This window comes from Centroberyx gerrardi, chromosome 4, assembly GCF_048128805.1.
Source record: "Centroberyx gerrardi isolate f3 chromosome 4, fCenGer3.hap1.cur.20231027, whole genome shotgun sequence".
NCBI lineage: Eukaryota > Metazoa > Chordata > Actinopteri > Beryciformes > Berycidae > Centroberyx > Centroberyx gerrardi.
Genome location: NC_136000.1, coordinates 30,857,117 through 30,929,205, shown reverse-complemented (window position 1 = coordinate 30,929,205; position 72,089 = coordinate 30,857,117). Strand labels below are relative to the sequence as shown.

The window sequence follows — 72,089 nt, the reverse complement described above, 5'->3', positions numbered from 1 at the left end:
CTCGATGACTGACTAGGTTCACATGGTGGTCTTTCTCTCTCTGGCCCACTGACTAAACACCAGACCGTATATACTTTGGCCCTGAAACGCCAGCTTAAGACTTCAACACAACCAGGCCACATCTGGGGAAACTTAATGCAGAGAGTTGGAAAAACATCTCCGCTGTGTTCAGTTGGCTGGAGTACCTGTAAAGACTCGTATGTCTTTTTAGAGAAAAGTTCTACTACTTGTACAGAACCATGTGAGTTTTTTCCTCCATGTTGTTTCTTGTTCTTTTTGATTAAAGGCTGGTGCAAGGTCAACAATCAGTGCTGTTCAGTCACTCGGGTCAGCTCTTTTTTCATAACACACTCCTTTTCCAAAAAGGAAAGAAAAAACTGTTTTGTAAGGAAGAACAATTTGAGGGAAAATGGATTGGATTGAGATCTCACCATAGAGCAGAATTTATGAACAAGTCAGCATATTTTTAATCTACTGTCCTTTGGGTTCAATAAGAGAAAGTTGACATCAATCGTTCAATCAGTCAATCGATGTAATCCTTGCCATGCTTTGTGCTCGGACTAAAAAAAATTTGAAATATTTGAACTGGGTTGAAATGGAAAGACTTCTCTTAAAAGATGATGTGCCATTTTTACCACATCTGTGGCTGCGTTTCAGGATGACACATCTTGGTTTACTTTTCAGTGCAGTGTGTTTCAGATGTGGTAATAGATCACCACAGATTTTGTGTGGCAAAGTAACACAAGATGTGTGCTATCCTCGACGGGACACACAGATGAATTGATAGTGACACATCCCAAGAATACCGTGTGTCTGTAGGAAGTAAAAAAAAAACCCTCCTCAATGAGAACTAAACTATGCAGCATCCTGGCCTCTTCACATAACCGTCAGTGTACACTCTCCCAGTCACCTGTTTGGGGATGTGATCAGGATAATACAAGTGACAAACAACGCAAATCCGGAGGACAAGTTGCTTGGAGTTGGGGGGGGGGGGGGGGGGGGGGCGGGTGGGGGGGGGGGGTCTGCTTACATAAGCCTGAGCCAGATCCTAGAGATAAGAAGAATACTTTGGTCTTTTTGGATCTCAATTGTTTTAGCAACAAAATGCCTTCTTTAGGAATGAAAACTACAGCTGAGCATGTCATACGTTGTGCTTTCCACCAGTGTCTATGTGCATCAGATCCCATGATGTCAATCTGTTGGTGCCCACCGCTCATCTCGGAACCATCCAGATTGATCACGTCCATCCACCGCTGGAACCAATTACAGAGGGACGGAACAGCAATGCCAACATGTTGCAGACGTCTGGCGATGATGGGGACTGTGTGAACTGTTCTCATTCCAATCATCAAAGAAAGAGAACGGCAACAAAGAACAAAGCTATAAATGGGACAGTTAGGGAAAAAATATATCCATGGCCGTGTTTTAAGAGCTCAGTGAGCTGTTCGTCAGTCTAGTCCATTCCATCCAGGATTCTCCCCCAACAGTGCCACTGGACCATCTTGTGAATTCATAGCACCACCATGTGACCATTCAGCCAAACCTACATCACCTACATCACTGCCACCACCCAAGTCGCACTTTGTCAGAAAATTCTGGGGGACTTTATTTATTTACTCAACCTGACCTTCCATTCTTGAGTCTATGCTGACCCCAAACTCGACACAACCTTCAAGTCTTGAGCTTAGTCGACTCCCTCCCTCACACCCCAGAGTCTGTGTACATCCCATTGATCAGGTAGTCGACCTGTGTGTAGTCCTTCCTTCGATAGCTCTCGTAGGCCTGTGTAACAAACACCGCAACTGTAACCAAGAAGAAGAGCAGACCAAAGAGCAGGACAGCCAATAAAGACGCGGTATCCACGAGCTGGCTGGTCAGAGCACTCTCTGCAACCTTGGTTCCCGAGGCAACCACTTCGTTGCTATGATTGGCGGGAGTACTAGGATTAGTACTAGTAGTAGTAGTAGTAGTTATGGTCGCAATCCCCATTGGTGAAGCGGAAGTGGATCGAACTAGTGACATCTCAGTAGTTGGGGCCTTTGGTTCTTGCGTGGCTGGTGATGATGACAAAGATGACTTCTTTGTAGTTGAGGCTGTTATTATAGTAATGGTTGTGTTAGTTCTTGTGGGTGTGTTTTTTGTCGTAGGTGTGGTAGTTTGTAGTGGTGTTGCTGGTGGTGGTGGTGCTGTTGTTGTTGTCGTAGGTGGTGTTGTTCTTGTTGGTGATGCTGCTGCTGTTGTTGTTGTTGTTGTTGTTGTTGTTGTAGGTGGCGGTGGTGTTGTTCTTGGTGGTGGTGATGTTGTAGGTGGTGGTGTTATTGCGGTTGTAGTGGTATTTGGAACAGCCACTGATACAGTGGTATAAGAGTTAACGGCTGTACCTTGTCCTGGTTGTACGGTGTCTGTAGATGCATCACTCCCAGGCATTACTCCAGTTATGGACGGATTAGTACCAATGCCAGTAATGGATCCACTATTAGCAGCCTCTATGGAAGAACCATTGCCTAAGACTGCATTATTAGGAGGATGGAGAGAGGTTGAAGACTGAATGACTGTGGGTTGCGATGTAAGTGGATGGCTGGATGTTATTGATGGCTTAGAAGGAGGTAAGGCTGGGTCAGATTTTTGTTCTACCACAGGTGGGGTGTGTGTAGGTTGGCTGGGTGGGATCGCAGGTAGTGCAGGCGGTTTGGAAGGCTGTACGGAAGCTGTTGGTTTGTTGGATGGTGTCAGCAATAACACACGCCGGTTTGGCAGCTGATTGGCTGGAGGTTGGGCTAGTGAAGGTAAATCAAGTGGTTGGCTAGGTTGTAGTAAGGATAGTGTAGACTGGTTAGACTGTAGTAGGTTTTCTATAGGCTGACTGAGGAATACAGGCAGTTTTTCTGCTGTTGATTTATTGGATGATGGTGGTAAAGAGTCACTTAATGATTGGTTGACGGGTGGTTGTTGATTGGATGAAGAGGAGAGGGAAGAAGATTTATTCATCTGAGGAAGCTGTGGGTCTCTAGAGTCTAACTTCAGCCCATTATTACTGTTCTCTCTCTCTGAAGACGTAGAGCTGGTGGAGGAGTTAAGAGAGGACGTTTGACTAATTTTATTGGGCTCTGAGTGCTTGAGTCCGTTTGTTTGAGCAGAAGATGAAGAGGGGAAGGTGTCATTGGTCTGTTGCTGGAATTGTTTCACAATTCTGGAACTGGAATCTGATGAATCCTTGGTTGTTGTTCCGTTGTTGTCGTCGTAGACACCACCATTATCACCTGAGCAAAGAACAATAAAATTCTGTGAATGATTGCACTCATGAATAAATGAACAGTTGCATAGACAAGTATTCAAATTAAAACACCATGTTAATTGTCTGGCAAGATAAAAAGACACCTTAAATTGTTACAAATATTGGCACCATACTGAGGCACATTTGCACAGGTTTGGGACATGTAGACTTTTTCAGACTGGGTCTGGACTTGTGGATTTTTCAATTTTATAGCAAACTCATGAGGCAACTATCAAACGCAGTTGGTATTTTCTGATGTAGAAAGTTACATATTTATAAATATGTCTATAAAAATATATAAATATAATAAATATGTATATAAATAAACATACACAAACTAGACCATATAATGTACGTTTATGTAGGTTTTACTCACTCCTCCATTTCGGGATAGTACTTTTACAGTAAACCAAGCATTGCAAAACAAGCACATAATCTGTGATAAGCTGCGACCAGTTTGGGGCTTTGAGAAGATGTGGCAGTCATGTAACATTTTATCATTTTAGTCGGTGGCTCCAATCAGGAAACTAAACTCCTGGCACAATAAAAAGGTTACTTTAGGCTATATATTAATTTATCGGCACAAAGCTGACAAGACAGATGAACTAGGATACAGAGCAATCGAACCCAGAGGAAAAAAAGGCAGGCTAAAATACTCAAAACATGTGTCTACGGTACTCCATAGTGAGTTTAGTGAGTGGGTATCGTTATTCATTCATCGGTTTCAATCGGGAAACAGTGTCCTCAATGGCACATGCACAGTTACGTTTTGGGAAATTTTTGGGACCGACTGACCTCTGACCTACCAACAGTGACTTATACTACTCTCTTGGAAGATTGATTTAGATATATGACACAATGAGCTACAAGTTAACTAATCCTAATCACATAGCAATGTTATTCACACTGATAGTAGCCATCTTGTAATTGTTACATTGAATTACTGGTTAAATTGAATCTCTCCTATCAGAAAAGAGCAGCCTTGTGTTAAAGGTAGACCATGTAAGATTTTCACGTATAGCCTACAATTTTCTCATTAGGTCTAAAGACATGATGGAAGGATGAACTTCTTATCTATTCATTCCCCATTTGGTTTGTTGTTGTGCATTCAGCTCAATGTAATTTTTCTGGGTCGTGAAATAGGTCCTCCCATTTAACCAGAGCCCCTCCCACCCCTTATAACTGTTAGGGCTCAACTACCTCTGTCTCCCCCCAACGAGAACAGAATATGGTGGACAAGGGGCCAGTGGTAAGGCAAAAAGAAAAAAGTAAGGAATGACACAAAGCACAATTTGCGGTATCAAACATTTGTTATCTAGACTATTGCTATCTGGGAAACTAGTCTAGCCCTACTAATATAGTATAGTATACTAATATACTAGATATAATGCCTCATTGCCATTATTCAGAAACCAGGCCATCCGGAGCTGTGCAGGGCTGAGCCTGATAAAAGCGAAGTCCAGTTGGTTCATAATGTGTTTCCGTAAAATAAAGAGCAAACAGGGCTACTGTTATGTGCTGCACTGTTGTAGTGGCAGGATGCAACCAAAGTTCTAAACTGTTCGCCTGTTATGCTAACCATGGCTAAGTCGCCGATCGATTCGCTGAGAAATTATTAATTGAGGGCTTAGACTTGGTGTACTTTGTTGTCTTCTGTATTCTCTTCTATAAATATATGTACAGAGTTACCCAACAGAGCATAGAGGAGAGATAATGTTATCGCCTATCAGCTCTAATTATGATGATCATCTGGTATGTTGGGAAAAGCCCTGCTAGTGCACATCAATAATTGCTCAATATGGTCTGTTTTGATGTGCCATAACAAAACGATTAACCTTGATGATGATAATCTATAACTCGGGAGCCCTAGGGTGCAACCAATACTAATCCCCAGCCATTACTGTGTTTCACTTATAGCTGTGTTTCACTTTGCACCATGTTTCTAGTAACATCATTATACAAATCATGCCACGTGGCCATGACTAATTTCTGCAAGTCCTATGATAAATATACTACTAGTGACTTGTGTTGTTAGAATTTATCACAATCAGTGTTGAACCATTTGAGAATTGATTGCATTTGTATTGCCCAGTGGGGTTGTGTGTATGCAGCACTGTTTAGAAGGTGTGGTGCAGGCCTGGGGGTGAGGGGTGGAGACAGGTTCTGTCTTTGTTTTGATTTAGATTCATCACTGATCTTTGTGCCTGCAAGGGGTGCCATTTTACATAAATCTGACTTTGTGTACCTTTAATTGCATCCATGTAACTGTCAGAAAATTGTCACGCTCTCATAGTTACAGCTTATTGTTGGTGAATTTGATTCCATATGCTGTATTGTAAGTAGAATTAAAAAGAGCCTTAATGTTGTGGTATTACCTGTCTTAAAACAATGTAAAATGCATTAAAGACGGCATAATCTCGGAAAAATGCTCATATTATCATTGCACTGTTTAGGACGAAAATCCCAAGAAGAGTTTGTATAGCCTACATTCAAAATTGGGGAAAAGCAGTCCGTAGCAACTCACAGCTAATTTACCTACACTAGCAAGACAGCTTACTAGCTTCCTGGAAGGCTGCTAGCTAAACAACAACATGCATAGCAGTTGATTTGAGTGGACAAGAGCTCATCACTGAAATCCTAGCAAGCCTCCATAGCTTCCAATGCTGCTTTGTAACACAGGGTGGAGATTGAGTGTTGGTCAGGAGCTGGAGAGAGCCAGGAGCAGCCCATCAGGACACTGAGGTACACCTATGCCTGATTAATCTCTCCCTGTCTATTTCAGTAGACGTTAGTAGAGAAGCCACTAGACTGTGAGCCAAATCTATTTGTAGAAACTGTTGGACTTGCCCCGGAAATGGGAATGTGAAATTAAGCACCAGTGGTGCATAATTTGTGTTGGCATTAGTTGAGTTCCTGGTGCAGTTCAGTCTCTTGCCGTCAATTGTTCTGAAGACAGGTGAGTAATCATATGTGAATGTGAACTGGACCTGATTAAAGAAAGCTGGAGGATGGTCCAAGCATGACTAAAAATGCAATTCAATACATCATGGACCTGCAAGCGAAATTGCATGGGAGAATTTACTCCAGGCACAATATCAACAGCACCTACATAACAAAAGGTGCCCAGCTGAGAGCATTTGCACCAGGAGATAAACTCCTCATAACGCTTCCCGCTTCCACCTCAATCAGCAAATGACATCTCAATCTCAACCATGACTTGGGTTTTCACACAATTAACTGTGACGTGATCCAAAAATCGAACCCAAGCACCCAGGTACACAATATTAACATTTGACTACCAAGTCGCACAAGATTGTGCCTCAATCCATTGTGTTCATCTCTAATTTGTAAACCTACCTAGTTGTGCCAGGAGGTTCTCCTCAGGAATGTCTTTACAGGAAGATGTATTTGAACAGCTGACCAGGAAACAGATGGACTTCTTTTCCCACCACACATACCGCCCATTGGCGTGGCACTCTGGGTTGGCTCGACCTGTAGCAAGGACAGAAACGTTAAGAAAATACCGTCAGCGGTTGCTGCTTATCCCACATTTCTTCGTGGTTTCTGCGAATGGTGCCTTCTACATGGAACCAGAATGAATGTCAATGAACCTGACATTTAATGACAACTAGAGTGTCAATGCAACTACAGTTCGCTTATGTGGTTAGAAACACCTAGAACTAAGGTGAGACTTGATTTCTCAGCTGCTAACATGAACTCCCCGTTAACAATGTCCTGCTAGTCCTACGAATTGGTTTACATTCAAATAACCGGAGCAAAACGCTGGTCACATGTCAGTCAGATGTTCACTTCAGCAAACTGTGACCCTCATTGAGGCAGTTGGTGAAGAAGTTTTGTAATTTCTTTATAAATACATTTACTTAACAGAGGATTAACAGAACTACAGAAATAGAACAGACAGCCACTTTTCCTTTTACATGATTAGACAATTGAATTGAGTTTATTGAATACTTGTATACTGTATGAATTCAACACTTTGACACCCTTTGATGCCTCATAATTCAATGCTGGTTCCATTCAGTTAAATACATTTTTAGAGGCCCAGCTGTAGCTATGCATCGACAATCAGGATTCAAGCCAACTTTTTTGCTTTCTTGGGAGCTCTTCGCATGCGTATGTCACAACACAAGGTCTGGCCTTTCAAATCAGGTCTGAACGTCTGGTATCTGTCTTAAGACTACATCATCTTCATTTGATCTGGGAGAGGGGACACAGCACACACAGAGATAGAAGAAAAAAAGAGGCCTGTTTATGTTGACACACACACACACACACACACACACACACACACACACACACACACACACACACACACACACACACACACACAGGCCTAAGGGAGACATCTTGAAGCAGCACACCTCAGTCTCAACATCCGGACAAGAACGCCTCATGATGTGTGCCTCTCTTTTTCAATCTCTCTGTTAAACCTGCCATCTCTAGTCCATCTCTCCCTCTCTCTTTCTCTCTCTGCTCTCTCCTTCTCTCTTCAATGAGGAGACCAGGTGTGGGTGGAGCAGAGATTATCTTCTTTTCATAGAAACAAGTTAAGAGAATCGGTATCTAAGAGAATCCCTGAGACTAGCTTAGACACTCTACTCCATTAGCATTGCACTAACATTATAGTACCTATGCAAAGTTCATCTTTATTTAACTCAGTCCAACCACTACTAAGTACGAAACCAACACTTTATGAAGGTCCAATACTGGACCCTGATTGGCCGACAACACCAGCTCCTCTAATTCAAATGAGGTAAACCTGCTGAGTGGAGGTTTTCTGGTTCAAATGCTGCTATTTAGTGAAGGGAACCAATCAGGACCAAGTCCAGTTGTGATGCGTTGACAGAAAATTGAACAATTTCTTCATTAAAAATCTTTCATCGTATATGTAAATAAATAGAGGACAATTTTAATACCTATAATAGTGCGCCTTTAAAAAAAAATGTATGACAAAATTCTGAGTATTAAACCTTCGGACACCAACAAATTCCTTTTACTGAAAATTATAGATTTAGGCCTTTAGATTAGTGTTATTGAACAAAAAAAATTACAGAAACATAATCCATTTTCTCCTTTAGAGAGCAACATCCTTCCATGTGAAAAAATAAATAAAATATAGACCAATTCCAATAACTGATGTATCGGTTTTTTCTTTAGTCTTTAGCAAGACTGGTTCTCTCTTCTGATGCATTCACTCATTAAAATGATAAACTAAAGTGCATATTTTCTGGAGAACTGAGATCCAATAATTTTATGCAGCTGTTGTGCTTGGGGGGATAATTCTAGTTTTGTCCCATATCTCTTTTTTTTGTCTCCAAGTTATGTTTCAAGCATGTGGACTACACTTATTTTAGTTTTAGATGATAGTAAAACTAAATTATAATTCTAATTTCACATTTTCTCTAGCACTGGTCATTCCCTTGCTGTGGTGGCGCATCACTGCTAAATGAATACAGAGAAGGAAACACTGCATAGATCAGTTTAAACAAATGAGAAAACGCTCCAATTTAACAGGGTCATAAAAATGCATATTGGGGCTTTAACACCCATGGGTTAGGGAATAATGACTTATCCTCACCTACAGTGAGAGTAGTGTGTCCAATGGAATCCAATGGTGAATAGGAGAAATATGCCAGTTCAAGTTAAAGTTTGTTTATATTTATAGCCCTTTATCACAAGCACTGTAATTTAATTACAAACAGTGAAATTCCCTCCTCATTTACATATTGCACTACTCACTCTTGGCTTTTCTATTCTTACCATTGCTCTTTGGTGTTGTGGCCACAGACACAGTGGATCATGTATTTTATTGAACGTGCAGTGCTGGGGGAGGCTGCAGTGGATGAGGCATATGAAAGGAAAATGCCTAGGTATACTGAGTTGGTAGGTAGAGCAGTAGTATTGGAAACCTACAGTAGGCTACGCCCTGCGGAGGATGGATGTAAAGGGTTTGTTGCCAAGTCCACTTTAAAGGCCCATTCACATCTAGAAGGACAACTTTAAAGATAACTGTAACTATAACAAGATTTAAAATCATTGTAAGTAAATAGAACGTCTGTGTTCCCACTACAACGATAACTATGACTAACATCCAAAAACTATGACTAACATCCAAAACTTTAACTACTAACCAGCAATTTTTTTTCGATACAGTGACAACAGTTAAAGTTCTAAGAAAGAAGGGGACGGGAGAATTCGGTATCTCACTGTAGTAATAGCTTAATTTGCTGAAAAAATTAAACAGATATCATTGAAGTGTGAATTCTTGAGCAACAATGTATTGTTATAGTTTATAGTTATCTTTATAGTTATAGTTGTAGATGTGCATGGGTTGTGACAAAAGTGTGTGAATAAGCAAGAGCTTTCATCTTCTGACCGAACAATTTGGAGTCCAGGAGAAAAAGATGCGATGCCAAATTTTAGTTTGGCTGAGCTATTCCAATTCCCTGCTTTTCTTGCTGTTTATGTATTCAATGGGAATCATGTTTAATAATTTCTACAAATCATAACCTTTTGAAATTAAATGAAACGAACATAAAAAGTCAGACACACACCATCAAAATCTCCACAGCAACGAAAAGAACATTTGCTGTTGAAGTTGACTGACATCTCACAATGCTGACCATTATGGCTTTTTTTTAGCCATAATGTGGACACAGCATTACACCAAGTTAAACCTCTGTCCATCTCTCTCTGTGTTGCATCCCTTTCACTCCAGCTTTACTTCTATATCTCTCCCTGCCTTTCTCTGTGTGTCCCGTCTCTCCTTTCCTGGTGAGCTGTAATTGGCTAATTAGACAGACAGCTGGCTGGTTTAACTGTTTCCACAGCTGCTCTCTGCTAATGGCCCAGAGAGATAGAGACAGGGCGCACTTGTTAAAAGGTTCCTGGTGGAGCGGAGGCGTACTGGCTGGCTGGCGTTTGTCCTCCTGGTGGCAGGCTGTCGACCTGCCCGCTCTGAATCAGCAATGAAAACCGACCAACAACCAAAACTGAAAACCACATGGTGGCGGACAAAGAATCTGACGAGTAATCACTCTGTAATACAATGGCCAAATGTATCAAAAGAAACATTTAAAGTCCATGCACATTCCCTTATCTTTTGAGTTGTTAAGGGGCACTAGTGTATCGATTACAACTTCGACAGGGACAGGTCTCTGGAACAGCTTACGGTAGCCTGTAATTGTTACAAAGTCATATTTTCTATTTTTCTTGTAATAATGAGATCTTTCCTCATTATATCATGATGTTTAATCATTATTCAGTTGTTATGAGGAACACTGGTCTTGTGTCTGGTGTCCCCCAAGGTTTGATTCTGGGTCCCTTATTGTTCTCTATTTATCTATTGCTTCCTTTTGGTCACATCATTAGCAACCACAATATATCTTTCCATACCCATGTGGCATTGCTAGTTCCAAACTCATTATCACCCTTTCATACACAACCCCTACTGCTATTGTTGCTAAGAAACGCAAGACACACGCAAGCGTTTGTTTATACTGATCAGCTGTTAAAGATGCCGGCGACTATAGAAGTTTAGTTGTTAGTAGTTTAGTAGTTAACTATGCATACAGCTACTAGTAATTCAAACAAGCCTTCTAAAAAAAACTTGGCCAGGAGGAGGTAAAAAGGCAAAACGCAAAAAGGAGTCTTCAACAGCCCGTATCTACGGACATGAGCTAGTAAGTGAGTTAGTAAACATAGGCCATACTACGATACGCCATGGCGAATGGTAGTTTCTGATTGGTTATCTTCGTGATATTGCGTAACACTTTATACCACAACGTATACCACATAGCCTAATGCATAAGAAAGACTGCTTTTTAAAGTATTCCTTTCACACAGCACAAGCCAGCTTTTAACCAGCTTCTTGACTAGGTCAGCAGGCGGTGGTATGAAAAATACTGACCTGACCCTTTCACACAGAACTCAAAGCCGCCAACAAGCCGGCTTCAAGACAGTTTTTTTCATCTGTGTGAAAGGAGCTTAAGAGACGTGTGACCATATTACCTTTTTTTCTCTACACTGGTTGGCAGTACAGTTTAAGTTCAGAAAGAAAGATATAGGCAGGCTGTATGTAGTGGGAGTGGTTAACACACACAAGGCTTTGCTCCATCTTTCCTCTTCTGCCTCTAAACTTACCCTGGGTGTCTCCGTACACTGTGCCACCCACACACACTCGCAAACATACACACACACACAGAAAAAGGTCTTCTACGTTGGAATGCAGAATGCACTGGTATTTATAGCTGCGTGTGTCACACCACACATATACAGTAACCATCAGCCAGATGACTAGACCAACCATGTTTTCATTTTTTTGGCTTGATGACTACACCAACAGCTTGATTTCTATTGGATCCTCAACGCCCGCTCTGCAATTGTGTGTGTGTGACTAGTCTTGGGTAAAGCGGGCTATGTGTGAAGCAAGGGAGCCGGAGAGATGCTGGGATTTAATTAGGCTAAAACATAAAACATGTCCTGACACTGGGGTGGGGGGGCATGGGGGGTCAGAGAGAGAGAGAGAGAGAGAGAGAGAGAGAGAGAGAGAGAGAGAGAGAGAGAGAGAGAGAGAGAGAGAGAGAGAGAGAGAGAAGGAACAAGAAGAAAAAAAAGAGGACAAACAAAAAGAAAGGGGGGTGCTAGGTTGGCCAAGGAACTGCATGGATCTCTCTCTCTCTCTCGCTCTCACACACACACACCCCAGCGGCCCCTTTTATCCTCAATCAGAGCCACATGGCTGCTTTGAAATTATACCTCCGCCAAGTAAGGAGATGTGATTTAGGCAAAAGACCAAGAGGACATATGGCTTTAGTTCTTTTAAGAGAAGAGCGTGATACTGAGCAGACAGACAACTCCCATATCTTACATCTCTATTTCTCATTTGCTATCCATGTCTCTCTATCTATCTGTCTCTCTCTCCCATCTCTATCGCCACTTCCTAACATAGTGCGAGCGAGCGAATCCTTGACGATATCGCTTTGGAAAATGTCGTGACCTGATCCCGATGCCGTCACTCAGGCACAAAATGGGAACCAATCATCTTTCAGTGTAGGCGTTAACTTTATTTTGCGCTCTTTTCCCCATGTCTTATTCCTTGTTTTGTTTTTGTTTTTTTTATTAAAATGACTGAGCATCTAAACCATAATTAGAAAAATGTTCGTAGTTTGGCAAACTATTATACAAATATACAAACTAATGCTCCAAAATTAATATTTAATCAGTTCTGACAACTGTATCAATTCTGACTTAATTTATTTTCAGCAAATTTAATGGGTCAATTTTGACAGTTTCCATGGAGACGGACACTGACGCTCCATCCCGACTGATTCTTAGGATTTCCATAGCAGCCTATAGGCTAAGCTTCTTAAAGACACTTAAATTTGAGATTATGAAAATGTTATTGTAAAATACTAATAAAATATTTAACATATTGAGTACTACACCTTTTTTTCCTAGATTTATTTATCATATGTTCCTGCTCAATTTTTTATTTCGATTTCGCTTATGTTAAGCCGTCTATCCTTTTTAATTTGTTTAATCTTATCCATGTGGTATTTATGAAAACAAAATGATACATTTCTAAGGGTGCATTTCATATTCAAGCCTATTTGTCTATTTCTAATTATATTTTTCAGCAAAGCGTTGCCGTTGTAAGAACAGCCTTAGTGTAATTTCTATACTCCAAACACAGTGGTAATAAGCTGCCATGGAGCAATTATCAATATTATTGTTGATGTAAATGAAGGAGTGGATAATTCTCACATTCAAATGATGTAATTTTAATTTCAAAAGTTTGGAAAAGGCTGTATTTGTGTTTGAAAAAACTATCCAAATCTGGGATGATGTTTTTTAGAAGCATTTTAATAGGTGATGTAAGACAATATAGCCTTTTAACAACCTTAAACACACACAGACTACAATTTAATATATTCATTTAAGTCATTACAATCGAAAAATTGTTTTATATGAACAGTAGATATTAAAGTTTTATGTCGGTTACTATCATCCCATATAAGTCCCCATTTAAGTCCTTAAATGTAGATAACTTCACCTTTTTCTGATGTTTCAAAGAGGTGCGGACCCCCCCCCGTGAATGACTCCCGACCCAGACTTACATTCATTGGAGCAGTTCTTTGCGTCTGCTGCGGTGAAGTGGGCTAGGATGCTGGCATGGTCTGGCCTGAGCTCCTTGGCCACCGTGGAGCACAGGGACGAGCGTGGGAGGAGGAGCAGCAGGCAGAGGAGGTGAAGACCCGCCGACGGACAGAGCCGGAGCACCGAGGGATACAGGGACATGGTGGGGTGGTGGTGGTGGTGGGAGGGGGGGGTGGTGGTGGCATACACACACACGCTCACATGCACAACCGCGCAACAACACACTCACAGGGGAAGGAGGAGGCGGCCAACATCCAAGTTCTGGACCTACACAGAACATCAATGACAACACAAAATGGACGACGTGTTAACAATACATTTTCAGTGGTTTGCATCTTGGCCAGCACATGGTCTCGAGGTTTTGAAATAATTTCTATATATCGGGGACAATGTCATTTTTCATCTTAAGTAAGAAGAAAACATGGGGGAGAAACCTATGCATTGTTTGCTGTGAAATTGCATCTTTGTGGGTGTGATCAGTGCAAAGAGCGAGTGTAATGGTTCAGAGGTGCCTACATGATAACCTCAATGACAAACTGCATTCAGCCTGTTACTGCAAATCTAAGCAAGGCTTCTGTGTAAGCAGAGAGGATTTTGGCTGAAGGCTTGAGAACACAAGACTGAGAACAGCAGGTCCACCAGAGGCCAAATGTGACTCATGACTACCATCTAGTGTCGTCACGGTGGAAATCTCACTTAGTCTTACTAGTCATCTGCTCTGTAGCACACAGTGGACAATTTGTTCATATAATAATAGTATGATACTTTACTTACAGCATATCCCTCTTGGGAAATGAAGTGTCCTTGAGCAAGACACCGAATCCCTAGGTAGGCAAACAAAGAGTTTCCCTGTAGGGAACGGGGATCAATAAAGTATCACATTATTATTATTAGTAGAAGTAATCTTAGCATTATCTCTGATCATCTGAGCTGATGAGGAGCACAAGAAGGCAGCAAGACTCTTCCACCAGATTGCTGTAAAGCGACCAGATTGTGAGTGGGGAAAATCCAGGAGATATTGAGGTAAATATTGGACTTTTGGACCCACAGTGCAATCGTTTGGCTTCAAAACACTTGGATTATGCTCCACAAGTTTGGAAGATACCAAAGGGACGAGATAGGAAAAGGTCTAATGTTGGTGAGTCCAGCTTTCTCTGGACAGAGCGCTGCTCACTGTTGTTTAGGAGACACTTAGGATTTCACTCCTGAGTTTCTGCTTGTCCCTTCCTGTCTGCTGATAAGATTTCCTGCCACTGACTATACCCAACACCAGAAATTAATTTAGGATAATAGGGTGAATATATGGTGTCTCAATTAGTGGGGATGGGGCTCTCTTCTCTGTTGCAGTCCCACTTATTGATTTATGCTGATAGGAGGGGTGGATTTTTACAGAACAATCTTGCCTAGTCCAGCTTTAACACCCTACATACTCAGGAATTACAGCCTATCATTTGTCCATTGGCATCAGGTTAAGAGGGGCCTTTGGGGCCTTGAAAGTTGGTAAATTGTTAATTGGAGCATACTATTTCACCACATTGATCTGACCCAATTTGCAAATCCCCATCCCGCTGAGGCTAATATTGACTATTTAACATTACTTTGTGTCAAGTATTGCTCGTGTATCAACACCTAAACTGCACACAATCAGAGAGGCACATTTAAGGCAACTGACTCTGCAACCCATGCACGGCTAACGTTACAGATTGAGTTTATCAACTTAATATGAAAGCAATTCTGTCAGTGGAGGCATTTTAAGTGGATGACAACGTGACGAGCAATGGCTTCATTCAACTGTAGTACAACACCTCATTGGCGACCTGCCCTAAATGTACACAGGATTAAACCGCAAACATTCAAAGGTTAAGGTGCCAACGTGGAGGAGGACGGAAAACAAACTACACTGACTGTCTACACTGGAGCAAATTAGCCCCCATACTTCCCGTTCTCTCTAGTAGTGGGAGACCTTCACGCCAAACTTCATTCAAAAACCTGACAATTTTATGTTGCCTTACTTATCAGCAAAGGTACACACTTTATAGAACTGAATTTAACACCTGTAACGAAACGTTAGGATCCACTTTTCGATTCGGCATACATTAAACACACGGCGCAGTTATGTATTTCAATAACGTTACAACATCAACTTTTCGCATTAGTCCACCTCATATCCCCAAAGTCTTCCACCAAAATGACATTCAAACCAATGTTAAAAGTTCGATTGTATGCCAAACTGACCAGAAGATTTTAAGGTAACGTTATTGAGTCGTGTTCTGCCCCGTGTGAACCTTTGCTGATAAGTAACGCAACATTAACATTGCCAGATTTTTTTAACGGAGTTCGGCATGATATTTTCTCCATACAAATGGAACGTCTCGGGGCTAACACTTGACCAACTGGAAGCTAACTAGTTAGCTATCTTGTTAATTTCCTAAGCCCAAATTCGATCATTTCCCTCAACCACGCATTTTCTTCTGAAGTTAACTTGGCAGTACTAAGCTATAGCGTTGTTAGCTAACGTTAGCTAACTTGGGTATCAGGGTATGAAGCAAGTGTCACGAGTCAAAATACCAAAGCTAGTTATCACTGAACGCCGCAGCTGGATGTGCAAGGCGTGAAAGTGGTGAAAACACATTTTCTTACATCAGTAACTAGCCAAAGAAGATACATTTAACGTACCCCGTCTAGCCAGCTAACGCTAACTAGCCTGCCTCGGCAGGGTGGGATATTTGGATAATGTTGACCTATTGCCAACTGTTACCCTATCGCTAACATGCAAGCTAACAGTTCTGTACGTTAGTTTTGGTGACTTACCAGCTGCCAAGGATAAATATGCTGTCCTTCATTTGCGGAACACATCAAACACGCGTATCCTGGCTGGCTTCAACACTTCCTTCTGGCAAGTGCTTTGAAAGCCCAGTGTCATGTTGTCTGGCTAGTAGCTTAGCTAGTTGCTACAGTTATTGCAGTAACTGAATGGCAGGTGACTCTTCATGTGATCATCCTGCACTTCAATAAAAATCCACCAGGTGGTGTCATTACCTTAAAGGTGCTACTACTACTACTACTACTACTTATACTACTACTATTACTACTGGTACTACTGCTAATAAAATATATGAATTCACACATTCATCCTTGTGTGGAATTCGATCAAAATTCTACTGTAGATTCGACAGACAATGGAACAGCCCTGACGCTGACCCTCAAACCCAGCCCCCCTCAACAGCTTCTACACCTCTTCCTTCCAGCCAGGACAGAGATCCCCCCCCCCTCCAGACCCAGACACCCCCAGACAGCCCCCCCCCCCCCATCCCCATCACACCACTCTCCATCCTGGAGAGAGACGTTATGAAGCTCTTCAAAAGACAGAACCGCAGCTGGACCGGACGCTGTCTCACCCTCCACACTGAAGCACTGTGCAGACCAGCTGTCTCCAGTGTTCACAGACATCTTTAACACCTCACTGGACAAATGCATGGTACCTGCCTGCTTCAAAACATCGACCATCATCCCCGTTCCAAAAAAGCCGAGGATCACAGGCCTTAATGACTACAGACCAGTAGCCCTGACCTCTGTGGTAATAAAGACCTTCGAGTGCCTCGTGCTGGCCCACCTCAAGGCCATCACCGACCCCCTCCTCGACCCACTGCAGTTTGCCTACAGAGCCAACAGTATCTGTAGACGACGCAGTCAACATGCGACTCCACTTCATCCTCCAGCACCTAGACTCCCCCGGCACCTACGCCAGGATCCTGTTTGTGGACTTCAGCTCCGCATTCAATACCATCGCCCCAGCTCTTCTCCAGGACAAACTATCCTAGCTGAACGTGCCTGAGCCCACCTGCAGGTGGATCACTGACTTCCTGACAGACAGGAAGCAGTACGTGCGGATGGGCAAGCTTGTCTCTGAGCCCCGGACCATCAGCACTAGAGCCCCACAAGGCTGTGTGCTCTCTCCTCTACTCTTCTCCCTCTACACCAACAACTGCACCTCTAGCCACCCTTCTGTAAAACTCCTGAAGTTTGCGGATACCACAACCCTCATTGGATTAATCACCAACGGGGATGAGTCCGCCTACAGGAAGGAAGTTGACCACCTGGCTTCCTGGTGCAGCCAGAACAACCTGGAGCTGAATGCTCTGAAAACTGCAGAGATGGTTGCAGACTTCAGGAGGAGCCCAGCCCAAACCGCCCCCCTCACCATGTGTGACTCCCCAGTTAACACTGTGGAGTCATTTAGATTCCTGGGAACAATAATCTCCCAGGACCTCAGGTGGGAGGAGAACATCACTGCCACCACCAAGAAGGCCCAACAGAGGATGTTCTTCCTGCGGCAGGTGAAGAAACTCAAAATGCCGCAGAAAACGATGGTCCAGTTCTACACGGCCATCATTGAGTCCATCCTCACCTCATCGATCACCGTCTGGTACGCTGCCTCCACCGCCAAGGACAGAGGCAGACTGCAGCAGATCATCCGGTCAGCCGAGAAGATCATCGGCTGCAACCTGCCGTCTCTACTGGACCTGTACAACTCCAGGACCAGGAAGAGAGCGGGAAAGATCATCGCTGATCCCTCCCATCCCGGTCACCACCTCTTCCAAAGACTTCCATCCGGCAAAAGGTTCCGGTCTATCAAGACCAAAACCTCACGCCACCTGAACAGTTTCTTCCCCATGGCAGTGGGGCTCACAAACAAGCCCACTGCCTCTCACTGACCCAAACGACATTGCACACATACACAAACACTCACACACACACACGCATGCACGCACACACACACACAAATGCACTGTTGTTCCTGCAACACCAACATCTCCCACCTCACCATACAATTAACATGTGCAATACATTGTATATATTTTGTATATATGTTGTTAATATTTTGTTAATATTTTGTTAATATTTTGATATTTCTTGTATTTGCTATATTTATGTACCTTATGCACCAACCACACCAAGTCACTTTCCTTGTATGTGCAAACATACTTGGCATAATAAAAGAATTCTGATTCTGATTCTGATTCTGAAAATATTATGTTAGAATTAATTCTGGTTAAGGGCTTCCAGTAGACAACCACTGTAGTATTTATCAATTAGTATATACTGTAATAACAAAAGGCCAATATCAGCCCAATCTAATCCTACTCAGGAAAAATTTAACCCACTAACATCAAGAAGGAACCAAGAGATAAAAGATGGTAAAATAATATAATAGCAAATAATAGGATAAAATACATCACAGAAATACTAGTCTATAAAAATATGTTTTAATAAGTTAACATGAAACAACCACGAATATTGGTAACAACAACTGATGTGTTTTCAGAAATGTATGAATTTCTATTTCATTTTATTGAAAATCCTATTTTTATGTAGGCCTGCTTCATTTGTAATTCACAGTATACATCTCCTCAGGCACCATGACACCGCTGACACCACATTTGATACAGGTTGCATTCAATACAGGTATTTGATCAATGTAAGAAATTATCAGATGTAGAGACTGACTAGATATTATTTGATCAATGTGATAAATTATTAAATGTAGAGACTGACTAGATATTATTTGATCAATGTGATAAATTATTAGATGTAGAGACTGACTAGATGTTATTATGTGATCAAAGTGATAAATTATTAGATGTAGGTCACCAAACTATCGGTTTCGAAGGAACATGGGTCCTGAATCCTTCCCTGATGTCACTTCATTATATATGGCTTCCAAATGATTTTTCCTTTGTCTTTGCTCTCCATTATAATGATAAAAACTAAAGGATCAATTTTGGACTCACTTAGACTAAGGTATGGACCATGCTTTGCCATAGCCAACTGGAGCCCATGAAAAAATGTAAAATGTGAAGCCTAGTTCTGGTAAAGACCACCTCAGTTGAGACCAAGGCCTGTCGAGATGTGTCAAGATAGTGTCAGTAGAAGTAAGTAAGTAAAATTACTGGTGTAAAATCTGCTTAAGTAATGTAAAAACTTGGCTTTATAATGTACTCAAAGTAGAAGTCACTGAGTTACTTTGAAAAAACAGACATTGTTGCATACGATCTTTAGTGCAAGCAAGTGGCATCTAAGGAAAAGTCTTATAATTAGGTTTATTTACATCAGAAGCGAAGAGACAGAAAGTGCAAAAACTGAAAAAGTGCACAAAAAGAATTATTCCGTCAGTAGACCATCAACAGTTCTCAGAAACTGCAAACTTCTCTTTTAGATTTCTTCCTTTTTTTATCAGTGTGAAGTCATTGTTTTTTATTAGATCTGATCTTTTCCATGTAATATAAAAAGGATGCAGAGAGGACAGAGAATTCAAACTAGGTTCTTTAATTGTAGAGATTCAAGTAAAACATGAATACACAACAAGCCCAGCCCTCTTTCCTTTACCAACATACATCATTCATTCAGTGTTTTCAGAACCAAATAAAAGTAGATATAAACAGGTCAAGGCCATGGGTTTGGATCAGATTGCATTCACTGACCTCCCCTTACCAATAGTCCTGAATGTTCTAGAACTCCATTATGATGTCCCAAGTGTCCTAAACATTCTCAAACTCCATTATGATATCCCACATGTCCTAAACACTCTAGAATTCCATTACGATGTCCCCAAGTGTCTTAAACATTCTCAAACTACATTATGATGTCCAACATGTCCTAAACATTCTAGAACTTCATTATGATGTCCCGTGTGCTACACATTCTAGAACTTCATTATGATGTCCCAAGTGTCCTAAACATTCTCAAACTCCATTACGATGTCCCAAAGTGCCCTAAACATCCTAGAACTTCATTATGATGTCCCACATGTCCTAAACACTCTAGAACTCCATTATGATGTCCCAAGTGTCCTAAACAGTCTAGAACTCCATTACGATGTCCCACATGTCCTAAACACTCTAGAATTCCATTACGATGTCCCCAAGTGTCCTAAACATTCTAAAACTCCATTATGGTGTCCCAAAGTGTCCTAAACATTCTAGAACTTCATTATGATATCCCACATGTCCGAAACACTCTAGAACTCCATTATAATTTCCCAAGTGTCCTAAACACTCTAGAACTCCATTATGGTGTCCTAAAGTGTCCTAAACATTGTAGAACTTCATTACGATGTCCCACATGTCCTAAACATTCTAGAACTTCATTATGATGTCCCAAGTGTCCTAAACATTTTCAAACTCCATTACGATGTCCCAAAGTGTCCTAAACATCCTAAAACTTCATTATGATGTCCCACATGTCCTAAACACTCTAGAACTCCATTACGATGTCCCAAAGTGTCCTAAACATCCTAGAACTCCATTACGATGTCCCACATGTCCTAAACATTCTAGAACTTCATTATGATGTCCCGTGTGCTACACATTCTAGAACTTCATTATGATGTCCCAAGTGTCCTAAACACTCTAGAACTCCATTACGATGTCCCAAAGTGTCCTAAACATCCTAGAACTTCATTATGATGTCCCACATGTCCTAAACACTCTAGAACTCCATTATAATTTCCCAAGTGTCCTAAACACTCTAGAACTCCATTATGGTGTCCTAAAGTGTCCTAAACATTGTAGAACTTCATTACGATGTCCCACATGTCCTAAACACTCTAGAAATCCAGTATGATGTCCCAAAGTGTCCTAAACATTCTAGAACTCCATTATGATGTCCCACATGTCCTAAACACTCTAGAACTCCATTATAATTTCCCAAGTGTCCTAAACACTCTAGAACTCCATTATGGTGTCCTAAAGTGTCCTAAACATTGTAGAACTTCATTACGATGTCCCACATGTCCTAAACACTCTAGAAATCCAGTATGATGTCCCAAAGTGTCCTAAACATTCTAGAACTCCATTATGATGTCCCAAGTGTCCTAAACATTATAGAACTTCATTATGATGTCCTGTGTGCTACACATTCTAGAACTTCATTATGATGTCCCAAGTGTCCTAAACATTTTCAAACTCCATTATGATGTCCCAAAGTGTCCTAAACATCCTAGAACTTCATTATGATGTCCCATATGTCCTAAACACTCTAGGACTCCATTATGATGTCCAAAGTGTCCTAAACATTCTAGAACTCCATTACGATGTCCCACATGTCCTAAACATTCTAGAACTCCATTATGATGTCCCAAAGTGTCCTAAACATTCTCAAACTCCATTATGATGTCCCACATGTCCTAAACATTCTAGAACTTCATTATGATGTCCCGTGTGCTACACATTCTAGAACTTCATTATGATGTCCCAAGTGTCCTAAACACTCTAGAACTCCATTACGATGTCCCAAAGTGTCCTAAACATCCTAGAACTTCATTATGATGTCCCACATGTCCTAAACACTCTAGAACTCCATTATAATTTCCCAAGTGTCCTAAACACTCTAGAACTCCATTATGGTGTCCTAAAGTGTCCTAAACACTCTAGAACTCCATTATAATGTCCCAAAGTGTCCTAAACATTCTCAAACTCCATTATGATGCCCCACATGTCCTAAACATTCTAGAACTTCATTATGATGTCCCGTGTGCTACACATTCTAGAACTTCATTATGATATCCCACATGTCCGAAACACTCTAGAACTCCATTATAATTTCCCAAGTGTCCTAAACACTCTAGAACTCCATTATGGTGTCCTAAAGTGTCCTAAACATTGTAGAACTTCATTACGATGTCCCACATGTCCTAAACACTCTAGAACTCCATTATGATGTCCCACATGTCCTAAACATTCTAGAACTTCATTATGGTGTCCTGTGTACTACACATTCTAGAACTTCATTATGATGTCCCAAGTGTCCTAAACATTTTCAAACTCCATTACGATGTCCCAAAGTGTCCTAAACATCCTAGAACTTCATTATGATGTCCCACATGTCCTAAACACTCTAGAACTCCATTTCGATGTCCCAAAGTGTCCTAAACATCCTAGAACTTCATTATGATGTCCCACATGTCCTAAACACTCTAGGACTCCATTATGATGTCCCAAGTGTCCTAAACATTCTAGAACTCCATTACGATGTCCCACATGTCCTAAACATTCTAGAACTCCATTATGATGTCCCAAAGTGTCCTAAACATTCTCAAACTCCATTATGATGTCCCACATGTCCTAAACATTCTAGAACTTCATTATGATGTCCCGTGTGCTACACATTCTAGAACTTCATTATGATATCCCAAGTGTCCTAAACATTCTCAAACTCCATTACGATGTCCCAAAGTGTCCTAAACATCCTAGAACTTCATTATGATGTCCCAAAGTGCCCTAAACATTCTCAAACTCCATTATGATGTCCCAAAGCGCCCTAAACACTCCAGAACTCCATTATGATGTCCCAAAGTACTCTAAACATTCTAGAACTCCATTATGATGTCCCTAGTGTCCAAAACACTCTCGACCTCCATTATGATGTACCATGTGTTGCAAACATTCTAGAATTTCATTATGATGTCCCTAGTGTCCAAAACACTCTCGACCTCCATTATGATGTACCATGTGTTGCAAACATTCTAGAATTTCATTATGATGTCCCAAGTGTCCTAAACACTCTAGAACTCTATTATGATGTCCCAAAGCGCCCTAAACATTCTAGAACTCCATTATGATGTCCCAAAGTGTCCTAAACATTCTCAAACTCCATTATGATGTACCAAAGTGTCCTAAACATTCTCAAACTCCATTATGATGTCCCACGTCCTAAACATTCTAGAACTCCATTACAATGTCCCAAGTGTCCTAAATATTCTCACACTCCATTTTGATAAATATAAACACTCTAGAAATACATTATAATTTCCAAAGTGTGCTAAATATGCTACAACCCCATTATGATGCCCCAGGTGTTCCAAAAATTCTAGAACTCCATTATGATGTCACACATCTCTGAAACACTCTAGAATTCCATTATGATGTCCCAAGGTGTCCTAAACATTCTATAACTCCATTATGATGTCCCACAGTGTCCTAAATAATCTAGAACCCCATTATGATATCCCAAAGTGTCCTAAACTTTATAGAACTCCATTATGATGTCCCATGTGTTGCAAACATTCTAGACGTTCATTATGATGTCCCAAGTGTCCTAAACACTCTAGAACTCCATTATGATATACCATGTTTCCCAAGCATCCATCCAATCATTCTAGAACTCCATTATGATGTTCCAAGTGTCCCTAAATATTCTTGGATGCCATTATGATGTGCCATTATGATCCTGAACATGATGGAACTCCATTATGCGGAGACAATCATCTCAAACATTGTAATGCTCAATTATTGTAGAATTTTTTGCAGCTATAATTTGTTAAGCAGTTATTTCATTCATGATTCCCACTCTTTGTTTGTTTGTTTGTTTGTTTTTTTACATTTATTCAGTGTCAATTGGTCTTATCTTGTGGTGGCATGTTCCACAGATGCCTCTATACCCTTGAACAGATCACTGCAAAAATAGGGGGCATTAAATAATTCATAACTGTTATCGACCTCTATTGGTGACCAGTAGGAATTGCAACAACATCGACAGGTCTCTGGCACAGCTTGCTTTTCATTGACACAAATAAAGTCCAATTTTTACAACAGAGAGGAGCAAGCTGTAGCTAATTAGAGCAGAGGTCCAACATAACGTCTAGTGAAGAGGTAATACTGTATATCACCATGTTAAATACTGGAAGAATAATACTGCTTTATCATTTGCTTTTTTGGCTTGAGAACGAGGCTTGAAGTGTGTTGAGATGCCGATCGCCCACTGGTTCCGTTCTCTATCATTGAGCAGTTGAAAATGTGACCATGAAGCATATTAATGAGAAAGCTATGAGTACTTTCTTTTTGATCACACATTTTTCATTTATTGTAGTTCCCCTTTTTATGCCTACATAAGTGTCATTGCTAATGGCACAAATCTGTAATGTAATGACAGATTCACATTTTGAAACAAACAAAAACTGACTGTTCACAGTCTATTACAGTGTGGATTCCTGTCTCACTGTAGCCCGGCAACAACAGCGCTGTAGTTCTCTACGCTGGCGGCAGATGAAGGCAGCGCCTGCGGGCTGCAGAGCCTGACTGGCGGGGTGAAATGAGGACACGCCGCGGGTCGGTTGGTCGGCCGGTCACGGTGTCAAATTATCTAGCAGTGAGACGGCCAATTAAATTCCGACGCAGCCTTGGGGCTTCCACTTCTACGCTTATACCAAACCGTTTTAGTACATTACCCCCCTCCCCCCCTCCCTCCCTCCCCCCCTCGCTGACCTCACATACACTCCGCGCTTGGCAGGTATTAAACACCAACTGAAACCAATAGGACTGTAGACTTTAAGCAGACCTCATTTCCCTCTTCGTTTCGTCTCAGTAGCCGCACCAAGGCATCAGCATGTCTGCTCTGGCCGTTTCTCGTCTTCTGAGGAGCACAGTGAGGACTCAGCTGGTCCCCGTGGCCAATCTGACATCCAAACCTGCCAAACACAATATCACAGCGGGGGTAAGTTGACATTCACTTCGCTGAATTATTACAGTCCAAAGCGCCTTTGCTCTAAATGACTGCAGCCGACACTTACATGGGCAACATTGCAACTGATACAAAATCGACGTGGACAACCCAGTGCGTGGGATAACGAGAGATGAAGATATTGCATTAAAAAATAAGTGTAGGTCGTCGTTGTTGCCTTTCGGATGTATCACGGCCATAACATGACATTGGCATCATAACTATGGCGCACTTTCCCTTAACTGCGTCAAAGTTTGCGTGTTGGTCATATAGTTTTTTTGTGTCTTCATGCTGAAAATATTTTATGTTTTGAATACGAATGTGGGACGTCTATTTTTGTTGTGTGCCTCATGCATAAACAGTATCTTATCTAAACGTTATGCTAGTCGACAGCCGTTGTGCGTCAGTGTGTATAACGCCATGATTCCGCCTAATTCCTACACGTAGTCATCTATACACCCAGGCAGCTCAGACCTAAATAGTAAGTAGGCTATGAAATGTCGACTGACATATCGATAAATATATATAATATAGTCTAATATGTCTTTTCTCACAATATCCGAGATAACACTCCCATTATGTGGAAGCTTAATGCTTGCTCTCTTGAGACTGTTACCCAGTTGAACAGGTTCCAACTCTGCGACCTTGCTGTTGAACGGTCATACCAACCAAATAGAGACAGAATGGGCCCAAAGTTCATTACAGTAACTGACTGTACAGGAGGTTGGCTTTGGACTAGCTGCCGAGAGACTTTGGCATTTAGGACTAGCCTTATTTTCCTTAAATCATGTGATTTTGACTAATACAGCTATCAGTAACAAGTCGTTCATGAGACTCAGGGGCGTCAGTTCACTAAACCAGAAGCAAAGACCCTGTATATGACACCAGTTCAACCTCAATACTTGCAAAACCCACTTGTATCCATTGGGGACAAAGTGAAGATATTTGATCAATGTGATACATTGTTATATGTAGGTCACCAAACTATCAGTTGAAAGGGAACATTGGTTCTGAATCCTCACTAATGTGATTTTTTTTTTTTTTAGAAATTGCCCTCCATTAATATAAAAACGATCAATTTTGGACTCATTGCTGCTGCATGAGCAGTTCAGATCTAAGCCGTTATTGCCTGGTCGGATTTAAAATAACAGTTCTCAGGAGTGTTGGTTTTGGATTTAGTTCTTACAGACTGGAGAATTTAGGACTAGCTTGATTTTGCAGCTGTTTGTCTTACTTTCTGCCAAAGATAAGTGCCACTTAGATTGCTATTTTAGGGCCAAAATATGGGTCAAGTACATTGAGCAGTTGTTTCAGTGGAAGGTCACTGCTATGCATAAACATTCATAAAGAAATGTATGTTTCATTTATTTCAGGTAGTCAAAATACAGTAAAAAGACTGGAACAATGAGATGTAAAACAGTTGAGCTCTCAGATATTTGTGTCTGAATTAGCTAATAATTATAATTCTATTATTATAATACTTTATAGGCAAATTCTCTTTTCTCTCTTCTCTTTGTTTCGCTTGGACAGAGATCATATCAAAACAACATTCTGTCACTAAACCTAGTCTGAATCTGCATCTTATACTCTACAGAGATTTCATGCAGTTTAGGAGTAAACCTACAGAAATGTTTTCAAGTAAAGATGAAATGTAATAATCTAAAATATGTAATCTACAAGCCTGTTATTATTAGCCTATGATATTCTTGCAAGAAAATAATCCTGGCTGCCATGTGTATTGTTGCTGATGTCATCTTAAAATGCAGTTGGGCGGAGCTTGTATGTGGTCGGGGGGGTGTGGCATGCAAAAACACTTCCTGGAAGGAAACTCGAGTGTTTCCTCCGACAAAGCTGCTACGAAGGAGACAATGAAGCAGTTATTGCCGTTCATTGGGACACTATAAATATAAAATCAACCATGTCTTTGTGTCTCTGTCTGTCCCCTGTCCCCCCACCCACCCCCACCCCAGGAGCAGGCGATCGCACTGACAGTCATGTTCGTCACCATCCTGGGTCCGTCCGGCTGGGTCCTGGCTCACCTGGAGAACTATAAGAAAAAAGAGTAGAGGAAGAAGAGGAAAGAGGGAGTGAGGAAGAAGCAGAAGAAGAGGAGGGAGAACGGGGCGTCATGCAGGCACACACCACATAGCTGTGATATGAAGGATTTGTCGCATCTCCCTCCCGGTTTTCTCTCTCTCCTCCGTCTTTCCTGAGAGAGAGAAAAAAGAAAAGAAGTGAGACCAGTTTTTCCCTTCCGATGCTTTGACTCCTGACAGTATACAACTGTGAACCTATCAACCACTTACCAATAAACGAATGTACCAAACAATACCTGCACTGAATGTGTGTTGTGTATAGATGCTCATAAGGCATCATAAGCATATTAGAAGCACATTGTGAGTGCATGATAATTATTACAGAGCATGATATAATGTGCAAAAGATGTATGGGATTGAATGTACGGGGCAACTGTATAGTTAATGACATATTATGGTCATTTTGTGCGGTGGGACAGTAAAAATCTGCCGTACTGCACCTTTATTTTTCTCAAAGTCTCAAAATATATGTGGGATTCTCATATGAATCAAATATGTGCTAGCTAAGGTGTGCATGGCTTTTCTATGGGGTCATTATCGGGTCAAGTTGCTAATCCAAGCAGCTTAGATTGTGAGCCAGACACAACAGTCTAGTGCTATTGTATTTATTTGCACCACATTAATCCCATTTTGAGCAATAGTAAGCAGCAAGGAAAACAACCTTATAGCTTCATATAGCTTCAGCTAGGGGTTGGCCAACGTATACTGTACCATACATTTAGATACGCACACAGTCACACGTATCATGGCCTAAACCAGGGTTTGGGCAAGGTATCTAAATTTACAATTTTACTTTACATTAGTACTATATAATTACACACATAACAGATTGGACTACACTTTTCTGTGTGCAAAAGTTGACAATGCCTTTACTGTTATGGCTCGTCTGTGTGTTTAGGTCAAGTCTTCCTCAGGGCGTCTTGGTGAACACTGAAAAAAAAAAACGAACAACATACAGTAGGCTACTAGAGGTAGCTTGGAAAATTCAGATACACACACACTTACTGATCAGTACTACAAGGACTTTGGACAGGAGTGTGCAACCAGAACAAAACAACTTCAGATGTCAATAAAGCAATGGATATTAACAATGCTTACTTCTGCTGGACAGACAACCATTATAGAGGGCTCTCAGGCATAATGTATCCACTGGCAGCCATATTGGAGGCCCTCCGCTATTGGGCAACAGTAGCTGTGAACAGGTGGTTGCTGCTCTTAAGCATACACCTTGGCCATTTCAACAGAGTTGAAACGGAAATAGTTAATTTCTGTGCTGTTTTTGACTGGGAACTGATCATTTCATCACAGATACATCTGATTGATTTTGTATTTAGATAATGTTAGCTTGTTAGGTAGCTTACTGTATACTGGTCAGCTAACTTAGTACAGTAGCTAACATATCTAGTAGAAGCTAGTGTGGGTAGCTGCATGTTAACATTAACAGTGGTTGCATTGCTATAAGCCTGCTGGCTAAGTTTGTTCAGGTTAACTGAGCTGACTCTTCTCAAGCTACAACTCAGAGTGTTTTGGAGTAGACTATTGCTAAAGACAAGACAGTTTACTGTGGAAAAATATCCACCTTATCAGACTATTCACTTTGACTTAGAATGTTACTGAATGGACCTGCAGCCACACAACAAACCATTTCAGCTAGCTCTCTGTTTCTAGCTCTAGCAGTTTTAGACATTATTAACTAACAGCCACTTCTCCAATGAACCTCCATGATGAAGTCAGATGTGCAGGTTGTAGATTTTTGACACAACTGGAAAGCCTCTATACCTATACATGAATCACATAAGATAGGGAAATAATGTCAAGTACATTAGTTTTGTCACTCTATAATGTTTACTTTATAATGTAACTGGACTTTGACTGTAGGCTGCTCTTACTTGAGATTAGACTAAGAGCAATGTATGCATGACTGCAAATATCTGAACCAGCAGGCTTATCTGACCACACACACACACACACACACACACACACACACACACTTCAGAACCGGCTGTGTGTGTTATGTGTTGGCTTCCAATGAACATGGCCTTCTGGTTCATAGCCAAACACACACCACACACACACACACACACACACACACACACACACTTCAGAACTGGTTGTGTGTGTGTTGGTTTGCTATTTGCTATGTGTTGGCTTTCAATGAACATAGCCTTCTGGTTCGTAGCCAAACACACACACACACACACACACAGCCTTCCTGTACACATTAACCAGACTACCATTGTGCGGCTGACAATAGAAAAGCCCTATCTAACCCCTCCCTGTAATAGCATTCAATACATGAAAGTTGTTGCAGTTGTTTTGCTCACAATACTGTATAGTTTTCAAATAATGCATTACATTATACTGTACGCTTAGTGGTTAGGTAGACTTAGCCAGTCGACAGTATCATCCACTATAGTTTCTGGAACTTTTATTACCTTGGTAGAATATGGCTAGCTTTTTCACCCATCCACAGTTTCTCAGCTGGTCTAGAGAACTGATTTCAGCCCATGTCTTTATTTTTTAAGTTAAAGCTATAGAGCTTCACCAATGCCATTGTTCCCAATTGACCTGTCTGGTTAAATAAACGTTTATTTTAATATAATAAGGATTAAACATCTTCAGACTAGGGATAGAGTGTACACCAACTTTTAGAGTGTACACCAACGTTTTGGCTGGGGTTCAACCGATATGGTTTTCAAGACTGATACTGATACTTGTATTTTTGGATAGAAGCTGCCAATAGCTGATATTTTGGGCCGATATTCACTGTCTTTATTTTTGACCATTTTCATGGGAAAAAAAATAAAGAAATCCAACTACAAGCATTCAGTGTTGGCAGGGTGGAAATGACTACGACCATTGGACATAAAAAACCCAAGTGAAATAAATAAAAAATTATAAAAATAACAATCATCATAATCATGGATGCTTGTGTGGAATATGATCAAAATGTCTCATTATAATCAGTTCAGGTAAGGTCTTCCCATAGACAACCAGCGTAGTATTGATCAATTCTACAATAAATATGTAATCAATCAAACTGCATCATATCTATCGTATCAGAGGTGGAGCACACTGACTGGACCTGTCCTAATACCATCAACTTTAAACACGTTCACTACACTAGAGCCACATACAAACAAATACCAATGAAACCCAAAGAAATATGGGGAAGACGATGTAGTACTGAACTTACTCTTGTTCACCAAGTTATTTCAATGCAAAACAGGGTGACTGTCACATCAAAAATAAGACATGAGAGACAAGTATGTATTTTTAACCAGTTTTACTTTAAATTACAGTCCACATTAGAGTTAGTAGTTATATATACAGTTACAATATAAATAGGGATACATTAAATATATATTCTCTCTGTTTCATAGACTCATTCTTTTGCATACATCACAATATTTCAACTTCACAGTCTATAATTGAATGTCTTTCTCCTTCTGCCCTTCTGTAGGTTCATATTTTACCATCTAAAAATAAAATATTTGAAGTGCTTCATTCCAAAACGCTATATATCCATTTGGAGAAAAAAAACAAAATGCATCTAAAATTCATAAGTCTATTGCAAAAATACAGCTGATTCCATGTCTTTGGCTAGCTTTCAAATTAAATGACAATCCATAGTTGGCTTTATAATCTGCCTGCATTTATTTGGTAAGAGAAGTAGTCACTTTTTTCAAATGGTGGATGTCTCATTTTGGGAGTATATTCTTTATTTGTTCGTTTTCTCCCTCTGAACAGTAGAAATCACCAGTGTCTTCATCTAATCATGAAATATTCTTTAAAAATTACCCAGAATTTCCAAGTCAGATGAGTCCATCTTCAAAAAAAGACTTTGCAAAAACAAGTATGTTGAGTGATAGTAGGCTCCATGCTAACACTTTAGCATACACTACCTTGAGTGATAGTAGGGTCTATGCTAACACTTTAGCATGTTGAGTGACAGGAGGCTGCTAGCATTATCTCAAATGTGTGTAGCATGGAGCCTGCTATCACTGAACATAGTGTATTATAAACTGTTAGCATGGAGCCTACTAACTTAACATAGTGTATGCTAAAGTGTTAGCATGGAGCCTACTAACTTAACATAGTGTATACTAAAGTGTTAGCATGGAGCCTACTAACTTAACATAGTGTATGCTAAAGTGTTAGCATGGAGCCCATTCTCACTCAACATAGTACATGTACATCAGAACCAATGATCTACTGGGGACACATGGATGATTTTAGCGTTTATGTTTTCATTAGGCCTACTTAATGGGTAAGTTGACCAACAGAACAATCTCCCAAAAAAAATCCATCAAGCTGTTCCAGCCCAGGAACCAAAATGAGTAAATTTAATAATGGGACGAGGCCCATTAAAGCGTATTTGGACTACTGTCATGTGAGGACCTCTAGGTCACGCTCTGATGAAGACTGCACAGGAGAAACGTCTGTCTTTTAAACTTCAAAAATGTCTGTGTTGGCATGCCAAGGCATTTTAACTCTTGATAAAGGAAGACAATAGCCTGAGTTTTCTCTCAACAAGCCTGAGAGCCATTTTAGGACCAGACCCACAGTGAAATGCTGACATGTAGGATTAATGTCAGGAGCCATGAGGATGTTGGGAAACTTATCAATAAGTACAATAAGTCATATTTTTACTGCCCCTACAGCATAAAATGAGCATGATATATCTGCAGGGGGTTGATAGCTTTGTTGATCAATAGCAGTATTTACTAGTATGTTTACTTGGCCAGGTGCTGAGATTTCTGGCTTTCAAAACTATGGTTTATTATATGGATTATTGGTCCCAGGGAGTAATAATCAAAGTAATAATATAACTTAAATGTGTAAGAAGTAATGGCTTTTTTTCAATAACAAATCCACACTGCTAATGAGTGTGTTTATCTGTGTGTTTATTACATATGAGCTCTGTGTATGTTCAACCAGGAAAATCACCCATGCTGTGTTTTAGCTCTTCCCCCTTCGGGCAGACCTTGCAGTGAACCCATCCCAACGCTCATGAATTCCCCTTTCCATTCAGCTCCACGACAAGTAGTAGGCAGGAACAAGTTGGACCATGTAACATGTAACTATGTAAAATGAAGAGGCAGACAGTGTTGTGTCGGTGTTATTGTCACAGGTGTCGAATCTGTCTGAGTGCGTGTCATCTGCCTATGTGTCGAGGTGTTTACTGAGCCTCGTCTTCGCTGTCTGAGCGCGGCGGGTTTTGAGGCTGGACGACAGGATTGTGGACCAGTTTGCACAAGTCCTCCGGGTTAATCTCTCTCAGCTTCCCGTCCATACTGAGCTGCATCGGCTGGATCAGGTTGTTCCTACAGAGAGAGAGAGAGGGAGAGAGCAAAGGTGAAAGCTAGTGTGAGTGTGCGCATGATCATTTTTTAAAAGGTACAGTGCAACGAGAATGATATTTCCCAATCTCATGGTAATGTTTAACCAAGGGCCGGTTAATGTAACGTTATCTAAAGTATTATAACTGTGGAAATTTCTGGTTGTTAACAGAATCAAAACAAGAAAATGCAATCTACTTCCTGGTGTAAATGACATCAAATTTAGCAAGATTTTAATTAATCTCTGATTGGTTGATAGTATGCATAGTTAATGAGCCAGGGATAGTGTGTAAGAAAGAGAGGAGTAAGGCAGTTGAGAGATTGCCTCGGTGACTGGTGAAAGCAATGGAGGCTGTTGTAAAAATGACAATAATGCGATGTAATTCTGTCCATTGCAGGCCACCGTAAACTGTGCCAGAGACCTGAACAAGTTGTTGGTCACTGATAGAATATGATAAAAGCCTAATCTGTGACTTTTATCAACTTCTACCAGCGACCTTACTTCCCCTTTAACTCTCCATGCAATGTGTAACTGAGCTATTTTAAACGCTTTTTTTTTAGTCCAACAGAGAAAAAAGTAGAAGGGGAGGAGATAATATATTATTTATTACATTCATAGATTCAAGCCACGGTGTGCTGAGTCTTACCATCCTGTATTTGATGCCTTCATGCATGTATTTATTGGGATGTGAATTGTTTAGAGGCAACTATGAACGCCTCTCCCTCTGCAGGATAGCAGGGATGAATAATTGTAGGCCTTGTAATTATTTAAGTAAGATAGGACAATCATTTGGATTGAACAGACAGATGATGAGCCTTTACTTAATATTATCACACTGTTTTTACTTGTCTGGTACAGTCAAGTTTTATTGGAAATGCATTGACTATGGTTAAGGGTTCCACAATAGCTTAGGAATTAAATAATAGACGTGACCAGTAAACGGTTGTTATTTTTGAAGTGACTATTGTCATAGATACGATTTTTGAAATGAATTACAAATGACCAAATTCATAATTCATGTGTGTGTGTAAATGTGTATGCGTGTCAGTTTGGGTTAACCTTGACAGTTTGTCAAACATGTTGACCAGCTTCATGGCCTCATATTCTTTCTGTTCCTCTGTCATTCCCTCCATGGGATTGGGCTGCTCCTCCTCTACAACTCCTGTTACTGGGTTTATACTGGAGAGAGAAAGAAAGAGAGAGAGAGAGAGAGAGAGAGGAACTAACTTCATGATGAATTCAAGTCAAAAAACTTTTTTTTTTTTGCTTCGCTTGGATTTTGGGATATAGGGAAACCGTTGGTACTGACTGGTCCTTGGCCTCTCTGTACTCCTCCGTCTCTGAGTCTTCGTCTTCAGAGTAGATCCCAGAGTCTCTGCCCCCCCTCAGCAGCCCTCTGGCAGCCAGCAGGCCCGCAGCGTTACCGTAACCAGTGTACTTAATGAACCTGGAAACTGCAGAGACGGACAGAATATTACAGTCATTACGGTAGTATTTTACACAGTAATAACTAGCCGTCACAGCAAGGCCTTTGGTTGTGCTTTTATGCACTTCCATCTTCCTCTGAGTATATGCACATAAAATATTCCAATTCATTTGGAATGATAAACCTGATGAAGTTAAAAAAACATATATTACATTAAATTAATTCTTAGGTTAAATTAATTAAGTTAAAAGGACAAAGACATTCAAATCTGATACCAAAACTACATGTAAACCATAATTGATTCTCTAGCAAATTCATTAAAAAGCTTCATCCCCTATGTGATTATAATCTTCCATTTATAGAGATGAAGTCTGAACCCTCTGCTATGTAATGCCGCTTTTCCACCGCATGGTACCGGCTCAACTCGACTCGACTCTACTTGCCTTTTTTGAGCCGCTTTTCCACCGCATGGTACCGGCTCAACTCGCCTCGACTCTACTCGACTCTACTCGACTCTACTCGACTCTACTCGACTCTACTCGCTTTTGGTAGTACCACTTGGTTTTCCACTGCAGATAGTACCCCCTCAGTGGAGGGGGTACTATCTGCAGTTTGGTAGTACCTCCTTGACGGAGGTGCTACCAAAAAAAGTACCAGGTACCAGGTAATATGGTACCTGGTGCCAGGTACTTGCCCAATGGAAAACCAAAAAAGGTGAGTAGAGTCGAGTCGAGTTGAGCCGGTACCATGCGGTGGAAAAGCGGCAAAAACATTCAACAACAAAAAAATATGGTTAAATTCCAATGTTATGATGGATAAAAAACTATTTTTATTCTCAAATGGTATTACTTTTGTATGGGATATATTCAACAGAGTCTTATAAAGAACTAATTCAATGTTATAAGGTTTGTTCAAAGCAAACCTTCAATCAAGTCATTGCAGCCATACCTGAAAAATGGAAAAAGATTATTTGTGAGCAAAGCAGGAATACAGCTTGTATGTTAACCACCTGAAAAATGATGAATGGTTAAAAGTAAAAAAAAAATATATATATAAATAACCCGAAAATGTATAATTTCTATCTTAAATCACAAGCACAGGGGGAGGGAGTGCATTTAGGAAAAACATGGCTGAGAGATTGGCTGAGGCCTGGGATGTGAAATAAGAGTGAGTCGGTGTTTTTTTGTTTTTTTTCCAGATATGATGTGGATGGAGCTGCCATGTGAACAGCTGCCAAGTTTGCATTTTTGTTTATGATTTATCGTGCCGCGGATTAATTTGTACTGCGTGTTTGGGGGATTTTCAATTCTTGTAGTGGCTGACTTTATGTTTATGGGCAAAGGACTGGGACCAAACAGACTAGAAACCAAAGGGACAAAGATTTCCATATGGCTCTTTTTTATATTTTATTTTATCCTTTTTGTGTTCTGTTGTTGTGTTATAGTTTTGCTTTTTTCCCCATTAAAATAACACAAGATAGTGTGTGTGTGTGTGTGTGTGTGTGTGTGTGTGGGGGGGGGGGGGGGGGGGGGTTGATAATAGACAGACAAGAAACATTAATTCTATCTTATTCTAGTTTGTGCTCTTAAACCACCAAATCCAATCTGCGATAATCTAATCCGCAGAAAGAAAAAGCCCAGCAGCAATAAACAGACAAATGTGTTCTGAACAGATAGAGATTCTATCTGGGGTTAATTCACAGCATGCGTTTTTTTATTTTTTTTATTTCTTGAAAGACTTGGGTCGATCTTTCAGTTTCTTGCAAGTGAGAAGACAAAGAGTGAGTCACTGGGTGAATCTTGCCTTTTGCTTTTTTGAAACAAATTTCAAAAACTTAAAATGCGTTTTTGAAATTCGACTGAAATTGAAATATTGAAATTCCTTCTGACAGCCTTACCAGACACTAAGAAGAAGACATTCATTTTACTGCCGTCACGTTCCAGGATTTCTGGGTATTGAAGTCCTCAAAACTCGAACCTCTCGCTGCCACCTGGGGCCGCCAGCATGCAAAATTGACTAGTGCAGTTCTTTTCTCTCACGCAAGATGCTTGTACTGATGAAATCTCTGAAATCGTCTGAAATTAAGCCCTAAATGAACCTCAGACCTATAGGGAGAGAGAATCTTATAAAGTCGAACGACAAATAATGACATAAATGTAATAAATAAACAAGCAAACACCCTCACCACTTTCTTTGCAGAGAACAAAGAGGAGTTCGGCGGCGCAGTTCTTGACGTCGGTGTCGATGTGTGTCATCAGGCGGACTAGCTTGTTCCTCAGAGCGTTGCCGACCTCCGGTCTATTCTTCACGTCACGCAGCGGCGGCAGGACCTGCACACACACACGCACACACAAACACGAGTCATCACCTTTGAATCATCATGTTCCTGATGAGCTTCAACACTGGCATGAATGACATTGTGATGACAATTGACAATTATCATAATCAGAGCCATCATACAGTACACACAATATGCAAAAACAAATCGAGTTCATGACATGATATTAAATTGAATGTCTGATGATTATATTGTAAGAAATGCTTATCTGTGTGTATCTGTACTTCAAGTCAAGTGTTACCATATTTTCAGACTCATTTCCCCATAGAGTTCAATAGGAAAAGTACAGATGCCAACCAGTGTGTGCCTGCCAACTGTATATGGATGTACTGTATGTATGCCAGTACACAGGGGCCTAGACCAGTATAGAGACCAGTATAGAGACACGGTCCATTGGTGTGGCAATATACTGAACAGGACTGGCTCTGGGTCACTTTCAGTTCAGTGCAGTAATTCAAGAAATTGGATTTTCTTCTAAATCAGATTACAAATTTGGACATGACAAGGTTGCGACAAAGCTATTAGAGACAACACAATAACTATTCCAAATCTATTTATCTGTTACCTAAAGCTGCACTGGATAACTAAAAATGTGAACTCCAATACCCAGAAATCCTGTAAGGCGATGTCAGCAAACTGCACACAGCAACGCTCATGTTTACCATCATTACTATCATATCCATTCTCTTACGGAGACATTGTAGCGGTTGCTGGCGGTTAAGCCGGGGTGCCAGTCAGAGTCTTTAGTCTGACAAAATATAATGGTACGAATACAGCCAGCAAAAACCCTACAAAGGAATGGATAACAGGTACCAATCCCTTAACTACCAGTACACACAAATGCAGCCGCAAGCAAAAAAACACACAACACAGCAAATGCAATGTTCCCCACAGTGTATTATACAAATAAAGACAAATACCAACCAAAACAATAATTCAATACAGTGCAACCCAACCCCAATAGTCCGTTCTTCAGTATTGTCAGTCTGTGTCAATGTATCTGAGTTCTCTACTCGAGACTTCCTTGATTCCCACAGTACTGCAACAATTGAGCTCCCGAATCTGAGTCCGAGTGTAACCTCCCGTCAGTGTAATACATCTGTGTGAGTTGCTCTGGGGAAAACCCGGGATTACCTCCACAACGTTACTCCGGTTTGGGCGAGGTAGCAGGTAGCCGGCTCCCGGGAATAGTCGGACCGGGCGATGAACGGCGGGTTGGTGTATAAATGGCGTGTGAAGTGAAGAAGCGGTGGATCCGGTCTGTAGGACGGGCGGCCTAGCAAATGGCGGACTTCTACGCGCTGCCAGGGGTTGGCAGGCTAACGGCGGACACTCGGACGGTCTAGCCACTTCCTTGTGTGTGTCTGTGGTAAGTACGCGCCATAGTGCTTTTGAAATCAGGCCTTGAACCGTCTATGGGTGTGTGTGTGTGACGTGGGGGGGTGCGTCCTTAAAGGCGCAGATCGCCACAACATGCAGTCATCAAACATTCCCACTGCTCATAATTCCTGTCACCTCTCTTCCTTATGCACCCTCTTTGCCTCGGCCCGGCTACTGACCTTTGACCTGAGGAACTTCCGGGTCTCTCGGTGGATCCGGGCGCTCTCCGTCAGCAAGTTGAGGGACGGGAGGAGGGTCTCCTTCAACTTATTTCCCTGGGAGATAAATGATTATTACTATACAGGGAGACTGGAGACAGGAGGAGAGCGCTCTCTGCCAACATGAACTATGTTTCAAGGTATTCAAAATCAAAATTATTAGTTATATTCACACCAGTACAATCAACTCTACTTACGAAAAGTAAAAAGTAATCTGCTGCAGTTAGTTTGTGGTTGATTTGAAGTTCATGAATAAAAAATATATAGCTATATATCTTGCTGTTTGTCTATTCATCAACACTGGGTACCACACTGAAACTTTTTAGCATATTTTAAGGCTATTAATTCAAGTTCAGATTATGATGTTCTATCAAAACATATCAAACGATGGTCTTGGTCTTCACCTTGGAAGCTTTTCACTTATAGCTATAATTGCATTAATAATAATTGCATTTCATTGCCTTAAGGAACATTATTTCAGCATTTCATAGTCAATGAACACGCACATACACACACACACACACACACACACACACACACACACATACACACACACACAGAGCCATTTCTCACCCGGTCAAGTCTTTTCTCCATGAATTGCAGCAACATGTTGACGGCGTCCATGTTGACCCCCATGTACTCAATGGAGCCTTGTTGGACCTTGGGCATCAACAGTACGTCCAAACAGGGTAGAGGGAGGTTGCCTAGCAAGTTGACTGTATGACTGAGGGAGAGAGAGAGAGAGAGAGAGAGAGAGAGAGAGAGAGAGAGAGAGAGAGAGAGACAAGAAATATGATTACGATTCTCCAAACTGTGGAACTCCTCATCTTATCTTTGTTAAATTAAGTAATCCATCAATCAAAAAGCTGATATCAATGGCAGGTTTAGTGAAGGAATGACTGAAGTGAGAGACAGTGTGTGTGTGTGTGTGTGTCCTCCAACCTTTGGAACTCCTCAGTGCGTTCTTCTCCATCTGCGTGGCTCATTAGACAGTGTCTCAGAATGGCCCCCAAATGTCTGTACTCTGCTGCTTCCTCCTACACACACACACGCACACACACACACACACACGTCACTCATATATTCTACACACGTTCTGAAGACACCCATCACCACTGGAAACATGTGGCTTTCTATTACACAAACCAGTAAATAGCTAAAATCTCATTTCCCGCATCTCCTTGTTTGCAAAAGGCTGAGGTAACCGAGAAAAAAACCCACAAAATCCCTTCTGTTACTTCTGCTGTTACAAATTAGCACGCTGACAGTGACAAAGTGACTAATAAAATGTTGAGAGTGCCTTCTGCAGTGATGAGTGCCTTCAAATCTTGTTCACATTTTGCAAAGTGAAGCATACTTTTCTTGCATATTCAGCAGCCTCCTCCGAAGAGAGAAACTGCACAGAACTGCTGAGTGAAGTGAAGTGAGGCTGCAGACACCGCAAGACTTTTCAAATCCTGACTGATTTTGGAAAAGTGATGCATCACACACATAATGGTGGATTTCGCCAGAGGTGGGGACTCGCGCCACATGACTTGGACTCAAGACACAGTTTTAATTGCTTGAGACTTGACGTAATACATGAAGAGAAGACATGAGACTTGACTTGACTTGGGTTCTGGTGACTTGGGACTTGACTTTGACTTGTACTTTGATGACTTGAAAAGGTTTCTAAAGTCTCAACAAAAGATCTTGTGTTTGTGTAAATGACTAAGATTGAAAGTGATGAGATTTATTCCAGCAGACGACTGAATTTAAATTCTGTTTTCTGAATTTGTATGGAATGATTGAATTTATTGAAGTTGAAACTGATTATAGAAATCAAACTCATGATGCTCTTCCCAAGTTTTTATCCTATTAAAACTACTAAAAACAACTGACTTGACTTGGTGTTCTATATTTAGACTTGGGACTTGCCTTGAGACTTGTGCCTCAAGACTTGAGACTGACTTGGGACTTGAGCAAAGTTGACTTAGTCACACCTCTGGATTTCACAGATCGGTACTCGTATCAGATGATCTACTTAATTACTCACTTCTTGTATCAGTTCTGGAAAATTGGTACCGGTCTACCTCTTATTATTATTATCACTATTGTTTCTAGCAGTATAGGTGATATCAAAACAGTATTTCCATTACTTCCATGGCTAATACTGACATTAAAACAAATGCACTAAGATCTGTTCTGATCTTTCTCACCTCGTCGACCTTGCGTCTGGTCGTGTCAAATGTAATATTGAACAGTATCTTCAGGATTTCCATGGCTCGTTCTGTCTGCTGCCGGCTGAGGGGGGGCAGTTCTTCGGGTGGGACGCCCTCTGACTCTGCCCTGGCCGTCTCCAAGGTGTCTGGCCAACACAGACCCAACGTGGCGTCCAACTGGTTCCCTAGGAAATACACAGAACAGGAAGCCATTATCTTATGTTCTAACCCTAACCCTATCTTATGTTCTTCCACTTGCATTTGCACCCATTCTTGACTTAGTCCTTTGCTAGCTTGTGAAGGCTTTTTCCCAATGTTTTTTGGCAGCTAACCCACTACCTTCATACATAGGGAATGGGCAGATGCTAATGCAGGGTATAGGCTGAGCATGGTATCCTCTGGCAGGGCAGCTAGGCTGAAGACAAAAGGCGATTGGGCCATCAGGGCTGTTGGGCTTTGGAACATCCTACCTCAGGAGCTGAGGCGTTTCCTGATGTTGGTTACTTAGGAGAGTGATGTTGGTTACCCAGGAGACTAGTTACCTAGGAGACTGATGCCATGGAGCTCTTGGGCCAGCTGTGCCCTGACGTCGACTCTCAGGGCCGTCAACAGAAAGGTGAGACGCAGGTCAAAGAAACGTACCTGAGAGAGACAGAGAGACCAGAGCTGTAGTAGACGGAACCTATCCCAGCATGCACTGGGCAGAGGGCAGGGAAACACCCCAGACAGGTCACCAGCCAGTCCACAGCGCTAACACAGATAGACAGACACTCCCATTCATACCTATGGACAATTTACAATCCCAAATCCACCTGACTTGCATGTTTGGACTGTGGAAGGAAACCCAGCACCATAGACAATCAGCAGATAGTTTGGCCAAGTTGCACTATGGTATCTCTTCTCTAGAACAAGGAACTGTTGGCTGTTAATATGACAGTTTCATCTATCTAAAGTTAACTCAGGGTTCCATCTAGCCATCTTCATAAGTACGCATCCATACCTCATGGTTCCAGGTGGGGTCATGACACTGCTTCAGCCTCTCTGCCACACCCTTCATCAGCTGCAGCTCGGCTGCTACCACCTGCCAGTCGACCAATCGGTTAAATCAATCAATCAATCAATCAGTGGATAAGCAACAAGCAAATAAAACCATCATATTGATTATTTGTCTGAGCCCTTTTACGGGTAAATGTAGGACAAGAAACAGAGCGGACCGACCTGCCCTGTCTCGTTGTGTAGCAGGATGTTACAGATGGACTTCAGAGCCTCGACAATCACTTCCAGGTCAGGGTTTTCTGAAGGAGGGGGGGCTTCCTTCACCACCTGAGTTGCTCCTTCTGCCCCGTCCTCCCCCTCTCCACCCTCGCCTTCCCCTAGGAGCAGAAAATAAGGAGAGGTCAAGCAGTGTCAAAATACTAGGAGAAAGAAAACAGGGAGTAGTCAAGCACAACCACAAGGGCTTCAACATGGTCTTCCTACTCTCTACGCCACCTTGCTGCTAAGACCGTAAACCTGGAAGGGGTCAAGCAGTGTTAGAATCAGAATTTGACTGAATTTTTGCAGCTGCCAATATTTGGTGCCAATATTCAATATCCTTAAATTTGAGTAGGCTATTCAGTGTTTCCCCCAGAATTCTATTCTTGCACTGCAAAACAAACCATCTTAACAAGTCATTTAGTCTCATATTCAACCTTCAGGTCTTCATTTTCTTAAAACAAGAGATATATTCTGCCAATGAGGTGAGATAACTCCACTTGTTTCCAATGCAGTTTCACTTGTTCACATGTTAATATCTTGAAATATCTGAATAAGGCAGATCACTGCACTACTGTCAAGAAAATTACACTTGATTCTACAAAATTCTTGAAACAATTTTAAGAAGTTAAATGATCTAACCCCAATGGCAGATTTTTTTCACTTGTTTTAAGACAATTATGATTTAAGGACTCAATAATAGACTAAATGACTGATGGAGTTAAATGAAAAGATAGAGATTTTTTGCAGTGTGTCAGGGTGGGAAAGCCTCTGAAACAGCATTTAGACCATCATGGGACACAAAAACTCTCCACTGAAAGCCAGACCATGAAATAGTTTTAGGTGGGGTGGCAGCTCTTTAATTGTTAAGGCAGGTTTCATTGCTGGTTTTACAGCCAGGTTTGCAGCCATGCTTGCTCCACATAACACTCCACAGTTGTTGCTATAGTAACTGGTGATTCTGTGCAAGCTTCGTCTTTACAACGTTGAGCATCTTGTCATGGTGTTATGTTATGGAGGATATTGTTACTTAGTACTCAGTGTACACTCAGGATTGATTTTGAGTTGATAGAATATTGACTTTCTTGATGGCCCTTTTTTTAGGAGTTTAGTATCTTGCTCCAGGACCCTTCAGCAGGTATGGTTGCACAGGGGATCAAACCTGGACCCTCCACCTGAGGGACGACCTCACTAACCAAGAAGCAGGCCTGTGACCGGAAGGTTGCTGGTTTGAATCCCAGGACCAGCTGGGAAAATGTGGGTGGGGGAAGTGAATGAGTAACACTCTTCCCTCCCCCAACAACTACCATTGAGGTGTCCCTGAGCAAAGCACTGAGCCCTCATTTTCTCCAGTGAAGCTTCTCAGTGGTCACAAGTAGAAGACTGTTGTTGCACTGGGCAGCTCCAAGGTGTGATCCTGTGTAACTATGCGAATGTGGAACAGGATGTGGCTTGAAAAGAGAGCACATGATCAGTCAACTTTCCCTGGATAAATAAAGGTAGAAAAAAAACATACTGGTATAACCCTCGGAGTAAAACCTTGTTCTATTAATGGCTCTGAAATGGGTTGAGCAGCTTAATACCAGATACTTTTGACTGTAAAAATGGTGTCACTGTGGCTGTAGAGGTTTATGATACGCACAGTTACAGAATTAATTAAAAACAGTGAAAAAATGTACTCCACTTGTCTATCATTAGATTTCATATTCATCATATAGATCTATTGCACTCTGACTCTGATCCTCACTCTCATTCATGCCCAAGAGTCTGGTCCCATGTAGAGGACACCTTCCACACAAAACTCAAAGAACTGTGAGCTACATTATAGCAACTTTTGATATAGAGGAAGTTTGTCCAGGTTGTCCCCTCTCTTCATCTAACACATGTTAGTTCCAAATAGGTAACTTCACCATGGTGGGATACCTAAAGATTTTTTCTGGCATAGAATCACCATTTACATAGCAAGGGCCAAGGAGTAGGATTCCACAGCTAACATGGCTGCGAATAAAAATGACAAAAACAATGGAAAGAGATTAGTGCCAGCAGAGACTGTATTAGAACTGCAGACAATTGAATTTGTCATGCTCATAATGAACACTTGAATTCAAAAACTTAATTTTTGTACGGCACAAATAGAAACTGAATGCTATGGCTTGAAATTGAATGCGATTATTATTTCATTTTGCTTTTAACTATAATTTCAAATTCAGTTCTCTCAATTCAAATTCAGTTTTTCTCAATTCAGATTGAGCTCTATGAAACACACATCTGGGAACTTAGGAAAAGCAAAAGAGTAAAGATTCAACCCAGCTATGTCAGAGAGTGTTCTGGTACTAACTACCTTTTGGCCGGGAACTTGTTGAAAAAAAGTTCCCGACCAAAAGAAAACCACGTATTTAAAAACTCAACAATCACAAAGGGGCTCTGAGAACACCTCCGACACTGAATTACCTTGGTGGTCCTCTGGCTGGTTTTGGGCGGGCGTGGCGGAATGAACCACGGCGATGCCGGCGTAGCGGGCGAGGGTGGCCATGGCAGAGCGGCTGATGAAGGGATTCAGGCAGTGTTTGTCTCGGGAGAGGATGCGAACGGTTTCTAGACAGGCCAGCTGACACGAAGGCTGCAACTCCCTGTTCAGGAAGCCAAGCACCAAGTCCCCTAGACGCTGCATCAGACAACAATACACCAGATGACATACTCCTAGGGATGGTGCGATATATCGCAATTCAATATATCATGATACAAATATGGGTCAATACGTATCGTGGGGCAGAGAAATGCTGTTCTGCTGTAGTAATCACGAATGAGACGGCTTGCTCATAACAATTTCATAAGCTCTCAATCGAATTTATAGTGCACTTCGTTATGACATTTTTAAATTGTTTTTTACATTATAGCAGCCAATGCTATTGCTAGAAAGATTTGTGGCTCAGAAATAAACAGAATTCTGCTCAGTCAGACTTTGTTGTCATTAAACTTTTATTTATTACATCTTATCGTGGTTGTATTGAATTGTGAACATCACGCGCATCGAATCGTATCGTGAGATAAGCATATCGCCCCATTCCTACATGTTCCATTTGGAATTTATTAGGTATCAGGTTTCACTACCCTGCTGGTTATAAGTAATTCTCAACTAATTCTAATGCAAAATTGCCATCACTAGCCAGAGCTTGTACTTCTATAATGGAAATAGCGGATAGTAACTAGGTAACCCCTTCTGCGCAAAATCCCTGAGCTCCCTAGATGGATCTCCAACTCTGTTTGTAAGAATCCCATTACGAACTCATCCTGTCCCTGCACTTTCTGCTGGGCCGACCAAACAGCCGACCACACGCAATGTTCAGAAAAAGTGCCAACGACACAAATAGGGCAGTTCTGCCGTTGCTTTCCAATCCAACCCACAGCACTCGTAAGACCTGAAGACCTGATGAGCAATGAGAAAAACGGGTCTGATGAGGTCGGAGCCAGTGAATTAGTCCTGCCTTGGCCTCCGGCTCTGAGGCTGACTCATCCATCAGTGGGGCCGGGATGCAGCGGAGACAGCGGGGTGCATCTTAATTCGATAGCAATTCATCTTCATCAAAAGACAAATCCTGGAGCTAATATGGCAGAAACACTGGAAGGACACAGTGGGGGATTTTACAAGGATATAGCTCGTTTTCTGGTTTGTATGTGCTACAATTACAAATCAAAACGGGGTGTGGGACGTATTTGTTACTGATTGGCCCAGAGGGGGACTGCATCATTCATTGGGGGACGACATGTTTACTGCTGCCTCATTACTCTCCTATCTCTCACCATGACTGTCTGTTTGTCTGCCTGCTCTGTACCGGTAGGGCACAATGCTAACTTAATCCTTACCTAATGATTCAACGTAATCAAGTCATCAGCACCAAACTGCATCAGACAGAGAGAAGCGAGTTCAAAGAGATTAAGCTGAATGGCTGAGTCACAGAAATAGGATTGAGAATGCATGCAACCCAAACTGTGCTGGACATCTGAGCTGGAACAATCGCTGTTATACCTTCCTCTATCCTGCTTCTGATCTTCCACCCACAGTTGAACTCTTATTCAACCTGTTGAGCGCCCTGTTTTGCTACCTGTCTTATTCTATATATCTGTCATTCCCTTATTGCCTGTTGTCTGAAGGACCACAGGAAAGGAGTACTGCGCCTCTTCCTTTCCACTGTCTTAGGTCAGGTGCTTTGGGGTTTGTGGAAGAAAACGTTTTTTTTTCAGAGGGCATTTTTCCTTGCATTTCTTTGCATTTGTCCTTGTTGGGGGCTATTGCATTGAACTATGAAATACACTTGCATCACAAATAAACACTCAATTTGTACGACTAAGATTTGTTTAATTTTAAACCATAATATACCATCACATAAACAGAGACAGTTGGAGTACACAAAAAGTGTACTCATATCTTACTTCTGCAGGAATTTTATGAAGTTTTTGCCCCGAGCCCTCGTTCGTTTCTTTATGTATGGAAGAAGTACCTCTTCTTACAAAGGCATTCAGTGGTGAGCCTATCAATCAAAGGCCAAAAATATTGTGTTTTCAAATGTATTCATATTCAAAGTCACTCATCTCATCTAGCTGATGTAGTGACCATATGCAGCCAGCTAAAACTGGCACTGATAAATGTGTCTGCTAAGCTGTCTTGCATAATGTCTTTCTATAGTCTGTGTGCATGTGTGTGTTGTGTAATGACAGTATGCAATGGCAACTAAGCTGTAGCTTTCTTCCTATCTAAGACATAAAACCCTGTACTGTGAAGTGACTGACCTTTCACCTTTTTTCTCTGGACTCCAAGACCATTTTCGTCCTAAACCGTGTGGGTAACAAACGTTCACCGCCAAACAGATTAGCCAAGGGTCAATCGCAAAGTTTGATATGTGGCCAAAACCCCACATGAGCTGGATAGTTAGCTGTTGTTTATTAGCTATAGTTAGATATTTTTTTAATTGTTAGTAGGGCTGGGCAATAATTCAATATTATCGTTTAAAGTCTTTCAGTGGAACCATATTGTGATGGATGACATTGTGATATTGTGTTACACAATTCTGTTGTCTAAATTGAGGATAACAAGCAAATTGTATTTAAAAACTCAAAATGAGGTGAAAATTTCAGAGTTTTGTTTGACTGTAATTTTGAATGCGTAAACCATATCGTGATATATATCAGTATCAGAATTTTTTGTGATATTGATTTTATTGAAATTGTTAGTATTGATAAAAGTGCAGGGGACATTGGAAGGTCAGCCAAAGAAATCACTCTAGACAGGTTGATTCAGAGTTATAGGTTTCACAATGCGTAAGTGTAATAAATTATATTAAAGAAAACATCCATTAACCTATTCATTCATTAATTCATGCATTTTTATCTCTCTGCAACCCAGATATGAGTTTGTTGATTTTTAGCCTGTAATAAATATAAAAAACATATGTAACATGTAAAAAACAATACTAAAACATCCATCCATTTATTCATTCATTTTACAAGTCTAAGATAATTCTTATCAAAACTATGTCCTAACCTACCTAACCTAACACTATTCCTACTGTTTCTACCAGGTCTGCCTTCAATTCACCTTCTATTTAATCAGTTCAGGGGTGGATTCTCACCAAAATTAAAATCTACTGAAAAATTGTTAGAGTTGTTATAACTGACAAATTAAGATAAGATGATGAACAAATCCTCTATAGAAAATCATTTGTGCTAGGGTTTGACAGATATTGTTTTTTGAAAGCTGATACTAATATTTTTGTATTAAAAAAACTGGAACTACTAACTGCTTGTCCCAGAGCATATTCATGCGTACATTTGGAATTCAATATATATTATAAATATATATATATGTGATCAATCAAAATGCATCATATCCATCATATCAGAGGTGAACGACATTGACTGGACCAGATCTGATTTCTAATAAAAGGACAATATTAATATATCCGTCTTAGCCTGATTTGTGATTTTTACTTCATTTAGAGCTGATTGAATGGAAAATGAATTGACCTGATGTCTATTTCTACTGAGAGAAACCCACAGTTTATCTCTGACGCTTGCAATTGCCCTGCAATTCACAAACTTTTCTGTGTTTTTTTGCAGTAAAATTGTAGGAATTGTTCAATATCACTTGAAAGTGGTACTCAACTGGTACTAAAGTGATATCATGTGATTTTTACGACCACTTCCCATTAGGAAAGACTCAATTCCTTTCTGTAATAATAAGCATCCTTTCCCATTTCTGTATGAGGCAGACTTTGTGTTCTTCTGACTGACCAAAGGACCAGGATGAATGGAAACTAGTAGAATGCAGGTTAAATGAAAAACAAAGTGACTCAACTGATATTAGTCTTAGTATTCTTACTCATATAAGACCTGCAGGGTGAATAAAACTCCAACTCATTATATTTGTTAGTATTAATAGTAGTAGTAGTGGTAGTAATGGCCAGGACACTCTTGAAAAAGAGATTTTTAATCTCAATGAGACTCCACTCCTGGTTAAATAAAGGTTAAATAAAAATAAATAAAAAAGCAGTAGTATTCATATTTGTATTCTTATTAGGATAATAAGAAATTCATGGAGAGACTGACCAGTTAACCTCAGTTCAAGATTGGCTACTTCCTCATACACATCCTATTTCAACAATTACCCCCTAATGCCTCCTTATATCTGCAAAATCCCATTCGCCTTATCCATTGTGGTGTGGTAAATTAACCAAAATGACAAACAATGACCGTGTTGTGTTTTCGTAGAGACAAACTGTGGGCTCTGTTTCTCTAAGAGACAGGAGGGACACGTTGCCATACTGATACCTCTTGCAACTTCCCTTCCTAAAGCATCGAGCATGCACAGACAAGGAGAAACAGATGATACAGAGGAGGTGAGAGTTAAATTTAAAAAGGGTAGTGTGAAATTCCATGTGCTGCTCTACTGACGACTTCCATGTTAAAATATGGAAATGCACTGTAGGGTAGACTTGCCAGTTAAAGCTGCACTAGGTAAGATTTTTATGTAAAAATCCACCTGTCTTATCGGTCTAAATCACAAAGTGAGAAGAGCGTCCCAGTTCCACTAATTGAGATGCAGTAGATTCTCATTTATCTATTTTAATGAAGTTTTGGGTATGGACACTGGTAGGAAATCTCCACACAGGAGGGGATGAATCAATCCAAAGTGTCTCCTAACAGCAGTGAGCAGCGTTCCATCCAGAGAAAGCTGGACTCACCATTAGATCTTTTCCTCTCTCGTCTCTTTGGTGTCTTTGGTATAAAGCATCACAGAGCGGCCGGGTTGGTAAACATGAGCGTGCTGTGTGACATTTACTGACCTCACCTTACAGGATTTCTGGGAACTGAGGTTCAGATTTTTCAAACAGTTAGCCGCCATTGTGTGAAGTTGTCGAGTGCAGCTTTAACATCCGTGAACTACATCCAAACCTTTACATGTTACATTCAATATTGTTAGCTGATTTGCATCACCAAATAATGGGAAAATTGAAAACATTACAACAAACCACATCACATATTCCGTTATATGAAAGACGGAGCTGTATCAAATTTTTTGCAGCATAGTATCTGATACTCAAAAGCACTTCAAATTCATTTTCCGCTTATTCCTTTTCAGGGTGGCAGGGGTTTGGAGCCTGTCCCAGCATGCACTGAGACACCCTGGACAGCTCTCCTGTCCATCACAGAACTAACGCAGGTAGACAGACACTGATATTCATAGCTGTGGGCAATTTAGAGTCTCCAATCCATCTGACTGTGGGAGAAAACCCAGGAGAACACGCAAACTCCACACAGAGAGAGCCGCGAATCAAACTCATGTACTTCTTGCTGTGAGGCCACAGTATAAACCACTGAGACACCAGGCCATCCAGCACTTATACTCTTTGACCTATGTCTATTTAAAGAATGGTCTTACACAACATCAGTTTACAGTGATGTATACATGAATTTGATTTCTAATATTTGAAGTATCATCCCTGGGTAAGTAAAGGTTTTAAAATCTGTATCTGTATGTTATAACAATGTTGTCACTATGAATTTCCCAACCACGGAAAAATAAACATTAGTCAATCAATCAATCAATCAATCAATCAATCGATTAATCACTTGATCCATCAGTCAAAATAGTGAAGATGAGGACTTAAAAAAGGTAGAAATACCTCTCTGTCAGCTTCCTCTTCCTTGCTGAACGTAAAGCATTGGTTCTTCTGTAGGGAGGAAGGAGGAGAGGAGAAGAAGAAGAAGAAGAAGGCAGAGAGGGAAAGGGAGGAGGAGAAAGAGAAAACATTAGAAATCTTGAGGATGTGACAACCAAAGTAGCAAAACACACATATATACCCGCATGAAGATTAAAAAGGAAACTGTAAACTTGGGAAACCGGAAATAGCAGTGCCAAAAACACCGTTTGATCGGTCGTAAAGGTGCAGGTTTCCTCTAACAAGCTCGGCAAGTCATTTCGAAGAGTTGACCATAAGATGTGGGCATGGAGACGGAAGCAAAAGCAACAATCCAGAAGAGGAAATGGACATGCTTGCAGGCAGTCACAGTGTGGGCTGGTGTGTGAAGAATTCCACTAGTTCGGCTGTCAAGCCTGTTCACACTGTGCAGTCTAAAGCCTTTGTTTTGTGCACAAACGTCTCCTTTTGTCCGTACAAACCTGCTGAAAATTTGCTTCCGCGGCAAGTATACCATCACCATCAGATTCCTAAGACATTGGCAGTGTTGTCAAATCCTTCCTAAGTCTGTGCAATGTTCAGTAGGCTGAATACAGTGCAGGCTGATACTCAAAACGGGGACAATTTTGCAAAAGAAAATGAACAAGGGGCATAAACCGAACTAAAATTCAGCATATTGAGGTATACCTACACTGCCCGTGAAAAGTTTGGACACACCTGATTGAATGTACTATGTTTTTCATTCTCTTAAAGCCATTTTGATCTAAAGGCTTAGGCTTAAATGCTTGAAATGTGTTTCTTAGACAAATATAAATAGTGAAGTCGATGCCTATGTATGAATTTCTTTCCAAAGCCTTTGTCTTTCCATCAAGGCAAAGGGCGGCTACTTTAAAGAATCTAAAATATAAGATAGTTTTGATTTGTTTAACACTTTTTTGGTCACTGCATAATTCCATTTGTTCCTTTTTGATGTCTTTACTATTATTCTAAAATGTGAAAAATAGTAAAAACAAAAAAAATGTGGTGTCCCCAAACTTTTGACGGGCAGTGTATAGCAGTATATATAGCAGGCCGTGCAGCCTACATGGCAGAACCTCATGTAACGTTAAGCGCCTCATCTCTCGGAGCTCTTTAGTAGAGTAGGATTTGACTGAGCCACAGGAGACTATTTGTGTATCAGAGTATCTAATCCTATTGCCTCCCAGCTCAACTCCCACACAGCTGAGGGTCCTGTGGCCGAGAGAATCAAACGTGCCTCAGCACTGATCTGGGGTTAGTGGGCCTCCACTAGTCACTGGGTCTGTGATTGGTTTAAAATATCACGTCACTGGTTGTGCTGCCTTGTGGAAAAGCGTTTCCAGTTCCTTTTCCAGTTCAGCCAACGGAGTTGGACAAGGGTTATGTTTTCTCCCCATTTCGTCTGTTTGTTTGTTGTGGGGACTCAAGTCACATGACTTGGACTCAAGGCGCAATTTTAATTGCTTGAGACTTGACTTGACTTGGGTTCTGGTGACTTGGGACTTGACTCTGACTTGTACTTTGGTGACTTGAAAAAGTTTCTAAAGTCTTGACTTGAGATCTTGTGTTTGTGTAAATGACTTAGATTGAAAGTGATGAGATCCAGCAGACGACTGAATTTAAATTCTGTTTTCTGAATTTGTATGGAGTGATTGAATTTATTGAAGTTGAAACTGATTATAGAAATCAAACTCATGATGCTCTTACCAAGTTTTTATCCTATTAAAAGCATATTGCATTGAAAAGTCCTAGATATTTAGTTTTCTTTAAGATATTAAATTGATACTGGACTCTTGATTTGTTCTGACTTGACTTGCTGTTCTACATTTAGACTTGAGACTTGACATTAATGACATGGACTTGACTTGGTAATGTACATTTAGACTTGGGACTTGACTTGAAACTTGTGCCTCAAGACTTGAGACTGACTTGGGACTCGAGCAAAGTTGACTTGGTTACACCTCTGTTAGGCTGTTAGCAGGATATCTCAAAAAGTTATCAATGAATTTGCACGAAACTTCGAGGAAATGTTGGTCATGGGGCAAGGTAGGCCTGATTAACTTGTCATACCAATTGGCCAAAGGGGCGCATGGTGGTGGGCGTGGCTTCACCCTTAAAGGCATATAACGTACGAACGGATTCACGTAACAACATCAAACTTGGGAGCCTATCAGCAGACAGAAGAAGAAGCAAACCCTCCGTTATTGGCCCAATCAAGAGGATTTCTGCACCTTTATGACCGATCAAACTGTTCCTAAATCCTCAGATTCCCTCAGTTGCCTTTGTCGCTCTTTCACCACAGCCATAGTTCTTGTTCTCTGAGTTTTTGTCACTACTATTTCCAGTTTCTCAAGGTTATGGTTATCTTTTTAACCTTTGTTCGCACCCACTGGGTTGGAGTGTAAATAAACTAACAATACAATGCCGCGGCGAGTTTACACACATTTCTATGCGGTGACGCATTCGACTGTGTTTCTATTTGACTTTGACGTGTGCTGCACGTTTGACTTTGATGTGTGCGGCACGCCACAGACGTGACATATCAAACTGCCCAATGAATTTTCTTTTTTGTCAGACAAGCCAGCTCTTCCTGAAGTGTAGGCCTACAGTCAAGGAAAAAGGGATCATTCAAAGAATCAAGAACACCTTAGCTGGTGGCAGGACTTTTTCCTGTAGAGCACCACTGCTGTGCGAAGGTCTGACTGCGTTGGCAGAAACTACAGTATCTCATTTTTCAAAAAATATGGCAAATTTCACCAATCCAGCAGTGTGTATCTACAAAACTGATCTCCTTCTGCCATCTCTCCTTCTCTGCAGATCCACCGGTCATCACTAGCATTGTCCCAGTCCAAGTTGGAACAATTATGAATCATTAGCAAAATAACATGGTGCAGTTTAAAGTACTGCACTAACTTTTTGGGGAAATTGGGATGTTGGTCAATTTACCCTTATGTGATGAAAGGACAGGCAGAAAAAACCCCAACACCAACTCTGGATTACTGAAAGGTCTATTGTCTTATGGTAGACAATGCTAGTTGCCTATATGGGCTCTTAAAGTCACACTGCAATGAAACATAGCTTTTTTGCCTTTTTCGCAAATTCTATCATACCATGTATTTAATGGTATTTTTATATCAAAATCTCATTACTTTTACTTTCCTCCTTTTACTTTCCTGAAAAACAGAAAATCTTTAGTGGTGACATCATCGTGTACCAGGACGCATACATAAAGATTCCAACCAATAAAACCATCACAGATTTTTGTACACTCCCGCCCCTCCTCCCCTCCCATCAAATAAAACTGTTTCTCTCCCTAACTGATATCCCATTGGTTTACACTTTTGAATGATTCCTCGCCACGTTATGTCCAGCCCCAATATCCTGTTTCAACAGTAAATACATCACATTAAAGGAAGCAAGATGCTCTCAAAATGCAATTTCATTATGACTTTAAAGAGTAACTAAACCCTAGACCACTTTTGTGGGTTTGCTGCCATCTAATGATTTAAAGTAGTAGTAGTAATCTATTGATTACAATTATTGCTATTGGCTGATCTTTGGTGCCAGGTGATGTCACCACCTGTTGTACTCTATAGAAGGTGACATCACCTGGCACCAAAGATTAGCCAATAGCAGATTGCAATTGCAATAGGGCTGCAGCTATCGATTATTTTAGTAATCGAGTATTCTACCGATTATTCCATCGATTAATCGAGTAATCGGATAAGAAATACTTTTGCTTTATTAAAGAGCAATAGTAAATATACAAAAGAGAAAAGCTGTCCGCACGAAGCTGTCCATACGACACTGTGATTTACTGAAAACGAGGTGAAATAATAATTATTATTGATATTTATTACTAGGCCTAAATATCATACAAGTTCATAAGACTGGCTAATATACATTTATTTACTATGTTGAAGGGTTGCCCTACACCTGCTGACCCTACTCACTGCAATCAAACTAAACTGAATATACCTGCTGTATTGGACTAGTGCATTTTAGGCTCCAATTGCTACTTACACCACCTGATATTTTGCTTTCTGGGGTATTTTATGCATCACTGTGAGGGGAGTAGGTGTGTGTGTGTGTGTGTGTGTGTGTGTGTGTGTGTGTGTGGAGGGGGGGGGGTATGTGTGTGTGACTATCATAATAATAACATGAATGAAGCTCAGGCTTTCACAAATTGACTGCAGCATTTTATTTTCTGTGGTTATTTTCTTGAGCAAAACTTAGCTAACTTAGGGACATCATAACTAGCCACCATATTGATTTACGTTCTTAACTAGCCATTACATATAGCCATAATTAACGTGCATTCTTTACTAGCCTTCATCTCATCCCGTTTTAATATTAAGTGCTGACTCCGCCCACCCGGGCCAGTTTCGGCGTACGCCGGTAGCAATCACAAGTGGACCCTATCCTACAGTCCCTGCTCTCAGCGGAGGGAAGGAGCTACGCTGTGTGTGGGAAGCGCTGTGATCATCAGACCTCTCTGGATTAGACAAGCAAGTAGAGAAAACCGGCATCAGCCGAACCAATTTATTGCCAAATGCTTTGGGATTCAACACATTAACATTGCTTCCCATGGTCAGAAAAAGTCGGCAGATTTGTCGCTAGTCGCTTTTGAGAAATAAAGTCGCCAGGGGGGTCTGAAAAGTCGCTAAGTCTAGCGACAAAGTCGCCAAGTTGGCAACACTGGATCCGAAACTTTGGACACTTTCTGTCGTTTTCTCTGGCCTGTCTCTTCTCTTCGCCCCTCGCTATTTTCTCTCTCTTTCTCCAGCGCGTTGTGCAACAGTAATAATCATCCGTTCGAAACACTGAGTGTGTATATAGTTATATGGATTAAACGAAGCTTCGATGCAAAGAATTTGCATCAATGATTTTTAGTAATCGAGTTACTCGAGTTTCTCGAGGAATCGTTTCAGCCCTAAATTGCAATAGCATGCTTTTAAACATTAGATGTCAGTAAACCCACAAAAATGGTCTAGGGTTTAGATATTCTTTAACGTACTGTATGCTAACGCATTAGCATGTACACAGGCCAGCGATATCTACCAGACACAAGAGATGATTTTGGTGACACTCGTATCGTAACATGTAAAAAGTACGTTGACCAACAACACACAAAATTTGAGTTCAACCCAACCCAGTCCCAAATAAATGCTGTCCAAATCCGAATTGTGCTAAAGGGGTGTAGCATTTTGTGAGCGCAAACCCTACTAAAGCCTGAAACTGCTGAGAAATGTTTAATAACAAAAGTCTTTTAACAATATTTTTGAACCCAGGCTCAATGCAACCCATCCAAGCCCATCCTACACTCAGTATAGGTCTATAACTTTAACTATACGCAACTGCAGAGACTCAAATCCCACCTCATGCTGTGCTGTTGCTTCTCTCTTTTCCCTGTCCTGTCTTGCTTTCTGCATATTATCAGGGAAACGGGTCCTTATCCAACACCTAAGGCCCGAGGGATTTTTACATCAGATCCCACAGCGTTTTCTCTAAATACATTCACCAGTGGTGGGCCACCAAAGCAATGCTGCTAGAAAGCATAGGAAATAGATCAAATGATTCAATTTATTGAATGTTTTTAGAATTTGCCCTTTTTTGTAATAATGTGTCAATAATATAATTATGAAATGTATGCTTTATTGAAAAGAATATAGTGAAGAGCAACAGGAAAGATTCAGGAGAGGTCATGACACGTATCAAAGAAGTCAGTCTTGTGACAAGATCCGACCTAATGAACCGCCAAGATTCCCTGTTTGTAACTGAGTTCACCTGATGATATCAAGGAAAATGAAAAAAAAAAAACTGCCTGTATTTACTTCAATACACTGTTTTGGTGCTTCACATTTATCATGACATTTCTTAGCGATAGGGATACCTTGACATTTGGAATTTTAACACTTGTCACATTGTGTACGTTTCTACATTTGTCCTTCACTTCCCCAAACTTTGTATTGTTAACATTCCTCATTGAGCTCCAAGGTCACAGGTAGTTACAAGCAAGTATTCCTGTGTGTGTGTGTGTGTGTGTGTGTGTGTGTGTGTGTGTGTGTGTGTGTGTGTGTGTGTACGAGATACATGAAAACTCGGGGTTTTATGCTGATGATTAGTCTCATAGTCATTTCTCTTATTCAGGCTACTATCCACTGCAGGCAAAATGTGAATTAGGGATGAGTTTGTCTTGGTGTCTCCCCTTGCAATAGGGTTATAGTGATTCAAAGTGGTTTCCAATTGCATTATTTTACTATCCTGATGCAAGACCCACCTTACAGGAACTTCTTCACTTGTAATAGCGGGGGGAAAAAACCCTGATGTAATCAAAAGTTCTGACTTTGAATTTCAGACTGTTCAACTTTACGCCAGACTCCGTAAAAAAAATTGGCCGTTTTAGTTTGCTTTGTTTATCTGCGCATCATGCACTTATAAAACAAGACTGAAGACATGTTCTGCCTCATTAGGATCTCCTCCTCAGTTCGGCATATATCCGATATACCAAGCACAAGCAGCGTGTATTTTAATAAAATTTCAACTTTTAGAATGTGTTCGCCTATTATTCCCCCAGTCTTCAAAAAATACACCGTTGACAACGACAGTGTAAACCAAGTCTAACACTTGAGATTTTATTGAAATAAAATGTTCCTCAATGGGGAACTTTTATGCCAAATTTCCCAGTGGTTCAACGATTCGTAATATTCGTAGATACTTGAATAGATTTTGGCATAAACTATCACTGCTCTACATTCTCTACATTAAATAATTACTACAAGTTCCTTTCAAAACCCCTTAACCTGGCCGAGAAATTCAATGTTCAGACTTAACAAAATGTCATGAATGTTGGTGAAAATAAGTACACAGTTTTGTTATAACACACTGGAGACTGCACGAGACCAGGAACATTTCTCTACTAGCTTAAATGCGTGTGCGTACAGGATTATCAAACGAGCCGCAAATAGCTTCAGGTAATAATGATAATGCAGAGCATCACCTAAATTGAAAACTAATGTGTTTCTAGCTAGGGCCTGAAGCTTGAACAAAATAACTGTCATTATTCAGGCTACTACAGTATAATAAACGCAGCGAGTGTTTACAGCATAACGGCATCGGTTTTGTATAAACTTTAGGTTTCAAAATGGATGAGCGACATTGGGCCGATTTGAATTGAAGTGGGATTTTATCATTTGGCTGCTGTCGTGATAGAGATGTTTATTTACCTCCTGGTTGTAGGTCTGTAGAGCCACCAAAGCAGCGTCTTGCTCTCCCGTCTCCATTTGCTCTATAATGGCATTTAAATCCATTTTCATCGCTGTTTGGCTGGCTGCACCTCTCTCTTGAAATTACGTACCGTTACAACAGGACTCTGTCACCGCTCACATATGACTGTATGATGCCTGAACCTCTCCAACCAGCGACAGCGATTAACCGAGAGGATTTGTGCAAGTTTATGCTGCATTCACGTCCTGGGGGAAAGACGGAAGATACGAGCTTCCTCCTGGGAAAGGTTACTTCAGCTTTCAGCTGGTAAATCTAAAATACTGTTCACCTCAGCTTTCAGATGGGAAATACTACTACAAAATACTGTTCATCTCAGTTTTCAGATGGTTAAAACTACCCAGATAACAATGACTCGTCGGGTCAACGGGCCAACGGGAACTCAGAATTTTTGGTTTGTGGTTGACATTCCAGTGTGTGGTTTGCTGTAAAACATGAACTCAAATGTATAATCACTAAGTTCATGTGTGTTCAGTGTGAAAAAGCTGACCAGGAGCAACCAAAGTCTACAGAAAACTTCAACCGTGGCATCATGACGGCTTCATATTGGTTTAAATGTTCCAACCCGGTGCTTTTAACCATCAAGTTTCTCCAATGATTATTCAAATTGGACGTGAATGCAGCATTAGCGTCCATACCAGCGCAAGACATTTTGGGTCATGTAGTTTTTAAGCAAATGTTGGCGTTCTGTGGTAGATGCGGGGGAGGCTGATTGCTGCCTTCAATGTTTCCTTATAAGCTCGTACTTCTGAGTTCCTGAGGCTCCCAAGCTCTCTGCCCCCTAAACATCACATCTCAGTAACTGAGGCGCTATAGAAAAATATAAAAACTATACAAATATAAAATATTACAAACTTTTCCAGTCATGACTTTCCCAGTCATATTTACTACTTGGTCAGCTCATTCTTGCGCACTAAACTCATAAATACGAAATTCCCGGCATTTGAAGGCAGCCAAAGTCACACTACATGAAAGGTAACTGATGTGGGTATTAATTTATCAACATTGTGGGTCTTTCTTATTTTTGGTGCTTATACTTTTCTGTTATAATACTACTATCTGTGAGCAATCGCAATTTAATCCTCAATTAATTTATACATTCCAAAAAAGAAATTCACTCTGTGTGGTAGCTAGCTTGTAGCTTAATAAGCTAGCTAACTTCCCCGCTCAATTCATTGTGGTTGTTTTTTCTGGAGACTGCTAGCTAATGTGATAACTGTTAAGTCTATGTAAAATATGTGTTAAGTAATGCTAGTTTTTTATACATGCCAGTCTGGGTAGACTTTCCCAGATTAAGTGTTCAAAATGGCCGCCGTGTGAATCAGGTCAATAGATGAATGCATAAATAAAAAAGCATAAAACTCCTTTAAATCTGTGTTTACTATCTATATTTTGCAATAAAAAAACAACTATACAACTCCTAGGTATCCTTGACCACAACAGCTTCTGTGCCTTCCTTAGCTCGACCAAAAGTGTGTAAAGCTAGAACAAATGTTATATGAAGTCAATCTTAGGTTCATTGTCATCCGGGCAGCTCCAGGTTATGTCCATTTATGAGATACTGACATTGATTAGAGCCTCGGTTTCCTGGTTTGTAGTTTTGGAGGGGGGTTGTTTGTGGTAACAAATGTTTGAAATGTGCAGGATTATAGAAATAATTCTTTTTTTAGGGTGGGTTTATCTTTAAGAAGCACTAGAGGATCCAGATATGCGTGTTTGCATCCTGTAGATTGCCTACTGTCATCTCTGGTTGCTTTGCCATGTCAGCTCACTATCCAGTGTGGCTTGCAATTAGAAAACAGGAGTAAGGACTGCATCCTCTGGTGGTCAAACTGCATCCTCTGGTGGTCAAAATAATAGTTCCATTATACAAATGTAATCAAACTTCTCTATCTTATTTATATCCTAGTGCGTACGACAGCTGTATTATTCATAGCAGAGGTCCAATTCAGATTATACACACATGGCTGTATACAGAGAATGCAATGCAATGCAGTGGAGATGCTGCAGCTAGGATTGGGAGTGTGTTGAAACTCCAGTGGGTGGGGAGTTTTTGTTCCAAAACAGGACAGCCAGAAATCTCAGCAGCTGGCCAAATCATGGTTGAGTCACTGGTATTGATCAGCAATCCTATCAGCCCCCGCAGATACTGCAGTATCTCTAGTACTGTGTATCCTTAGTGTCTTTCTGTAAAGGAAAAAAACATTTCTATAAGGTCAACATTAGCTGACAATGTATCATCTCTTAAATCACACCTTAAAAGTCACCTTTATAGATGACTTTTATGTCATGTTTTTTAATTAATTGTCTTTGACCTTAAAACTAAAATTCATTTTATGGTTTATTTCTGTATTCCATTGGGGGATAAAATGAATTCAGGTGGCTGGTAACCTGTAAGAGCCTGCTTGTTGGTGTGTTGTTGTAAGGAGGTGTAAAGAAAAAAACAGGGCTCGTCCGGGATTTGAACCCGGGACCTCTCGCACCCAAAGCGAGAATCATACCCCTAGACCAACGAGCCGATCTGCCAGTGAACGTGACCAGCAGAGTATTTCTCTGTCGCGTCACGTGATTGTCTAATACTCTGTGAAAGAGTACCGACATCTAGTGGTGGGAGGAGAGAATTACGTGTAGTATTTTAATTTTCTCTTCTTTCTTTCTTTCTTTCTTTCTTTCTTTCTTTCTTTCTTTCTTTCTTTCTTTCTTTCTTTCTTTCTTTCTTTCTTTCTTTCTTTCTTTCTTTCTTTCATTACATAGCATTTAAAAAAACATTTTTTACAAGGGAGGAAAAAAACAGAATCATCAAGAGACAATGAAGGTAGCTCAAGTAATACAATATATAGTAGTAGTGGTAGTATAATTGGCTTTTTACTATTTATTTAGTATGAATTGTTGATATTATAATATTCTATATTATGTTATATGATATTATGTTATAAATATTTTATCACTTGTTACATTTTTGGTGGTACAGACTTGTGTAGGAGACAAGTTCTGTCAATGTTGTTGCAATTCCTACTGGTCACCAATAGAGGGCGACAAAGGTCATAGATCACTTAATCCCCTTTTAAAACTGGATGGAGTATACAAAGCCTGATTTAACCTTTGGCCCCACGGACAGTTGTGAATTTCTGTCACTCGGTGTGTGTTTTGTTTCTCCCTCTCTCTCTCGCTCACTCCCTTTCTCTCTGTCTTTCTCTTTTTCCTTTTCTCTTTCTCTCATGTTTCTTGACTTTCCAACTACCTGTATTTCTCTCTAAAGGGTGATTTCCTTGGAGAGTAGGTGTCACCTTGTGTGTACCTTAATATTGTACTTATTCATTTTCAGAAATTTTTCTATAGAATGAAGGTTTGAGATGTACCGATGTACCGTCAAATTTGGCTGAGCTATTCTAACGCTCTGCTTGGCTTCCTATTCATTTACAGTGGGAATCATATTGAGTAATTCTTGCAAAATTGGATGTTTTGAAATGTAATACTGAAAATGAACAGTCAGACAATACTAGGGTACAGATCAGTTTTTGGGAGCTGTCGTTCCTCTTGTTTATCTTGGGTGGAAGTAACAAATTACATTTACTCTCATTATTGTAACTAAGTAGCTTTTGTGTGTACTTGTACAAGTCTTTTTTAAATCAGTAGTTTTAGTAGTTGCGTTAGCCTGGTTGGTGGCTAGCTAGTGCGCTAGCCTTGCTAGCTTGTTGGATAGCTAATAGCGAAAGAAACATCAATGTAGCAACATTATTGAATAATGGGGATGGACATTGTCTGTCAAATTTATTACAGATTTCTCAGTTAATATTGTCCTATCACACAATAAATTCTTGTGTTGATTCATGTTTTACTTTATCCATGCACTTTATCAAGTAAAAAGTAGTTTCAATTAAAAGAACCTAAATTGAACTCTGTCCTATCCTTTTTGCATTGCATGGGAAAGATCATATGTAACTGTTTTTTTTTTTAACTGGGTGCTTTTTACTTTGACTTAAGTATATTTTTACACCAGTACTTCTACTTACATACAATTTCAGCAAAGTAACAGTTTTGGTAGTCTAGTGCAGTGGTTCTCAACTTGAGGTCCGGGGACCACCAGGGGTCCTTGAGGTGGTTCCAGGGGTCCCCAGCAAACTGATGAATTGTTAAACTTCACCATTATTTCATTTACAAGAAGTTAACACAGTTAGAGAATGTAGAAGAATGACTGTTTTGATCATAGTTTCACTGTTACCTCTCTACCTACAATACAGATAGTCATGGAATTCTGGACAAAATCATATCTAACAATAAAAATATTCTCAGATTTGGGTTTGAGAGACAAAATCTCATCAAATGGGGGTCTGTGGCCCTAATGTGTACTAAATTAGGGGTTCTGGATATGAAAAAGGTTGAGTTTGCCTTACAGGATCATCCCTAACATCAAGGCAACTTGGTGTATTTTCTCTCCCAAATGTTCAGAGTCTGAAGCTAGTCAGCCTGCACATAGAATCAAATGTACACCACTTCTACTTCATGACAAATAAAGGAGCTGAAATGTGTGTTCCGCATCACATCGCCGTTTCCTTGGGAGAAAGAAAGAGTGCGAGGAGACAAATGAGGAATAGAGGGATGGAGGGGGGAAAAAAAGAAAAGGGAACAGAGCCATGTGAGGCACACTCCAGGAGTGGAGCCAGAGAGGGAGACAAAAACTCTCGCCACTCTTTTTGGGGCCCTTTGACAGAGCTGCCATTGTTTTGAGTTGGGGTGCCCTAACTCTTTTTTTTTGTTGGCATGGACGCCTACAGACTCCAGTTCCACGAGGGAGGAAGGAAGGATGGATGGAGGGATGGAAGGAAGGAAGGAAGGAAGGAAGGAAGGAAGGGAGAGGGGAAGGATAAAGAAAAATAATGAGAAAACGCGCAACAAGTGTCAGCCTGGCACAAGAGTACTGAATGCACGACTGTGTGTGTGTGTGTGTGTGTGTGTGTGTGTGTGAATGTGGGTGTGTGTGAGTGAATAGCTGATTTCATGGCTCATGGATCAGAAGGACTGCCAAGCCAAGTGCTGGCCGACAGCTGCTCTACATACCAAGATGCACACACACACACACACACACACACACACACAGCTTAAGCAGAATGAGTGGAAAGGAGTGGAGGTGTCAGAAAATGTCAGTGATGAGTTTCCATTTTGGTCATGAGTTTTCATTTTTGTTGTGATGGCAATGGAGAAAAAAATAGCAGAGCAGCAAGTGACAGTTACAATGATTGCTAACAGATTATTAAAGATTTCTCTGTCTTCAATAAGATAAGATCGATAAGACTGGATGAAACTTTATTGATCCCTGTGGGGAAATTGAGTCGTTGCAGCAGCGAACAGTAACAGGATACAGCAAGGGAAACAGAATATAAACAAGAATATTAAACATAATGCAGCCTGCAATTATGGCACAGCAACGTATAAAGGAGAGCTATGAGAATGAAAAGTATATGAATGACAGCATGTATACAGGGTATTCAAAATAACAGTAGCAGAGCATACTGAAATGAAGAAAAAATTTACCAAATGAAAATATACCAAAAGTATATGCAGTATGAAAACAAGCAAAAGAATTATACAAATATATGATGTCATGTTTCCATTGCAATGGGAAATATCTTACATACTGGTCTGAAAACAGATAGATGCTGTCATTCTTATTACTTCACAGTTTAATTACAATCAGTGTTTACCATCTGCGCCTCATCAATATGCCGCATATCTGACAATTACTGGGACTTATATCCATAGGCAGACAGACAGATGAAAAGGCAGATAGACCAATAGATAAATGAACAGGGTAGACAAGAAGAATATATGAATAGAATATTCATTACAATAACAGCTTCCATCCACATCTAATTAATAACCTTGATCAGTTCTGATTACATTCCTGTCTCTAAGTTTCCTACAGCAGCCAACAGGATACATGAATAATATTATGATCTGGTCCATGCATACTGGTTGCAGTCAAAACCTATTGTATACTATTGTCTGCTACTAGTGTCTATTGTATACTAACACCAGTGTGGTGCTAATAATGTAGAATACATCCTATTTATTTATTGTTATTTTAATGTGAACAAAGGTTGCATATTGCAGCTTTAACTTGTATGTATTTTTCTTCCAGTTCCTGTTGTACTCTATAGAAGGTGACATCATCTGGCACCAAAGACCAGCCAATAGCAGATGGCCAGTTCAGTACCCTACTTTTCACCATTAGATGTCAGGCTTCACCACAGATTTGGGTTTGGGGTTCAGTTACTCTTTAACTCTTTCTGTGCCTTTACCGTGTCACAGACAGCTGTAGAAAATGCAGGCTAGGTAGTCAAGTCTTAGTTTTCCATTTATCATCCAATATCGCCACCCACTGGATCTTTATTAAAGAGTATCTAAACCCTAGACCACGTCTGTGGGTTTGCTGTCATCTGATGGTTAAAAATTAGCTATTGCAATTGCCATCTGCTATTGTCTGATCTTTTGTCCAGCTGATGTCACCTTCTATAGAGTACAAGGTGGTGACATCACCTGGCACCCAAGATATATTCCTTGCTGTTAACTATAGGTCTTCTGTACGAAGACACCGTCATCCAAAATGTGTCTTCATTGCTATTTTATTGTTGTTGTTACTTTATATGTCTAAACATCTATAGGTATTTATGAAAATGTGACATTTAGCTTCTTGAGTATGTATGAATTCTCATTACCACATCACATCACATCACAACACACAACACACACGCAAAAAAACCTGACGTACAGTAATAAGTTCCAAATCACTGTACAATAGAGGCTACACCTTAAATTAAAAAAATAATTATTTGGACAATTTGCATCAATGCACAGCCTACCAAAATGAATTAACGAGGCAATACATTCATTTTACAAAAAGCTCAGTACCAGGTTTAGAAAAACTGCCAAAGTGGGTCTGGTAGCCAAGTCTTAACAGGGCTCAGGTCCGTGTTGCTTGATAAACATCAGAGTGGATACATGCGGTATATGAATGCATGAATGGAGCGGAGTTATAACTAGATTGGCTGAATGCTCCCATTCAGCCGAGCTGCATGGGATGAGCAGAGAACAGCTGATAAGGAGTCGAAGTCCAGGTGGAAATCACGTTGGAGAGCGTGTGACCAGAATTGGACACAGTTCCGCTAGCGTCGGATTCCTGCGATAACGCTGATCACACCGGGGCAAAAATAGTAGAATGATACTTGGAAAAAAAATGTCAGGAGTCCTTTTTTCTTATCTTCTTAGTAATCCACCTGAGGCAGTTGTTGTGTGTCTGGAAAGATAATCAAGGGGATCTCATGTTTTTTTTTAATATTCTTATTTATAGGCTGGCTGAGCACGCTTACTCGTCTTCTACATTTGGGGGTTATGTGCCTTTCTCAAGGGAATTATAAGAGAATAAGAGAATAGATCAGGAAGAGAGGTGACAGGAATTATGAGCCATGGGACCATTTGTAGTTTGGTCTAAATGTTTAATAATTAATCTCATAAAGGAATATTTTCTATAATCATCATGTCTTGGTCTGACGATTGATTTGACAGAAGTACTAAACTCTTTTGAGGGCCGATAATGATACTTTTTGATTGAAGCTGCAACAATTTTGTGTTGATATTCAATATCTTTAAATTGGATCATTTGAAGTATTCAGTGTTTCCCTCAGAAAGAAAAAAAAACCAAACAGAAAGAAAGCCTAGACTATCATGGGACACTAAAATCTCCAATGAAGCCCGGTGTCATAATAATACATATACATAAACACATTCATGCATACTTGTGTGGAATCTGATCAAAATGTCTCATTAGAATCAGTTCAGGTTAAGGTCTTCCCATAGACAACCAGTGTAGTATTGATCAATTCTACAATCAATATGTAATCAATCAAACTGCATCATATCCATCATATCAGAGGTGGAGCACACTGACTGAACCTGATTTTTAATACAATATCACCCCCATATATTGGCGAACCCACATATCAGTTCATATATCGCTTCTCAATGACTGCTGTCTTCCTCTACCAAGGTGGGGAAGGCGAGAGGGAATTCCCCCTTACATTGTTAACGTGGTCTCCTTGTTTCTAGCATTGTTAATGTGTGCCTCTAATGATGTCCTCAGGCCACAGCGATGTGTGTGAACCAGCTCCATGGCAGTTACACACACACAGATGAGTGAGCGAGATGAGAGAGAGAGAGAGAGAGAGAGACCTATTAGCTTTCTAAGGTTCCTTCTGTCATCACATTTAGTCTATTGTATGTGTCACGGAAGCTAAAGGCCATTTCCACATTCTACTAAAATAACAGAAATACCTTTAGTGCTATTGTCGTTGCATTAGATGCTGCTACTGGATACGGGTCGTGTCTATACAGACACACTAACCTACTAGTGTGATATTGCGTGGCATTATCTGCATGTAAAACATAGTATTGTGTGTGCCTGCTATGCATGGCTCCTGGTGTGAGCCATGTGTAAGTCCCTACCTGGGGCAACAGTCACTATTAAATGGTATAGAAATGGGTCTTGGGCATGTCACTCTAGTACTGTTATGGAGGGGAACCACCTCGTATCAGAAACTTTTCAGGAGCTAAGAAAAGCAGTCTTGTTTTCAGCTTGACCACCATGCATTTTTGAGTTTATCCAACGGGGTTTGAAAGGGTTTCATAAACACCAAGCGTGGCGGAATTTTCTCAACCCATGAAAGAAGCAGAGAGCAGAGCTGTTATCGTAGGCTCCGTTCACACTGCAGGCCTTCACGGTCAATTCCAAATTGCTGCTCATACCTTAAGTCTATTCTAGGACGTAACCCAGATCTGATGCCGATATGAGCCGACAGCGATGTCGAAAAGACACGCATACGCAGAGGGACAATAACAAGAGACGAGAGAGAGATCTCATTTGTGATCTTATTTTCTCAAACCACAAGTGTCCATTGATTCTAACAGGAAATTGTCAGGCTCTACATTAGTCTACTGGCCATTTATTAAGCACAATTCCCCAATGATAGTTTTCTTTTGGGTACACACCGAGGACAAAACAAGGACACCACCAGGGAAATACAATATTTAGGGGTACAAATTTTGACAGACACTAAGCTGCCGATTTGAGTGTTGAAATACAAGTACCGCTTATCCGTGCAGTCCAGATAGGACTTGAAAAAACATGGCCCCATGCAGCTTTTTGCTGTTCACACTGATTAGAAAACATCACAGATCTGTGTCATATATGAGGGAACAAATCAGACAAAAAAATTTAACTTTCATCTGCAGTGTGAACGTAGCCTTAATTTGAAAGAATGGGCTACAACTTGGGCTTCAACTTGGCCAAACTCTTTGTAAGGTCTATGGCTGCAGTATGTTCCTCTGTGACCACCACACCCTGTCATGGGAACCAGAGAGCCATTCTTTCTTATCAACACTGAAACATCAGCATATGGCCATCAGATGATAACAAGAAATATGTGGAGCAACACCAGAGAAAAAGAACGAGAAGATAGGGATGTAGAGAGAGAAAGAGAGATGGAGGAAGTTTGAGCGAGATCAAGGGATACGTTTGTCTACAGGTACGCAGCCATCATTTGGAGTCCTCCTATTCTATTGTATACATCTGATTGGCTGCTAAAATAGCGGAAATAGCTATGGTGAACCCTGGGATTTCACCTGGTGAGAGAGGGCAGAATGTGAGGAAGGAAGGGAAGGGTAGAGAGAGATCGAGAGGGTAAATATGTCCGACTTTCTAAGACAGGCTGCTCAGTGTCTGAGTGCTGGGAAACAGTGAGGATTTCGTCATGGGTCATCTACAGTTTCATTGTAATCACCATTATCAGTATCGGTCTGCGATACTGTGGCTTTATGGGCAGAAGTATGTAAAAGACGCGCTCTGTCATACGCTCCTTCTCGTTCTCATTACCCCGCCCACCTCCCTCACTGCACATTCCAGCTCGCTCGCCCTCCTTCTCCATTTCCTTATCAGTGGAGTGAATGGGTGAATGCCTTCATTGTGCACTGGAAGAGGACATGCTTTAATGCCTGGCAGGAATTCCATTCTTGAAAAATAGAAATGAGACTTAAAGCTGCACTAAGATTTTTATGTAAAAAAATACACCCATATTATTAGCCTAAATCACAAAGTGGGGCTGCAACAGAGAAGAGCGTCCCATCACCGCTAATTGAGATGCCGTAGATTCACCCTATTTGTCCAAATTATTTGGCTGTGAGGTATAATCACTGGTGGGAAATTTTGGCACACCGGAATTGAAACTTAAAGCTAGGCAACTTAAAGCTAGGCAACTTTGTGCGTTGGCGGCTCCAAATTGCAGCAAGAGGATTTCTCTCTTAAATTTAGGCAAATCGGGTGAATCTATGGCATTTCAATTGGTGGGAATGGGGCTCTCCTCTCTGTTGCAGCCCCACTTTGTGATTTAGGCTGATAAGACGGGTGTGCAAAAATCTTGCCTAGTGCTGCTTTAAGTGTCTCCTAAACAGCAGTGAGCAAGCGCTCCGTCCAGAGACGTCACCTTAAAGGATTTCTGGGTATTGAAGTCCTCTCACTGCCACTTGGGGCCACCAGTGTGCCAAAATGCGTATTGCAGTTTGGGACTCCTACTCCAAAAGAAGAGATTCATCTGCATTAAAGGGCCTCTGCCGCTTCTTTTTTGGGTAGTTGGATATGTTGTCTTCATGGTGTGCTTAAGATTTTTTTCATTCGCCTTCATCCAACAGGTTTCTTTATTTTTGGAGTAGTGGCCAGGCTGAGGGCTCCACAGCCGTAGACCATTAGATCTCAAAGGGGGGGAACTTGGGCACCCACAGGTCCCAAGCTTTCATTGGGTGTTCATGTAATATTATGTCATTTTTGGGGGACATAACAGTGGAGAAATGTCTGTTTATTGAGCAAAAATGTCAAACCAAAAGTTCTTCTGGTAATTAACTCAAACCATGTCTCGGGGTTATATGAACTGTCATGGGAATAAATACAATTCTGAGATACATTCTCTTGTGGTCCCCTTTAAAAAGTATTCAAGGAAAATAAATCATCTAAGGTCAATGGTGTTTCTTTGAAATTAAAGACAGATAGAAGGGACATTCCCAATCAGATCAACATGGCAGAATTACTAACACTGTCATGGAGATCACCAATCCAGAGCCATAGATAGCCCGAGTTTGGTCTTTCAAGTTCCCAGTTGCGTCTGTTTGTTGGCTAGTGCTAAGGCTGTTGCTGTAAATGTTAGTGTAATGTTTGATTTGGAGTTTCAAAGAAATTCACAGTCTCACACTTTCAATGACTAAGTAAAGAGGGTTGTTCAGTCTCCATCAGACTGCTGTAACTCTCTTTACTCCTGTCTCCGTCAGGAATCCCTCTCCTGCCTGCAGCTAGTCCAACAATGCAGCATCAGGGCTTTTCACAGGAACTAAGAGTCAGGATCATGTTACCCCTATTTTAAAGGTGAACAACTTGAATGAACTGTCAAAACAAATCTGGTTCCAGTCGCTGTAACTTTAGCTAAGCATGATGGGTTCGTCTGCGCTCTTCTTCTCTGGTGTTCATACCATTTAAGAAGACATGAAGAAATAGCTGAATATGAGGATCAGTCCAGACTTCATTTTGTTACACTAGGCTTTCCAAGCACGAGGAACTGCATCTGTCTCCTTATACCCACAATCCCTTGAATTTTGGGTTGTTTCCTTTACTTGGTCTGGATTATACGGAGCCCCTCTGGGGTCACATGGTAGAAAAAAAAACTTGATGTGTAAATCCGTGCGAACGGATTTGTATACTGTCCGAACGGATTTGTAAACTCTGTTCGCACGGATTTACACATCAAGTTTTTTTTTCTACCATGTGACCCCAGAGGGGCTCCGTAGGATTACGTTCTCACTCCTAAAGAGAACTGTGGTGCAACAGTTCTCTTGTTAGAGGAATGAGATTCACATTTTCAGGCGTCTCGGTGCCGTTATTTGGTGCCACCAGAGTTCAAATGGCATTGTTGTCACCCGGCCAAACAAACTCAACTAAAGGAGTAAACGCTCCAGAGTTCAAATAAACTGCTCTAAACATACTTATTCTACCATTGCTCTCATTGTAAGTCACTCTGGATAAGAGGGTCAGCCAAATGCCGAAGATGTTAATGGGGCTTCTCTTGTAGAAACACTTTTGAATCTCTTGTATCCTGCTTGATTGTTGAAAGTGCCTCTTTTGTTAGATGTCTTAGTCTTAGTCTTAGTGACTTCAATTCTGTAAGGAACACAAAAGTCTTGAGTGAACTCCAAAGTCCTGAGAACAGGGATGAGGTAAACTTGCCGAGGCGAAGTGGGAAACTTTACAGTAAAGGTCGTCCAGCTGGCAGACAGGTGCTGAGGGCCGAACCAGAGACCGGGGAGAGGTAGAGACCAGCACTATAACTTCTACAACTTTTTGTCTTCTTTTCCTTTATTCTCTTTCTCTGCTCACCGCTCTGTAATTACACCAGCTGCCTGGAACTGCTAGGGTCTTTCTTCTCTTTCCTCTCTGTCCCCTTCTCTCTCTCGCTCTCTCTCCCTCTCCCGTCTTTTCTGTTTTTTCCTCCTTCTCTTCTCCTGAAATTCTTTTAATTCACTTTCTCCTCCCTCACCGCTGTTTCTTCTTCAGAAAGTGCTGCACCTGGCAACCGGCCACACCTATGGAGCTACAGCAATTGTTTGTGGTTTAACCTTATGATGTCAATAGGGTTAGACTGATATATGGGGCCAATTTTGGGCTTTTATTAAAAATCAGATATTGGCCACTGTCATCCACCTTTGATATAATGGATATGATGCATTTTGATTAATTAGCATTTGTAATAGTATTTTGGGTTTCAGTGGAAAGTTTTAGTGTCCCATGATGGTCTAAATGCTGTTTTAGAGGCTTTTCCGCCATGACAAGAATATTTTCTGGCATGAATATGGTCACATTTGAAGATATTGAACACAAAATATTGGCTATCATATTTTTTGGAAGTAAAAATTCTGAAGGAGATATCACAATTTTGGTGCCTCACTTATATTTACTCTTCAGCAGCTGAAAGCCATGTGTAAATGACTGACCACTCCTGCGCAAACAGGCCTGTTAGGCATGAACTGAGCACCATTTGGCAGTTAGAGTAGGTGTGAAAAGTAGATAAGGCCCTAATTCAGATGATCAATGACTAATAGACCTGTTTGCCTTTTCTTAGAGCTACCTAAAGTTGTTTTTGCCACATTTCCTGAGGGTGTCTTTGAAGAGCAGCACCACATGGGCTGTTGGGGTTGTTACTACTCATAAATCATTTCAAAAGTAAAATGTTGGTACTTGTTACTCCCTGGGAGCAGCAATCCCTTACACTACTCATCATACTACTTTTTTGTCACACCCCCAAAATTGGTGGTTTGTATTCAGAGTCAGTCAGACTATGGTTTGCATTCATTACAGTCAGAATACTTCCACCCAGAGAAAGTCACCTTTTGTACCATTTCTCGTCAACGTAGTGGGAATAAAGTAGTGGGAAAGTTATAATAGACACTCGTAATCGGTATTGATTACTTTTCTTATAGAGGTATTAAGTAACACAATTTATTCTGTTTTCTTCCCAACACTGCTCCCCTTCTGCCGTTCCCATAGCTTTCCCCTTTGAAAGTGCTGTTGACAGAGAGACTGGCAAGGTGAAAGATGGCAGGGAGGGAGGTGGGGTTGAATTTTATCCAGTCAAAACCGCTGAACTGAGAGAGGGAGGGTAAGGGCAGATTACATGTGTTTCCCCATAGAAGCAGGACATATGGAGAGAACTATCTGAAACTCATCATTAGGGCATTGGGACATCAAGAGGGGAGAGAGGGCTGGTGAAGTTCCTCTCAAGTTTCCCTGTTGAAGGGCAGTGGTTAAGGAAACCATGTCATTTACAGACGAGATGCTCAAGTTTCTATACTAGATGTTTCAGTGGGCAAATATTAGCAAGGCATGCTATTCATGATAAAGAGAGACAGCCGGTGCAAACACGCGAGTCTGACTGGAATAAGATGAATAGAGAGCAAAGGAACTTTAATTTATACTAACTGAGTTTATCAGTTAGTTTTCTTCTAACAATAGTAAAGCAATAATAAAGCAATAATACCTGGCATTTTCATATAAATTAACGTCCATTTTGCTACTCTCTATGTCTAATTGATACAACACAATAGTGATTCAACCTACATCCAGTTCATGAAAGCTTTTACATTTGCTGTTCTAAACACCCGGTGTCTGGTAGCTCTTTCCTGGGAAATATCCTGATGTGTGATGCAAGAAAACAATCTTATTACATTGGAAAACCATTTCCAATCTGTCTCCCATTAGCCTTATTTTCTCTTAAATTCTGTTAAACGTAATTTATTATTTTCCTATACTTATCACTATCAATAAATAAGGACATAAATCACTCCATACAATACCCACTACACTCTCTCTCTCAACTGTTTATTTTCATTGTTTTAACTGCCAAAGTATTTTGCTTTACTTTGTTTTGCTCTCTGAACCTTTCATGTGCATGCATATTACCCCTCCTGTCTGTTACAGTTGGGGCTGAAAGATATTGACAAAAAATCTAATTCCGATTATTGGACAGAATAATTTTCCTTTTCCTCCTGTCATACCTTTATTTTTATTTTATTTTTATTTTTTTCTTCTCAGTTTGGTCGAAACTCTCGCTCTCTTAAAGCAGTTAATTCCAGCCTATGCACCTGGGAAGTTGCAGAAACGCATGGCGTGATTTTGACTTTTTTTTTTTTCAATTAATTGTTCAGATCTTGTTAAAATCACTACAGTAATCATTTCTTTTTGCAATCATTTGTATCTCCATTCATCATTACATTCATCACCTATAAAATACTGGCTCATTTAGACTACTATCATCATTATCCAATGATAATAATGATTTAGTTCATCACAACCTACTAGGACTGATAATCACATTACCATAGCATACATACCCACACATACTCACTGACTATCTTCCCTGAGATATCACATACAAGCACAGACACTGACACACAATAACCCCGCCTCTTTTCCTCTCTCTTTCTTTCTCTCTTCATTTTTCCCCCCTCTTTTTCCTTCCTCTTCCTCTCTCCTCCCCCTCCCTCCCATTGTTGTTGTCCGGGGATGCTAGTGGGGGCTCGCTGGGTGCAGGGCATGGCGGGCGTTTCTAGTCCGGCACCTGGCCACAGGGCTAGAGCATTGTGGGGTGACACTGGGGGAGCTGGGGTATGTATATGTGTGTGTATACTGTATATATATGTATGTATATGTGTATGTATGTGTGCATGTGTATAAAATACATCCTAACCGGGGCAAGTGAGAGCACAGTGCTGGCTGACCTGTGATGGCCAAGCTCCCTCCTG

General features: G+C 40.7%; 2 protein-coding genes and 1 non-coding gene across 3 annotated transcripts; 1 reads left to right on the top strand and 2 right to left on the bottom strand.

Moving 5' to 3' along the window:
- The first annotated feature begins 24,719 nt into the window (after positions 1-24,719).
- On the top strand, positions 24,720-27,278 carry cox8b (cytochrome c oxidase subunit 8B). Its single transcript, XM_071915086.2, has 2 exons — positions 24,720-24,943; positions 26,920-27,278. The coding sequence occupies exons 1-2, from the start codon at positions 24,836-24,838 to the stop codon at positions 27,013-27,015; spliced, it is 204 nt and encodes a 67-aa protein (XP_071771187.1). The 5' UTR covers positions 24,720-24,835; the 3' UTR covers positions 27,016-27,278.
- Positions 27,279-32,227: 4,949 nt separating this feature from the next.
- Positions 32,228-56,728, bottom strand: ric8a (RIC8 guanine nucleotide exchange factor A). The gene is made up of 14 exons (XM_071915069.2): positions 56,645-56,728; positions 49,386-49,433; positions 43,657-43,870; positions 41,170-41,318; positions 40,952-41,032; positions 40,494-40,593; positions 39,949-40,136; positions 38,693-38,787; positions 38,324-38,474; positions 37,712-37,807; positions 36,000-36,144; positions 33,698-33,842; positions 33,448-33,567; positions 32,228-32,372 (listed from the first exon to the last, which is right to left on the bottom strand). Exons 1-14 carry the CDS (start codon positions 56,726-56,728, stop codon positions 32,228-32,230), a joined length of 1,761 nt encoding a protein of 586 aa, XP_071771170.2.
- A 2,420-nt stretch (positions 56,729-59,148) lies between these two features.
- Positions 59,149-59,220, bottom strand: trnap-ugg (transfer RNA proline (anticodon UGG)). The gene has a single exon. It is a non-coding gene; the product is annotated as a tRNA-Pro (tRNA).
- Between the last annotated feature and the right edge of the window lie 12,869 nt (positions 59,221-72,089).

Excerpts from the sequence above, each read along its gene's own strand:
- cox8b (XM_071915086.2), top strand. The coding sequence starts at position 24,836 with ATGTCTGCTCTGGCCGTTTCTCGTCTTCTGAGGAGCACAGTGAGGACT. Across the intron at positions 24,944-26,919 it reads AACACAATATCACAGCGGGG|GAGCAGGCGATCGCACTGAC; the intron begins GTAAGTTGACAT and ends CCCCCACCCCAG.
- ric8a (XM_071915069.2), bottom strand. The coding sequence starts at position 56,728 with ATGGATTTAAATGCCATTATAGAGCAAATGGAGACGGGAGAGCAAGAC. Across the intron at positions 37,808-38,323 it reads TGGAGAAAAGACTTGACCGG|GGAAATAAGTTGAAGGAGAC; the intron begins GTGAGAAATGGC and ends TTTATCTCCCAG. Across the intron at positions 33,568-33,697 it reads TACAGAGAGGCCAAGGACCA|TATAAACCCAGTAACAGGAG; the intron begins GTCAGTACCAAC and ends TTCTCTCTCCAG.